Source organism: Gadus morhua, chromosome 20 (genome assembly GCF_902167405.1).
Source record: "Gadus morhua chromosome 20, gadMor3.0, whole genome shotgun sequence".
In the NCBI taxonomy this organism is placed as follows: Eukaryota; Metazoa; Chordata; class Actinopteri; order Gadiformes; family Gadidae; genus Gadus; species Gadus morhua.
This window is the reverse complement of record NC_044067.1, coordinates 15000104-15071447: the sequence shown is the minus strand read 5'-3', so window position 1 is coordinate 15071447 and position 71344 is coordinate 15000104. Positions and strand designations below refer to the sequence as shown.

The following is a 71344-nucleotide window of genomic DNA, read 5'->3' as shown; positions in this document are numbered from 1 at the left end:
CGCACGAAGTAGCCCATGGTGGTACGATCGTAATGCGGGAATGTTATCGAAATGTCAAGTTATTGCAATGTCAATCGTGAACAGCAGCACCGTTTAATGTGCACGGACAAGTTTGTCAAAATGTGTAACACGTTGACAGCCGCATTCATTCCCGTTTAAATTATTATCTCGTCGTCTGTGTGTGTGCGTGCGTGTGTGCGTGAGGGAGATCTGTCTGTTACGGACAATATGAGAATCCCGTCAGAATGGAAATGTGTTTGGTCTACCACTACTCACTAGAATCATCACATTTAAGTTGTGTATTGTTATGATCCATAATGAAGCACTGTCAGCGCCGGCTGCGTTAATTCCCCGGTTACAAACAACTGAAAAGAGGAAATGTATGTTTATTTCAAGAACACGCGTCGACGTGTTATGTCCCCGAGAACTTTTCCATTTGGTTTATTTGAAAATTGTGCGGACGACGACGCTGCTTTGTCAAATCGGTGTTTGCACTGTTTGAACAAAGGATTGGACAGCGTAGTCGGCTCGGTGGAGAGTCGGTAGAAAGCAGGCGGGCTGTTTACAATAATAACATGATTCAGTGACGTCACCTGACTGACAGCAACCTCGTCCAGTGGTAAAGCCGCTCAGCCATCAGCAACACGCTATATTTGGAAAGCGGTTACATCATCGCAGTATAACCGTAGCCTATGGTAGGTGGGACTTCCGCAGTAGTTCTCAATTTGTAGTCCTGACAGAATGAGCTTTGGCGGTATATAGGCCTATTTATTATTTTATTTTACAAGCATCTCTGGAGCCCCGAATACCCCGACGGTGTACCCCTAAAGACTATGCATTTAAGGCCCTTATGACAGCGAGTCATTCTGGGTATTATTTAATGAGGTTGCATTTGGAAAATTTAAGTTGATGTGAAAAGTGTGAAAAGTTTGCAATATAGGCAATTATACGGATATCATTTTACGGAAGCCTCTTTGTGTTACTCATTCCTTTAATTATACTCTATCTTCTAGATATTTTATATTTTGTCCTTCAGGATACAATTATATGAAATGCCAAACACATCCAAGCATATTTCTCATAGATATTTGTGTTTTGTTGTGGTATTAATAATGATCAATTATCAATGAAACAAACAATTTCTAAAAAGCGTAACAACAATAACTCATTCAATAATGGACCGAGAGGGCAAGTGCTTTTGCCGCAAGGCTCATACATAAAGGCCAGTCTTCTGAGAAATTCAAAAACCTCCGAAGCCAACTTTAATAGATTGGTGGCCTCTCAAATATGACAATTGTGTATGACATATTGTAATGCTTCAAGGCCACGGAAAGCAATGTAAGAGTTTCAATTCCACTCTTACATGTGATTATCCATAATCAAATACAACCTTGTGTTTCTTTGAAACCATTTGTTTATGAAAAAATATAGATGTGTTTGTGTGTGTATATGCAAATGTGTGCACATGCATGTTCAAAAGTACTCCAGGTCTAATGTGACCAGCACACACCCTTCCTGCTGCAAAGGGGTCAGAGGTGTTTGTTGTGTTTTCAGGGTGACCTGCTAGCCACTATTAGCCATTGATGAATGTGATGTCCCACAAGTGTGCGGGTTAGCCCACTCCAAAGTGGGAGGTGTCACAGCACGCCCCAATCTAACCCCTCACCCCCCTCATCTATACAAACACACAGGCACACATACACGCACACACACATACACACGCACATGGCCCTGCTGACAGGAGCACAAGGGGGCAGCTGCTACAGATGTCTCTTGGAGGGAGGGGGGGAGGGGCAGCGAGGAGACATCAATGGAAAGTCTCTCTAGTATAGAGTTCTCAGTAGCGCCCATTGTGTTCCCTCAGGACCAAGACGAGACGAGGGAACGGACGGCGTTCATGGAGTAGGACCACGCAGTCTCTTACGCTCCACTGTTGCTTATGCTTTTGTTCTTTGTCTGGCCGTCGCTGCCGTTATTCAGACTCTTTTGCGTGTCTGACGCTGGAGTGACTGTTGGAGTCTAAAAGCTCTTAAGATGATTCAAAAGATGTACCATGATGAGCAGTGTTTTTTTTGTTTTTGCAATTGTTCCCATTAAGTTGTTTTCTAAAAACTTTCAAAACTCCTCTCTCTCAATGCCATAGCCTACCTGGAATGAGTTAGTCAAGTCAGTGCCCCATCAGCACACTATGGAACTAGCCGAGAGAACGAGAGAGAGTGGAGGAACTGCATCGCGTCAGAGCATATTGCAAGCTGCAGTGTTGCGAACATCCTGTTATGTGATGCAGCCATGTCTGTTGCTGGTGTGAAGGGCCATCTTTTGAGTCACATGGGAGAGGAGAGGGGAAAGAGAGAGAAAGAGTGAGAGGGGGAAAAAAAATCCCATAAAACTCCTCCTTGAATGAAAAGCAGCTGAGTGTAACAGCCAGCCATGCACGCAAGTCATCTCACATGAAATCAAATTAAATTGGTCCAAATCTGCCCCAGCGTGGCAAGTTTGAAGCAGCAGCGGTAGTCCCAACCCCTTGGTCTGACAGTGAGGCCCTTGAGTACTACCCCCCCCCCCCCCCCACTTCGTCTCACTGTCCACTCCCCAGGCCTTGCTCCACAATAGCCAACCTAATGAAGTGATACATTATAAAGGGATTTTTATTTACAATCCCCCCTTCCACCAAGAAAAAATAAGTGAGTCGCAGGCGATACGCTATAGTGTGAGAGTTGCATGGTTCATTTGTGTAATGACATGTGACTTGTGTTTTTGTGAGTCATACGAATCTCCTCCTTAATGGAAGGCAGTGTGTGCTCATGTGACAGTGACACAATGCTGGTTGAACTGTGTAGTATTCAGGCTGGGCTACTGTGGGCCTTTTCCTACCAGAGATGCAAGAAGGCCGCTTTAGTTTGCATTTGTGCTGTGAGAGGATCTAAGCGAACCCTAAGTTTGTTGTCCATCAAGACCAGACTAATCACTGTGCTATGGTGGCTCCAGGAACATGTTTGTGTGTGTGCGTGTATGTGTGTGAGTGCGTGCAGACAGGCGCTGTGTTTGCGTGTGGGAGACTGCCACTTGTGCCTTTTTATACTGCATCGTAGTGTTCCCTATGGCCACGCCGGCGTTTCTGCTGGCTCATCTCTGCCGCTCCACATGCCTGTTTAACAACACTATGCTCCTCCTTACTGGCTTCCTGTCCAAACCAGTTTATCTGTAAACAAGTGTGTTTTTTTTCCTCTCCGCCCCATTGTCCACACTACACCAGCAGGCATACACAATGGACGCCCTCTCTGTCATAGTGTGCTTTTGTACTTCATGAAGTTAAGTCTCACTCGTTTTTATTGAGCCAAATTCAAAGTCCTTATTATCCTGTGAGGGCACGTTGAGTAGAATTACATGAGGTTACATTAAAACTTAGCTTTAAAATGTGGCACAGTGTAATACTTAGATTAACATACATGATCCGAATATAGCTGTAGTTTTGTCAGAATATTATTTTTCACAATGTCCTTAATGTGTTTTAAAGGTGTTATATTGTTTCAATATATATGCTGCAAAATTATGATTAAATAAATAAATATCTAGCCACGATACTTGATAAGTAGGAGTAGAGCAGAACAAAAACATTCTTCTGATTTGAATGTTCATTTTGAAAGGCAAAGGGAGGAAAGGTAATCTGTAATCAAATTCAAAAGGGTAAGAGGCCCAGCAGTGCAAACTGTACACAGTTATCCGCTCACACACCTGTTTACTTCATTAGCTCTAAACTGTGTGGACAAATCCACAACTTTTAAATACTGCTTCAATGCTTCATAGTGTAGATGACAAATGCTGTAGAAGAGCCACTGACATAACAGGTGTATGTCATGTTATGATGTGTGCAATGGGATGAAATGACTGTCTCTGTTTATCTTGCCCAATGTACACTAAACTAGATATGACAACAGAGAGGCTTTTGTGGTGGAGTTCCAAGCCCAACCCATCTTCTTTGCTCAGGCTTTTAAATCTACATAAGTGTGTTTCAACCATTCTTTAATATGGTTGAAAAGCTGTTTCACTCTACATAAAGTAGTAGCTATTCTTTAAACACAAAAAGTAGCATATTCAAAAAAATAGAGAGAAGGGGAGAATAAACAGTAAGAGACCTGATAATGACACATAACAGGAATAGGAGTGCATGTGGTGTAGTAGCAGAAAATAAAGATGACAGTGCAAGCAGTTTAGTGTATGTAGGTAGTAGCCACATAGGCTAGCATGGGGGACTGACCTAACCACATACCAATTGGGACTGAATGGCATTTTCTTCACTGCTGATTTAGGTTCACTGTAGCATCTGAACAACATAAGATATATATATATATATATATATATATATATATATATATATATATATATATATATATATATATATATATATATATATATATATATATATATATATATATATATATATATAGCATTTGGCAAGTATTAGATCGTTTATACATTGGTAGTGACTTTTATTGAGATCAAAACTATTTAGTTATCATTTCTTGGTTAAGTTCAACCCCCCTGGAAATATAGTCTTCAAAGGCACCTGCCTACGTCCATAATAACCCATTATAATCAGTTAAACTCTCAAAGAAATACGTTGGTTATTAAACACTACTATATCCGGGTGGCTTGTCAACATCATTGTTTATAAATTGCAAATTGAAAATATAGCTACCGGTATATAGCGAGGTAGTTGTTCTGTCATCATTCTTTGTCGTTTCTTTATTTTTTTTTATTTTTAGTTGCGGGAGTTAAATAGTTAATTCCCCCCCCTCCCTCCGTTAAACGTTGCGTGGGCTGCGAGATCATTCGAGAGTGCATTTTCCTCCACCAATCCGCGCAGCCGAGCGCGCTCCGGAGACACCCAATGGGGAGAATGGGTGGCTCTAACGAATTTGAATGAGGACTGTATCTTTCGGCGCCATTTTCGAGTGAACTGCTATTGCTTCAGCAGCTCCGGGGAGAGGATGCTGTGAAGAGAAGGCTTTCGGTAAGGGGGATCGAGCGCAGGAGATGTAACTATACATGTTTTTCTAACGATATTATTGGGCATGACGGCATTTCACTAACATATGACTGCTTGAAAGAGAACACAACAAAAAGTACGCGCGATTTTTTTTGGTTTTGCCCAAGAACAAGAGCGGAGCGAGTGAGCGATATATGAGGGAGAAGAGAGCGACTGCAGAGAGGAGACGTTAGCCAGTTGGCCAGCTTGTTCTACTAGCCTGACTAGCGGCTAGGTCGTTAGCTCGATCAAATCAAAGAAGGGATTTAGGAGTTCACTGCGTTGAGGCAGTATAATCATTATTTTTTTTCCACGGTAAAACTGTCAATATAACACAAAAGTGCATGGAAAATATCCGGAAACGTACTGATACTGTTAGGTTTGATTCATTTGAAGATGCATGTAGGAGATGATTACTGTATTTGGACTATTTTTTACATTTTTTCCCTTATTGAGAGCCTTTTTTTTTTGAGCGGGAGGTGTAAACGCGACAGAGGCACAGTCGGTGTGGACCTCGGCTGCTCGGCAGTGTCAACACATTCACACGGCGCCTCGATCCGATTGGGAGGGATTTTTTTTTAAATTGAGAATCCTGACTTATCGTATTTTCAACGAGACACTGAAATATTTTCGTTTACCAAATGCTTTTTTCGACTGGAAAATTACTTGGTTGGTTTTATTTATATTGTAAGCAATCTACGGATTATTATATAACTGAACGTTAGAAGACTAGGTAAGTGTATCAATACAGCGCCATTCGACTTTGAAGTAAACGCAGTCTATTGCTTAATACTCCCTAATGGTTTTGATATTTATTCGACCTTTTCTTTCACAAAAGCTGTCTTTCTGACGACCTCTGGTCAACACAATGCCTAGTTGGTGGCTATGTATAATTTAATCATTTATAAACTATTCCATTATATTCTATCTGTCGTTTTAACTAGTACCCAGTTGTCAAATGGTGATTGTGGCGCGCCTCTATCCATTCTATGTAACCCTGGTCGCAACTTACTGGTTCAACCCTGCAGATGCATCTAGTATGACATCAAAATTATGATCGACAATAATCCGTTTTAACCTATCGGTTTTCAAGGCGAACCCAATGTTAATTTAAGTTTACTGGTTGCAGTGAAACTTACGATACGACATTTATATGAGACCTTTAGTTGAGATATTTTAAGAGTTGGCTGGTTCAGCGTTGCTCGATACAGTAGGCTTTTGGTTTTGATACGATTTCTCTACGCAACGCCGTTTTGATGTTGGCAAATCCAGCACAGACTGAAAGTTTTAATGCAAGGATTGGTTGGTTTAAATCCGGAGTTCTGTGCGCAGAGGCTTGTTTAACGCTGGCAATTTCTGAACGTGTATCTTATTAAACTAAACTGAGGAAAATGGGTAACTGCGATCGTGCGCCTAAACCCGCCCCTTCTACTTCCTTATAAGTAGAGATGGTTGGACCGTTCTATTTAATGTGACGGCTTATGATCATATGAAAGTAGATTATTGACACGTGCCGGAATAATAATTTGGCTCTTTGATATTTCCTCTTAAATCAAAACTGTTTCTTATGTCAAAATAAGATTAACTGGGATGAGATCATAAGACACTGGTAGACACCTTCGGTCAGGCCTAGGCAGTTTGTTTGACGGAAAAGAAAAAAAAATATTCCACTTGTGCTAGTCATCTTGTGGTCAGTCATGTAGGAGGCAATGGAGCATGCTGATAGTATAACAGGGCTTGCTTTTGGTATTTTTGTTAGGCAACAGAACCACTGTATTGGATTTATTTATGTTTTGCCCTCGACCTTCTTTCACCAACATGTATTCCCATTCGGTATGTTGGTTTGCTACCCTTATACATAATTTCCTATCAAATGAATTGCAAAAAATAAGAAACTGCCATTTTAAAGAAGATTTACATTTGATAGGACACAAGTAATCACATTATTTACCACACAGATATGGATGTGTAGGAAGAGTACCTTAACATTGTGCAGATTATCCAAAAGTGTTATATGTGGCATCAAACACTAATAAATAGTGGTCCTGGGGCAATACCATGAAGCCTACCGTTTGCATACATTATTCACATATATTGTGAATTGTAATAGCATAATTGCACATGCACCTCAGGTACATGACCTGACGTGCATATTGAAATCACATCCTTTTCTACTTAAATATACAATGATACAAGTGCTTTTCTGTTACCTCCCATAAAATAGCACTGAATATAGATGTGTCAAGGATGATGGAGGCTTATAAAGAAGAAGGGAGTGGTATCACTTCACGCATATAGGTAACCATATTCAATATAGTTATGCTTGGTATGACACATCGAATATTTTTCTGGATTTGATCCATCGTGACACAGGGTAGTGTGTTCGACCAAAAATATGTTTTCGGCATTAATAAAAAGCCCAGTCCATTCTTTGACACCTGCTAATATATTCATCGGACAAACCAAAGCAATTATTAGTGAGTTTATATTTCCATCGAAAGTTAAAAAAATCCGTTAAAATAAATAAGAAAAACGTGTTTTCCAACGAGATTTCTTCCCCTAGTATTTGTAGCCTTGAATTGAACACATCAGCAGTGTCTGTCTAAGACCTGGACTGCAAGAGCTCATTATAGTCAGTGAAAATATTTAGTTGGACCCTTTACGTTAAGTTATTTATCATCCGAGCCCCTTTTATCCAAAAAAACCTATTCGTGAACTGAGACTGAGAACAATCAAAGCATAAGTGCTTTGATTAAAAAAGTGTTAGGGTTAACCTTTTAGAGGCTGTAGTTTGTCAGATATCCTGTAAAAGGCAGGATGTGGAATTAAACATTTCTGGAAAGTGAAACGACCATATCAGGACACTGATGTTGCATTTTATTTTATTTTTAGCTCTTTTCTCTGCACATCTCAAATCCATCCCCCATGTGATTGGTTTAGGTTGATGTGCATTGCCCATGGTCTGACCTCTCGTCCCCAGGTGTCTCTTTGACCTTGTTGCATTCAGATCAGCTTTTGTGCGGTTGCACTACGTAATTATGACATTCTGTGACTCATCATTCTGTATTCTTAGACCCCCTTCAGCAGAATAGGCTCCCAGACCCATTTCCTGGTGAAGCGGTGCCTTCCCTCCTGCTGTAGTGTGTGTGTGTGTGTGTGTGTGTGTGTGCGTGTGTCTGCGTGTGTCTGTGTGTGTGTGTCTGTGTCTGTGTCTGTGTCTGTGTGTGTGTGTGTGTGTGTGTGTGTGTGTGTGTGTGTTAGCCTGGGTGTAATGCACCCTCTCTCGTACCCTTTCTTTCTTTCTTTTTTTCCCCCCTGCACTGTTCAGCACAAACTTTGTAGTATTCAAATTCACACTGATGACATGTTTTCACAAGTTTGGTTGGTAATTTGTAAAGGGCATCTCTCAGTTTCAGTTCACTCTGAGCAGAATTGGCGTGATATTATAGGGATACATTTTTTAAACCCCACACAAATAAGTTCAGTAGTGTAATTTGTGTTATTCACTTACTAAAATCGTGTGTGTGTGTGTGTGTGTGGTTTGCAAAAGTACATCTTGCATTGTAAGTAAAAAACATAATGCATGGAAATTCTTGGATTGTTGCAGAGCATTTTATGCATTTACATGGCGGAGCATTTTTTTCCATGATAATGTGTCCCAAAAGCTTGTACTTTGCATTAAAACACATTTATTTTCCATAGGTCCTGCTCTGGTGTGTCCAGGTATCAAGTGTTTGTTTTTGTTTTTGTGGTGTGAGTCTGCAGTAGTCTTATCACCCATAGTAGGCTTATGAACGATTACATATTAACATTCAAGACCTGTGTCTCGAGTGGATATTTTTTTATATGATACTACTACATGTGTTGGATAATTGGGCTGTGAACTGAAAAGGTGGAATCCAGTGAAAAAGCGCTAGATACTTTTATAGTTTGCAATAGATATTTTATTGTGCACTAACAGCATAATGGATTCACATGAATGACAATGAGTATTCAAGGCTGAGTATTTATTGTGATTGACTGCAAATTAAGTTTTAGGTTGTAACATAAAAATACAATTTATTCAAATCTTTTTTTACCTTTGTGTTTTACCTTTTTTTTTTTTTTTCATGTAGGAGTAGCACTCCACCACTAATTGTATACTCGTATGTAGTTATATTTTCTCAAGCACATAAAATATTATATTATTGTGTTTTACTGCATACCAAAAATTAGATATTATAATGAACAAACTTTTTCAGTTAACTAAATTGAGTTTATCAACAGAGGCCAGATTTTCACTTGCTGCTTCCTTGTTCTCTGCAGTAAACTGAGATAAATGTATTCCTATTTCCTACTATATCGTCTTCACAATGCTACACTAATATCTAGCATCCTATATTGTTGTTAGTAGGTGTGTGTGTGTGTGTGTGTGTGTGTGTTTATGATGTGAAACTGTTCTGGATAATATTTAAAATATAATCCCCATTTCAATTGTGCAAGGATTTTTTTGTTGTATTGTTTAAATCACTCTAGGGAAACAGACTGCCAGACATCCTCAGGTCTTTAAGACGAATGATAAAATTAATGTTTTATGATGCAGACAAGCCAATGCCCCCAGCCGGCTGGTCTGAGATGATGGAATTTGAATTCAAAAAGGCATGTGTGAAAGCTTAGCCACTTATGCTTTTGCGTATGAATGCCAAAAATTGCTGTTATTATTATTTGGGGCTAGTCTGTATGGGTATTTACTATGGATACACTATGCACAGTATAGTATTGTGTCAGTCATCTTCCCAGCAGCTATAATTTCCTCTTTTGCTTACACACACACACACACACACACACACACACACACACACACTAGCTGGGATCCTAATCTCTTACGGCTGGTTCTATCTCTTTTATGGTGACTCTTTGTAATCAAAACTCCACCGAGTGTGGGCTTATGAGGGATGGTAAGAGAGCTGATTAACCTGTTAGTGCTTTACTTATCTCCGGATCAAGTGTATACTAATCTCGGGTCACATTGATGGGGGTGAAAAACAGCAGCTTTTTGGTCTGTCCGGTGTGTGCATTAGATTTATGCTGGCCGTTAGATTTAAGTTTCAAGATTAAATACACTATATTAGTCATTGTCACTCTACTTTTAAAAATTATATATTTATATCTGTTAATGTATTTGCATTGAAGGACCTTGTGTGGGCTAGGGTGTATTTCAGTCAGGACATGGGTGTGCTTGGTGTCTTGGGTTTTGACATTATAAAATATAGCTAAACTTACAATTTAGATAAAAAGTCTAATCACGATATTCTAGAAAATGTGTTTAAAAAATATTTTTCGTGGCTGGTGTAGTCTATAACCTGAAATCATACATAATTATTGCATTTTAAATGGTAGTTCTGGGTAAACATTTGTATGTACCATTTGGAAATATTTATATTTAATTTCACAATGTCGGCCCTAAAAAAACATTTTGGTTTTTCAGTGGCATGGATATTGTTGTGATTGTTTGGTCACTCACACCTGAGATTCAATGGAAATGGTTCCCACTATGAGAGGAAAGTGTAATGCTGTGGAGAGCAGGATGACTCAGAGGTCACTCGCACATCTATGTGAATGCAGTCCTTCAAACTCTGCATGTACTGTTTAATCAAGGGTCTATATTAAAAAAAAAAAGGATACAAATAAATTGATATATAGTGTTTTTGTATGTCTAGCTGCATTGCAAAGGGAACCTAACCCATGCCTCCCCCTGGGATCCTGGACATGTTGTGATGTGTGTGTGTGAGAGTGAGTGAGTGTGTGTGTGTGTGTGTGTGGCAGAGCCTACTATTAGAAAGATTCCTCCATGTCGCAAATTATTCCATATTTATAGATAACCGACCTAATGTCAATCACAATAACATTCAGTTACCCCCGGTTGAGCCCGTTTCCTTTCTATACAGCTGTGTGCAACTAGATTATGTTTACACAGCATTCTGTCAACCGTTTTATTTTGGGCTCTAAAGGTCATGATGGATAATTTACAGAAACTGATACCCGGTGATCATGGTTGAATTATGGTGACCTTTTTGCTATTTGTAAACATTTACATTTATTACAGTTAAACAAATATGATTACACCTGAGGTGGTAGCAATTAAATTAAGTACATTTCTCTTGTCATCATATTCGTTTTTTAACAAAATATTTTTTTTCTAATGCAGTAATGATTGAAAGTACCAGATACAAATTATGTTCATTCATATTTGTAAAGTGAGGGATTTGTTTGTTGATTATTCTTTCAGTTTTTATTTTTAAGAGATTTTACCTCCATGTAATTTAAAAGTAGCCTGGCTTGGCTGGCATGTAGGCAGCCTTCTGAATCTTGAATGAGGCATGAATAGGTGAATACCCTCCCATATTTAAATGGTACAATTAGCTTTGCTTGTGACGTAATCTAATTGCTGTTCAGATATATATTTATATTTTTTTGTGTATTTAACATATTTGTTGTAAGGGATTCAGTCGGTGCTCTGCAAACATTTACATCCCATGGACCAGCTGAGACCAGACAGCCCACTTGACGCTGGGAGGGGGCTGGTTGTCATGTCCAAGCCACTGCGCCTGTTAAGGGTGGTGGGGGTTACTTGACCTTTGCCCCAAGGGTCAGGTGACTCTTTAAGGCCATTGTTTGAGGTGCAAGTATTGCAGAAAATGGTTCAAAAGGCTGCGCAGAGTAGGGGACATGTCAGGACATGATTCCCTCAAACAGGGAACAAGAGAAAAGTGCTGGAGCAATTACTTTGAAGCGGTTCTTCAATTACTTCTATGAAGAACTTATATAAGCTAATGAGAATATCAGTCCAATAGTCAGCAATTATTGAATTATTGAAACGTGTGCTTTTAGGGAAACATTTTCTACCATACATGTATAACAAAGCTGACCATGAAGTGTGGTTTGAATGCAGGTTTTTTGAGGGTGGAATTCTGTAGGTGTATTTAAAAAAACATTTTCCTCTAAAAATGTGAGTATATCTGATCCTTTTTATGTAACTTATAACACTAATTTAGAAACTGACCAGCCGGAGTAATGTCATACAGATGTCCTGCACCTTAATCTTAAGTCACATATAATATGTTATTTTAGGTTATTACACATTTGACTCAGGGATACTGTGGGTGAGGATTCCAAAAGTTTAACCTAATTTCAATTTTCATGTTTCTAAAGTCCATTGGCCCTATGAAATATGTTGACCTTTTTTGTTTCATGCAGACCACTATAAAAAATAACAGTGGTACCCTTATTCTTAATTATAATATCCAATATGCCACATTTCAAATCTGGGTTAATTTGTCATATTGCCAAATATTAATAGTAATGCAATGTGACATTTGTGCTGTATTCAAGGTAATAACCTACGTGCTAATTACACAGAGGCTTAGCCCAGAAATTCAAATCATTATGGAAGACGAAAGAAAATACCATTCTTTCAACATGACTAAAAACAATAAAAAGCTGTGCATCAAATCTGGCAATCTGCAGGCAAAATGATATCATCTCTATATTATTTGATTATAATATTTACATACTGAAACCCCATATCGAGCATTTATGTGAATATCTTTGAGAATTGAACCCAAAATTCAACTACTGGTCTTATTCATTTGTAGTTCAGTACTCGTATAGTGAAACTGTCAAATCGCTGTAGAAATAGGAAGTTGAAAGCATCAGTACAAAATCCAAATTCCCCTTCCAATAAACTGCATTACATTGCAGAAGTGCAAAGAAACTTTCCTGCACCTCCAGTTTGCTTGTTCCTATTAGTGAGCAGGTTTGTGAGTATTTCGCCTCCTTTGCTCTTAGCAATGACTTTACCTATAGTGGAAACCAAAAGTCAGTGTACAAGATTAACTGGTCTTGTGTTGAGAAAAAAAATATTTTTGCCACACCTTGTCAAACGGTGGACTGATAACTTTGATCCATTCTGTACACATATGTGCTAATTAGAATAAAAATTAAAAAAAATACAAATTCTATATAAAGGGAACACAAAAAAATGGTGGCAATGTTTGTAAAAAGGAGTAACGATTTTGTGCATTTCAATATACTGTGGTCGGTTTCTAAAACAGATTCAATTCTGTATACATTTGGTAAAATTCTCTGACATATTTTTTATTTATTATGACCTCAATGACCTGTCCTGTTGAATGAGAATGCTTGGGTGGGCTTTGAAGATGACTGACATTGTTGACATCATTTGATTACTTTCATACTTCTGTTTTTCTTGCGTCTCATTCTCTGCTCTATGTACTGTATATGGAGTGTGAGAAGGTCCCTACAATCTGTCAGATAACTGTAATGGTTAAATACTCATGAACTCAGGTCTCTGGGCCTACCTCGGCCAGTTCGGACCAGGGTCATGTTAGCCCATTGAGACCTCTAGTGGCAACACTATTATTTCCTAAACCTGTCAAGAAATGTGTTTACAGCAACTTCTGTGCTATGTCAACTGCTAAAGATGCTGAAACCGCAAAATAATTGAATCCAAAAAGCACATTAATGTTGATTTTCTTAAATTTAAAAACGTAATATACACTATTGAAGCTACAACTACTATTGACCCTAGAACTAAATGTCAACCCTGTGTGTATGGCTATGCTTGCACATACACGCTAATGCGCGCCCGCCGCCTTGTATGATCTGTCCTGCTTAAGTCTGGCAGACTGGTCGTTACACCATTCTCTGAAGCCTTGGCAGACAACAATAAAGTTGCATTGTATTGTAACCAAATCGTGCTCAACCACTGAGAGAGATGACAATGTCTTTAACTGACAACCACCTATTCAAACCCAAGGGAATAACCGCTTTAGCCATTGACGTTGTCTAGCAATTTAAGGCAAATCTATTAACTATTTTATTATATTAATGTATAAATGCTTGATTGATTATACAAGAATTGCATCAATAGGGGGGACCAAGGTGAGAAGAGAATATTTGAAAGCTGTTTAGATACTGCTGTAGTATGGATCTATGTCAGCCAACAATTCTTATTTTCAATCTCGAAATTTGGTTCATTTTGGAAATTTGATAATCAGCATAGTACTGAATGTGACGATTACACGCATGGCTAGACAAGTAGACATCCCGTGGGCTCCGGACAAAATAAAATGCAGTTCAATTGAAACAAATGCACCAATTAAAGAAAAGTAGTAGTAGCATTATTGTTAAGTTCTGATTATTCAAGATGGAGGATGTCCAATGTGTCGGTTTACAAGTTGATGCATGTTGTTTTGGGTCATCACTTGTGTCACAGAACCTTATTTTCTTTGATCTCACCAATCAAACTAAACTTCACTGATTTCATTAACCTCAATAGAAGAACTATTGCTGAAAAAAGCTACCCAGAACAGGAGCTAACGATTCCTTTTCCATGTGTTTCAGATGGAGTGGATCAGGTGGTGTGTTCAAGAGGAGCTAGAGGATACCAACGGTGATCATCTCCTGCCCTCCCAGGACACATGAATGTTGCATCATAAGTCTGTAAATAGGGGTGCACCCATGAACAAAGTAGTAGAAAGCACCAGTGGAACGACTGGGAAGAGGAGGGTGAAAGTCGAAGGGAAGCCCATCATTTCTGGCAGTATTGTAGCAGCACAGAATGGTTTGTGGTTACACTGAGATACAGGCCGTACTGTGCTGCAGCAGTAAAGCCGGAACAAAGTGCATCACGGCAAAATCGTAGGAGAGCAGTACATGCCAGGCCTCTTTGGACACAACCCATTAATCTACCTTTTAATCTAAAGGATGAACATATATATATATATATATATATATATATATATATATACACACACACACTGTATATATATAATGCATGGACCTAATGAGCTGATCTGATATGGGTGACGCTATTGGTGGCCTTGCTGTAGCAGCACGTAAATATTGGAGTTTACACTGTCGCATATGCCTCCAGTATTGATCGTGCTGCTGAAGCAAAACTGACCACTTACCAACCTTAAAACTAACCACTGAAACTAGTTTCTTAACTCTTGCTATACACTGAAGAGAAGTTTATTTAAATATATATTCCTAGTTGCATTCATCATGGGTTGATTTATTAGTAATTTGGGATGGGGTATGTTCATATCAAAACCCATCTACACCTGAAACAACTTGCATCTGCCTTGCTTTCTTTTTTTTCTTTTTTTTTTATTGTGCTCTAGTTTTCATTTGTATAATGAAATAAAAAATATAAAAATAAAAACTGTTTTGTTTTGTCATTCAGTGTTATAGCAATTCCGATTAGCCTACTTTCACGAGTTGATAGGGTCACTTCACAGTTGGATTTAAGATTTGATAAAACACTGGGACGGGGCAGCCAGTTTGTAATTTTTCTTAACCCATGTCTTTGCCCATCATAGAATGAGCCATCATACCGAGTTAATTCGATTATGCATTCATTAAACTGAGAATAAATGGCTTCTAACCGTTTGAGACATTGCTAATGCATCTCCGCTTTAAACTGCAGATACGAGGAATAGGCTTGTATTAGAAATGTTGGGAATTCCACTACCTCGCACAGTTATAAGGGCAAATGCTTTACGCTTTTGGCCGCTCTAAAGGACATTCATTAAGTCCTCTCAGACGAAAGAGCGACCTATAGCCCAGGTTATCTGAACCTATAGGACCCATTTACATTAAAAGTACGGTTTACGACATCGAGTCCTGTCGCTCTGAAAATGGATGGTTTAGGCAAGCTGCCTACGTAAGCTATACGTTATAATTTTGCCTTTTACCTTAGCTTTTAGTCTTTGAATAATATGTTAGGTTCACTACATAATCATTTAAATCATTGGGCCTAAATTAATTTTATAATACAAAATGATGAGGTGAGTCAGCTGCATTTCTGAACGCATTGTGCCTAAATTAAATCCTCCAGCTTGGTTGATAAAGGGCCATCCATCCTCCATCGTAGACTGTTCCTACAAGTGAGAGTTACTTAGTAGGCCTACCAAAATATTTTACTTCCACACGTTGCAGAATGCACCTCTTATTTGTTCTCCATCGCCTTTAATTAGAAATGTTTAGGCCTTTTCATGAGCCAGTTTATTTTCCATGCATTTACTTTTATTTTTAAATATGGGGATATTTTTGATCTGCTTTAAAAAAAAAAAAATGCCTAGACTATACGCATAAGGCCATGCCCGTTTTTGTATTTGGCGTCTTATAAACATTGAAACAGCTTTAATTTAGGCCTTCAGTTATTGATTTAAAAAAGGCTACCCCAAATTAGGTAAATGTTATATTAAATACTAGGCTTATATCATTTGTCAGTAGACCAAGCAAAAAAATAAATAATCAGGCTTGCATGGCTTTTAAATAAATAAATAATTAGAGCCCCATTAATTTTCTCATTTATTAAGCCTCGTTGCATGTTTGTTATATAGGCCTAGTATTTTTTGGTGTTTATTTTTGTTCTATGCATTGAAATTATTTCACTTGCACAATCCGATAGGATTTGCACAATTGTGTAGGCATTTGGGCACCGGCTTTCTTGAAGAGAAATGAGAAATGAGAAGGCATTTCTTGGTCCCACGCCACGGACACCAAAGGAAAAGTTCAAGGCATAAGTAATATTCGTAATGTATTGTTAGACTTAATATGTCAATATTTTTCGGAAATACCCCCTAGTTAGATATATTTTTTAAAGGTTTCAATGCTACCCATCCTAAATAACGAAAGCAAGTGTCCGCCTTATCTCGTATAATAAAGACGAGACAGTAGACCAGGTCAATATTTGAGATTGGATTCGGGCAAATGTGAGAATTTACATTGACATGTATTGTGGCATGTATCCCTGGAAATTAAAGATTCATGTGCAATGTAAATTTTAAAGCCTATGCACCGGATTTGCCTCGCAACAGTCGGCTATATATAGGCCTGTACATGTACAGGCCCACGTGGCGTGACGTGCCTTTTGTATTCTGGTCAGTGCGGACGTTATGGGATTAGCCTACTTGGCATTATGGTTGGTGATTTTTCATTTCTTCACTATCTTGAACAAAACAATGTTCATAATACATTTCCGAATATCCCCTTAGTGTCTTTTCAATTCGTCAAGATGTACAGTTATGAACTTCTTGACTTCTGACAGGGATTACCGATACTTGCTCTATGTCAATTAGGTCGAACACAGCCCCCCTAGTAACTATTTCTTTAATTATTTTTATTTTATATTTAACTCTATACCACAACAAATGCTTTTACATAATCCCAATTTAATTGAACTTGACCAGCCTGCCATGCAAAGGAATGAGCTGATTAAAACAGCGCTAGGTCCTTCGATGTGGGCCCTTGATGTGGGCTAAACATGTCCAAATGTCCCCCCAATGTTTAACGTTTGCAGTCTGATGAAGATGGCGCTCGGGCCTTGTTATCTAACGCGTCTAACCTTGGGACGGGTTTCTGCGGCCCGGGTGACGCGCGCGCAGGGGGACGGGGGACGGGACGTGTGTCCACCTATTGAAAGGCTACGGCCATCTCAAGATTGACTATATTGAATAGATGAATGACCGAGAGTGTATACCTATTTTGGGCATTTTATTAGGCGGATACATTAGGCAAAGTTCAAACAGTCAAACGTTGTAGTGTGGCAACAAGTAAAACAAAAATAATCATTTAGTAACTGAATCAATATCAGGTAGAAAGCACGTATAAAAATACACGGAGGGTTGAGATTAGTAGGTCCTACTTGGTTTGGCAGTCCTGTGTTAGGATGGAAGCCCAGGTAAGTAACAAATTATAATAGGCAATAGGCAATACACTATATGACCATATAACAGAACTTAATGTGTGGTCGCCCTTAATTATATAAGCTTAAAGTAGGCTATAGAAAGAGATTTCGTCTGTCCTGGTACCTTACAAGGACAACTAGAAACATACAAAAATATCAAAAGGAATATAGTTAGAACAGTTTACAGCTGCCCATATAATCAACAGCGGTGTCCAAGAATTCCAGGGCGTAATGTTGACATGCGCCCAATAAACAGGTGCATGCACCTAGCCCCTTCTGCCAATACAGCTCTGCATTTTTGAGATGCGGGGAAAGTCCATATAGAAATGCTTCACTCTGTGCGGACAAATGGACCGAGGTCGCGGATAAGGTATCTGGGTGCAAGAGGAAAACGGCTGGCAGTATGATGCTCATGAATATAAAGAACCTCTTGGGGACTCGGAGTCGCGAGCTGGTTGCGCGGTGAGATCCATGTTCGTGCGGGACGGAGATTTTATCAACGTCTTTGAGTCTCAGCATGTCCCAATTTCGGACGTCGAAATTGCGTACGTGAGGGCCCACGTCAATTTCCTTCAGAGAGGGCAGAGGTGTTTCACGTACGACTCGCAGCTTCTCCCTAAACTCTTGCATCTGCTGGAGGAAACAGAGAGGGTCGGACACATTCCTGAATGACTCGGCGATGCTGAGTGCCCGGGTCTGCTCGTCCAGAGCTGCGCTCAGTTTGTTGATCTCGGGATCATGGGCTTGCATCACCACCAATTTTAAGGTCTCGAAATCTGAGAGAATTTCACGTTTCTTGTGCTCAAGGGCGCCGACTAAATTCTCGAAATAATTTGTTACCTTTTCTGCGTCTATGGAGACCAACTGGAGCGCCCTTTTCTTACTGATTTGCAGAGTCTCTAAGCAGGAAAGTATATCGGGATTCTGCCAGCTCTCCATTCCCTCGGACAGTTGTTCGAATGCCGCTTTCTCCTGTTGATATGCTTCATCCAATGAACAGAATGTATGTCCCTTATGATTTCCAGTTGTTGCACAAAATCCACAAATAAGTTTTAAGTCCGTGGCGCAAAATATATTGAGTGGCTGGCCGTCGTGTTGTTTACAAAGGGACATCCTCGGTAAAACGCGAATCCTGTTATACTTTTCCACTATTCCACGCAAAGAATAGTTTATCTGCAAACTGTTAATGCCATTTTGAGGAGTCTCTTTGCGGCAGGTGGGGCATTTGAAAGGCGGTCTCCAAACTGGGCTCCGGTTACCTTCAAGCATCCCTTCCAAGCACTTCTTACAAAAGCTGTGAGAGCACGGCAGGACCCGGGGATCGTCGAAAAGACTGCAGCATATTGGACAAGTGAGGTCCTCTTCCAAAAGCTCCATGGTGTCCTGTAAAACAAATTCAAACATGAACCCAGAGGTTTGTCATGAGAAAGGCGAGCAGGAACATCAGTGCATCTTAATATAAATACGCACGACGCAATGTTACCTTATCTGAAAACATGAACATTACGCGTTAAAGTATCATACATCAATGATGCGGTCCCTACGTGTTTGTCGTCGTTCAGCGATCCCCGTCATAAATATGACATTCGTCACTAGGTGCGCGATTTAAGAAAATAATGGGAATACAGTAGTTGTGAACTGAGCATAGGAAATACATATTCCTACTTCGCGAGAAACATTTACCGCATTCTCTGTTTGACCTATTTGATGTATAGAGCCTCTTGCTGACTATTGTTAATATATCAATGCGTCAAGCCGTTCACTATCTAACGTTACTCTCTATAACGTTAAGCTTAGAATTGCACTGGAATGCAAGAAGCTAGCTCTCTTTACTCGGCCAATATTGTAGTTGATCTGATACTAGCTAACGAATAACCGACAGATCGGGTTTGCGTAAGAGTCGGTCCTGTTGGCAAGGTATAGAGGAAGGATAGGACAGATTTTGCAAGCGCATAGTAACATGCAACTACTGGACCACAAAAATCACTCACCAGCTGCTGAGGAGCACAGAGCAACGCAATCATGGCGCTTGTTGCTGTGCAGACTTCGCCCTTTCCGGGAGAATGTTTAACTATTTCACTGCCACAGCTAAGGTTTATGCATTAATTTGACAAACGGATGTTCTTCTTTTCGGGAAGACCAAACCTGAGAGATGCCAAGCAAACATCTCAGAGTGTAGAGACTGATGATGTTAGCCTTTATAATATTTTAATTTAATGTCTACGTTTTTTATCATGGGATGGAAATGGCAGAGCGTCCCTGTGGGTATCTGGGGGAGGGGCTGTTGCTATGCAAAACATTACAGCGTGAAAGAGCGTCAACTAGGCTTAATCCCAATATGTCATGACTGATTGTATCACCCCACTTCATGCAACTCTCACTAAACAACAATCGAAATGAACATTACAATTAAATCTGTTTGCCGTTTCTCATGGGTCCAGCGGTTGAAAAAACACCTTTTTCATTATTCCTAGATCCAGTGACAGTGAGTGGCTCGTGTTTACGTAACATTACACATCGATATCCAATAGTTACTTAGTCACGTGTATACATGTTGACCTTGATTTTCTTCCCTTGTTTCCATGCCATCAGGAAAAAATGCCCATCTTACCAAGCAATGTGATTGGGTGCACTGGTTAGAAGGGTTTAGGCAAATCCAGTTCAAACCGCATGGTGTCGCTGTTTAAACGAGCGCTTTTTACGACGGCACTCTTTGGCTCAAATTGTTTAGTCAGGGTTTCCGGATGTCACCGTCGGCGTCAACACAATAATGGCTGCTATGTTTACGTGCTGTCTTAACTGCTGCGGCGATGGAGGGTCGGGGCATATTCCTCTAAAAGAAATGCCCACCGTCCAGTTAGACACACACCACATGGGTAGGTTGAAACTGACATGCAGTTATATACAAACGTGTTTAGTAGCGAGCCTCTGTTGTCCAGATGACGTGTCTGGTAGGATGTCTCTTCTGGTAGCCTAGCGTTAGCCATACAACCCCTTATGTATCTGTCAAACCCCTAGTAGATGTCAACCCTTAGTAGCTATTTGTGTTACGGTTTGATTTGGTCTGACATGCCTAGGTAGGAAAATTGAAAGACTTTTACACAAATGGAAACAAATCAACAATTCTGTTTCCTCCTTTTTGACTCGGTTTTCTTTTATCAGCAGGATAAACCTTTCTTATGCATCGATGATAAGTTGTTTATAAAGGGTGTAGCATAATTTTTAAGGGTTTTCCAGGTCATATGACACTGCGCGCATATGAAGAATAGTTCTCTTGATATGTTTTTGTCCAATCTAGGCACAGATGTTGTGATTGTCAAGAGTGGACGGAGGATATGTGGCACAGGTGGCTGCCTTGCTAACGCACCATTGCATCAGAACAAGAGCTATTTTGAGTTCAAGATACAGTCTACCGGTAAGTTGTCGTCTCAGCAGCCTCGTCTTGTCATATGTAATGGACTTTATTTCTGGTAACTCACTTAATCGGCTGTATATATGCTGCACAACGTTATTGCAGCGGCAGAGAAAAGGGGCTTGATAAATAAATGTGCAATAACTTCTATGTTCCTCCAGGTGTGTGGGGGATAGGTGTTGCCACCCAGAAAGTCAATCTTAATCAAGTACCATTGGGCAGAGACACAAACAGCCTAGTTCTCAGGCATGATGGATCTGTGTATCACAATAATGAAGAGAGGAACCGTCTACCTGCAAATAGCCTTCCTCAGGAGGGTGACATTGTTGTGAGTCAAATTAAATACCAGGCCCTCCCCATACGGTCTTTGTATAATACAATTTAAGACAAATATGCAGTCTTTGGTTATTTTATATATTTTTAATCATAATGAATGAATGGCTGAATGCTTTAATCTGAGTGCATATATTATTGGCATGGATGGTCACAGACCAGAGTGGTAATGCCATGCTCTACCGAATCCACTACACCAATTTCGAAATACTTTTACACATCCATTTAACTGTATTATTCTGAGTGTTACCAAAAAACTGTGGTTCAGTAATAGTAGCATTATGTTTTGAGATGTGTTTGATGTGAGTATTCTTTACGTAACAAGTCCTCCTAAACAACCTTTATGTATCTACCAGGGCATCACCTATGATCACGTGGAGTTGAACTTGTATCTGAATGGGAAGAACATGCATTGTCCTGCTTCCGGTATCCGAGGCACAGTGTATCCTGTTGTTTATGGTAATTCCATTTGTAATATACTCAATATATTATGTTTTTTATTTTATTGCATTAATTTGGATCAATCAGACTTATGTTGTGTAGCTAAACTCCAGCAACTTACTTTGAATTGTATTCTATTTATATTTTCTACTCGTATTTATCCACTAGAGGGCCATGTTTTAACACATTGACCTTCCACTGGCTGACATCATGGCCAAAATATGATTTCATGGTCCATTTTTGTCTTTAGGTTTGTCCATAGAAATTTGTTGTCCCCTTGTGAAGCCTTTATTATTTTTTCTTTTGTGTGATACTTTAGTCTGGCTTCTTTTTTTAAAGAGACTTTAGGGACCATTTGGAAACTTAAATAATGTGCTGGGAGATTTTAATCTTTAAAAGTGATGGGATTAAAATCTTTAGAATATATGAAAACAACATGAATTTACCCCATACAAAGTATGAAATGTTTTCAGTTGCTTTTGCTTTAACTCTCATATCTTTCTCCTTCCATCTTTCTAGTGGATGACAGTGCCATCTTGGACTGCCAGTTTAGCGACTTCTACCACACACTTCCCCATGGCTTTGAGAAAATCCTCTTTGAACAACAGATCTTCTAGGCAGCGTCCACCTCAAGCTGCACTGACCCCCTCCCTCCAACATCCACAAATGTATCCAACACAGCAGTTTATCACATTGAGTCACTCTTAGCATTGAGTAGACCACGTTTTAATTTCTGTCATAAACAAACCCTGAAGTTTTTATGTTGATTATGGGATCCGTGTTGCTGCTAATTTCAGAATTCTCAGTTGAGCTAACCTGCCCTTTCCAGAAGGGTTTTGAAATGTTGTCATTTTTTAGTTAAACGCATTGAGGGTGTATTTTTTTGTTGTTGGTTGGCCTTGCTGGACAAATAGTTTCATTTTACGGAGAATGAAAACTCATGGTGTTTTACTTATCATTGTCTTCTTAAAAATCCTCATCAACATAAACACTAATTATTGTTTAGACTATCTGCCGTCATTTTGTTTAATCCGTATTTTTGTTTTTATGATTGCCACAAAAGTGCTTTGACGTTGCTCACTGACTAACTGCCACCAATGTTGTAAATGGCAGAAAGTTATGTTTAGGGTAATTGCTACATATGTATGCTATCATGTGATGTAATATCACCAGGACAGTATGCATTTATTTGAGTGTAATATTTCTTTACTCTCCTGGACTAGGCTTTTTCAGTGAAGGCTTTACCACCCTAGTCATTGACCATTTGATTATCTACACATTTAGCTACTGTCAAATTGTGACAGATTCAAAATATGTTAAACCCTAAACAGAAATTTGTTATTCTGCATAACTGCATCCAGGAGTGTATTCACATTCCAGGGATGGTTAATATGCAATGTAACAATGTTTCAACAAGTAGAGAAATAAAGAAAATACATTTCCAAAGTGAAACATTGCTTTAACTTAGACTATGTGGAAGTCATCATCTAAATGTTACTTTGGAATACCTTATCGTTATGGTCTATTGGTACAACATTAGTATATGTGTAAGTTGCGATCATGGTGCCTATCCTGCTGTCAGTTTAATTATGTCTGCATTGCATATCCGTTTGTTGAAGTATTTATTGTTTTAAAGGCTTGTCTTTGTTGCACTAATAGCGTGATTGTACAAACTATCGATCCAAATATGGTCGATTCATTAAACGATGTCTCTGGAGGCTGTGTGTGTGTGTGTGTGTCAAGTTTCGCCTAAGTCGATTTTGTATTTTTTGAGGGAGGAAATCCAGAATCATTCCTTTTATGTCTCAAATATTTATCAATATTTTCTGTGATCCAAGGACATTAGAACAGTCCATATCCGAGAGAAGGCACGCATAATAACTCCTCCTTCCCCCTTGCGTCCTGTTACGTCTGTCCTCTACCGTTCCCCGACCCATCAGTAGAGAAGCTACGCTGCCTCGTCGTTCACGGATATCCCGAAAGCCGGAGGAATAGCTCAATCCTGTACAGCCATGGCAGAAAACGCCGGCTTGGAAAACCACCGCATCAAAAGCTTTAAAAACAAGGGACGTGATGTCGAGGTAGGCTGGCTTCTAATAAAGAGATGAAATGGACGAGTGTCGTTGGTTTGATAAAACAACTAGTCTTAATGGGCCTCGCTTAGCCCCGGCTGCAGCTGTCTAGCATCTGACGTTAGCTAGGCGTTAGTTTACGGCTTCAAGTCGCAGATTACTAACGCAATGTTTTTGCCTCTGACATTGGCAAATCGTTTGCTATATCATAATGCCAATTGTCACTCCGTGGGTTAAACGATGTCGGGGCTATTATCAATATGACACGATCGTCGTAATAGAGGCTGTCTGGTGCTGGCTGTCACATTAAGCTAACTTGTGAGGTAACGTCAGATGTTGGCAGCAGTGGGCCGGTCGACAACAGGGCCCGTGGACATGATAACTCACCATTGTCTACGTGAACGGCCATGTATCCATCTTATACCCTTTATTCGTTATTTTGTCAACGTGACCTACGTGACGTTTTGTTCCAGCTCTAACGAGGAGGAGCAGTCGGGTGTCCAGCCCTAGCCCCTCCTGGTGAGCTAGCAGAGAGCTGGGCTCGCGAATGTTAGTTTAGCTAGTCACCAGGTGACAGGCGCCGATGCTTGGACATGACTCTAGCGACCCATGCTCCTACTACTGTCTTGCCGCGTACAGTTGTCGCCATTCTACATTGCCAGAGATTAATAACAACACGAAGATATTACGTGCTGTAACAGTTGGGTCGATATTGTCGCAGCAATTTGCCAGACGTTCAAAGGGTATCTCTAATCTCCCTTGGGCCAGGCCCAGCCGCATACCAAATGTACTGGTTTGTAATTGATTATAGATCCCCAAACGGACTATACACTTCATGAGTATTATATATACGTGTTATAACAAGTATAATTGGAGATGTACATGTCCCATTTATCATGTGTATATCTGTTCTTCGTCAATGCTGCTTAATGCGTCATCCGATTGGCTCCCCGAATACTCCTGTTTTACCTAGGTAAAACATACCTCAATAGGTTTTACCTAGGTGAAACCTAACTCATTATTGTGTCGTTGTGCTTTAACATGATCAATCCTCAGAAATGGCATGCGCCTACAGATGCAATGTAATCAGTAGTAATATCAACAACAACTTGAGTAAATTGTGAGCATGTAAGCACATGGCTACTACTGTCAAGGAAAGGCAGGTGCCCAGCTTCATCATAGCAGACGCATTCTAGAGGGCAGTTCAGTCTTCTTTTGATGCCTGATTTGGGTCCTCAGAATAACAACCACAGATTGATTTCCCGCTGATTAGCTTTAAGCAATGGTCCAATCTTGCTTGTTATTTTGGCATGTTTAGAAGTTGGTTGGTGTGCTTAAGATTTTGAGGGCAAAAAAACAAGCAAATATATGTTCTGTTTAACATGCAGATCAAGTATTTTTACTCAACTGTCACATGTCCAACGCTCTTTGTAGATACTCTTGTAGTTGGGCCCTCCTGAAAATAGATCTTTCCATTTTTATGGTATGGGCTTTATGCTTTTGCCTCATTTGCCAATAATTAAATATGTATGTTGTGGCATTGGTGAGGTAAGCTCGTTCAGCTGTGCTAGTGATTTGTGTTAATCCTTGATGAGGAAGTTTGCAAGGTATATGGCTGTCCTGCCATTGGAGCGCAGAACTTCTGGTCATTCTACCAGCGGTCAGTTAGCTGGAATGAGTCATGCTCAGCTTCAGCGACCGGGAGATAACTCTGTGCTCCTCTGCTTCCAGAGTTGGTTATGACTGGGCCATATTATGTAACAGGCTATTTAGGAAGGCAATATGAACCGTTGAAACTGTCACAAGATCCAAGACCCCCTCATACAGTTCTAGACGGTTGGGGAATCCAACAGACACGTATACCCACCAACCGGGCCATAAAGCGGCATACTATCGTCATTTTATTTAGCCATTAGAAATTGTTATGTTGAAACACATTTCTTATACATGACAATGGTTTACTCGTATTGTTAAAGGCTCAGGTATTTAAGTGTGCTGTTGATGACATTTGGTGCTAATGATGGCTCTGGATGATGTAGTATTGTTTAACATACTAAACCATAAAAATCCACCAAGACTTCTTTTGAGGGACTCAGCACTGAGTTGACATTCCGGCAAATTGTACACGTTGCACAACTAAACAAAAATCTTTTCCTTTTTTCAGACTATGAGGAGGCATCGAAATGAAGTGACAGTCGAGCTGAGAAAGGTAAACACGCACATACGAAACACACAGTGTTTCCCATACATAGACCAATGTGTGGCACAGCGCACACACCGAGCGCCACAAATTGATTCTGCTTCTTTTTTACTTTTTTTTGTGTAAATATCGTTTTTTAAGTGTAAATATCGTTCCGTTCATTCATCTCCTCATAGCACTCTTTCTCCCTGACATTCTCGTTCACACACGCATACGCACACGAACACGCACACACAGAGACAAGCGCGCGTTCATGCCAGTGGTGCGCGGGTATGCTACACTTATAAACAGCTGATTCGCCCGCTCCTCCTCTCAACGCGCCTATCAAAGGGAAACCCGAAGCAGCGGGATATTTGGGACAGGGAAGACGATCGGTGACTGTTTGACCAAAGTTTAGTTTGTTATACAGTGCTCAAAAACACCTGCCCAAAATTATTGTTTACTCAGAAAAGATAATGTTAGCCCTTATGAACTCAATGTTATTGATATTGAACCTCCTGCGCCCTTAGTCATCATAGATAATGTTGGTAACGCAGCAAACGATGCGATTAATATGAAATGCGGTTATAGTTGAGATAGGCTACGGTGTTAGACTGGGTACCCCCAGCCCGTTCTGCCGGCGATTTGAATTCACTCAGCAGGGGCTGGAGAGCAATACATTCCTTTCTGTTTCCAATCCTCTTTTACTGGAGCCAATCACCAAGCTGGTTTTTCCCCCTGCCGCGCTATTGGCTGGTTTAACGCAATGACGACTCGAATGATCGTTGGTCTGATTGGTTGAAGGACTATTATTTTATTTATATTGTTACATTATACTATTGATTTTCTTTTACCAAAAAAGTTAAATACAAGAACACCGCCCCGTCAGGATTCCTCGTCTACTCCAGTATATTTTCTCTATAAGAAGAACAAAGGACAGCACTTAAAGCTTTGTTGAGTAGAAATGGTCTCCCAGACGTGTGTAACCCGTTTCATTGCTTTGATTAGTTGTTGGCCTATCCAGTTGTGTCCAGAGGCATTTTCGGTTAGTGCCCGTGCTTATGTCCCCTAGAAAGCGAAAATGTACTGAATGGTTCCAGACTAATTGCAGTTTGAAAATGTTTTTTTTTACAATACAAAAATTACAATTTTACAATATACTAATTGTATTTAAAATCCCGCTCATTGTACAGTAAGGGTCATACGAGTAAGTTGGCAGAATCAGAACAAATTTGAGTCAAATTGACATGTATACAAAAATGCAGTAAGATTGAGGCACTGTTTGGTCATTTATTGAAAAACACCTGTTATATATGGGACTGTAGTCTTAGGTGGTTATGTGCTGCTCCGGGGTTGATCTGACATTCTCTTCCATGATGCTGATGGTACCCGCTGGCTTGACTGGTAATGTAAATTCCATATCTGGGTCAGATATGAAAAAAACAAACGCTGAAGAAAAACACCATAGAGCCCCCTCTCATTTATTTCCCTCAATGACAGTAATGGGAAGCAGTTGCTTTTTTTGTTTTGAAACTCAATTGTAACATCTTCCTGCGTTGAACTTTTGTGCGCATACCTGGACACGGGTGTTTGCATACGCACAAGCATCAGAAGGTCTAGAGAAGCTAGATAGTCTTGAAGCCCAGCAAACTTTCAAGGTGGTACCTCCAACAGAATCTTGGATCCATCAGTCTTATGTTAGAGCAGAACCTCTGGGCAGGAGACCAAAACTGCAAAGGGCGGAGTCATCCCTTGTTTCCTGGTTCGTTACGGAGATATTCTACTGAAGATAAAATAATTTTCCAAAGTGTAAAGGTAGTTAATTTTTGCAATTAACTACTGTTACATTGTGTTTGCCACTTGTAAACTTACAGATTCTGACCTCCAGCAACATGTCCCGTTCACCTAGATTTGAGCTATCAGAGTTTTGATATTAAAGGACAATTCCGGTATTTTGAACATTGAGCCTCCTTTCTGGTTTGTCTAGGATGAAATAGAGTGGTTAACAACGGAATTTGAATATTGGTCTCGAGTATTTGGCTAATTTCGAAACGCCCCTGCCTGCTTCACAATGGCTGGCTATGTGCATTCAAAAACATCCCTGAACGTTCGTTTTCTGAAATGTGAAACTCACCGAGTGGTTAGTGGTGTTCGTTGATGTTCCTAATCAAGTATCGTAGCATAATACAATTTCTGTCGTGTTTTTATTTGGCATTTTGTAAATGAAACGGAAAGGGGGGCTGGTTGTAGTCTTTTCCCTCGGTTCTCCGTATCAACCGTAGGGCTAGAACCCAGCGAAAAGACAAGAGACAGAAGGGCTCCTACTATCCAAAATGGAAATCCAAACAATCATTAATATGTCAGGTATTGGGACTTCATGTCCAAATGTCCTAACATATCCATTGTTTTCAAAGGCTATCTGATAACATTCATAGTTATCACTAGATAGGCACTGTATCCAAATCCCGGTCAGAAGTTTGGTTTGTGTCAAGCGTGCATCAATGCTTTTTAGCGATCGGGGTGATCCGGGTGTCCTGGTCCAGCACATTCCATGCGGTTCAGACAGTGCACATTGAAGCTATGCAAGTTTAGCTTTAGTCTATCTTCTGAGTCATCGCTGACGCACAACTGCGCACTGCACAGGAATGTAGGCCAAGGGAATCTCCTACTCTCAGAGAGAGAGGGAGAGGGAGAGGGAGGGGGAGGGGGAGGGAGAGGGAGAGGGAGGGGGAGGGGGGGAGGCCAATACAATATTGACAAAGTGTGAGTGTTGCGGCAGTGGTGTCCGAGATATATTCAGCTCCAAATGATAATACTACTAATTTACAATTTCTCTGCATTCCCAAATTGACTGAATTATTTGTGGCCTCTGTAGAATAGCAGCAATCATAGGCTTGGCTTTCCCCCCACAGTTCATGTCTCTGCTCAAATTCTGTCTGATCTCTTTTGTCCTATTGTCTGTCCGCCCTCAGAACAAACGAGACGAGCATCTACTGAAGAAGAGGAACGTCCCACTGGAGGAGAATCTGGAAGACTCTGATGTCGACTCTGACTTCAAAGCAGTAAGTGTGTTTGTGGGTGGGTGGGTGTGTGTGTTGGCGTATTTGTGATAAAGAGGGAGGCATGGAACTGTCGTCCCGACTTGGATGACAGGTCTTGTTGGACCATGAAGATTCAGAGTCAATCGTAAAAGCAGATGGACACACAGCAATTGTTTATATTCAGTGTATAGTCTGCTCCCTTTTCAAGCTCTCCAGTTTGGTGTTGTACTGTACTGTAATAATGAAACTTTCCTTTTCTCTCTGCAGCAAAATGTCACACTTGATGTCATTTTACAGGTGAAACAAAAGTTTAATTTATTCATCCACTGATAACCTTTTTGTGTTCAAGCTTGAGCACATCAGGCAGTTGGTTATTCCACCTCTTTTTTAGCTTATGGTAACCGTAGTAACACTCTCCTCTTCTCCACAGAACGCCACAAGTGACAACGCCGTGGTTCAGCTCAGTGCTGTGCAGGCTGCTAGGTAAAGGCTGTAAATGCGCAAACTCACTCAATTCACACAGTTCACACATTCATAGTTCTGATGTCTTTCTTGTTTTCCCTGTTTGTTCAGAAAACTCCTCTCCAGCGACAGAAACCCCCCGATCGACGACTTGATAAAGTCTGGTATTCTGCCCATCCTAGTCAAATGTTTGGAGAGGGATGACAAGTGAGTTCTTCTCTGCTCAAATGGCTACTGAGGTCTGCTCCTCCCTCACTATATGTGCTTTTAGAGGACTCCATTATACGGTCTCAAATTCACAAATAGTCTGTCTATGGGGCAGGGGCTGGTGGTTGTTGTCAACAAGCAGGCTTGTTGTGTATGTGTGTGAATGCCTTTCTTGACCCCTGCGTTGACACACATATTTCGGACTCGAGAGCAGGGGGGGCTGGGGGCGGCGGGGCACATGACAGTTGGCTGGTTCTCCTTCTGGCCCGGGCCAATCCAAATAAAACGACATTCCTGTCCCTCAATTCCCAGGACCTTGTGTTCAGTGAGGGAGGAATTGTGGGCGGGGGGGATGTCATGACATCGTGACAGATGTGGTGTTGTTGAAGCTGTGGAAAAGGAGACTCGTAACGGTTAGAAGAGTAGCCTTGAGTTTGACGGTGTGCATTCAAATTATAGTTTTACTTTTATGTATGTGAGGACAATCGTTCAACAGTCAACACTGCAAAAAGAAGAAGAATTTACTTTATTGGTAACAGTTACACTCGTTCAGCACATCAAGTGTGAACTTTGACATCCTTTGCAGTGAAAAATGCTGCCAAAACGATATATCTACATGGATTCCACTGTTTTCAACAACAAGTATTTAAATAGGTTCCTCCCCGAATTAACCCTGCAAAGTTCTAATTTTCTTCCTCTTTTCCAATGAGAAGATTTAACTAGTGTTGTGTGTTTGAGATGAGGCATATAACAAAGCCTGCCCCAGTGAAGGAATGCTGTGAAGGACTTCTCTTCTCTTCTTCTTCTCTGGTTCCAATCTGCCGTGGCGCTCTCTGACTTTATGATCTTCTTTTTTTTAAAAATCCTCCTAAATGATGTTTGTTGTTCCCAGCCCCTCGCTCCAGTTCGAGGCAGCCTGGGCCCTGACCAACATTGCCTCAGGGACTTCGGCGCAGACTCAGGCTGTGGTTAAATCCAGTAAGTCCAACCCAACGTCCACAAAAGACAAATGTGTATGGCCATGGAAAAGGCTTGACTCAGGAATCACTTTTCAGCCGATGTCCCTCATGGGGTTTATTTCATAGAGGAGGAGCCCACCTGTTGTGCTGTGACATTAAAGGGGGGTGTTTCCCTGTTGTCTAGACGCCGTTCCTTTGTTCCTGCGACTGCTCCACTCCTCCCACCAGAATGTGTGCGAACAGGCAGTCTGGGCTCTGGGTAACATCATCGGTGAGTGTTTCTCTCATCGCTCTCTGTGTGTCAAGCAACATTAACACACGTTCAGCAGAAGTCATGACTGACTTCCTGGTCCTCCCCGCCGTGCCCAGGTGACGGCCCCCAGTGCAGGGACTACGTCATCTCCCTGGGCGTGGTCGTCCCCCTGCTCTCATTCATCAACCCCTCCATCCCCATCAGCTTCCTCCGCAACGTCACCTGGGTCATCGTCAACCTGTGCCGCAACAAGGACCCGCCGCCCCCTATGGAGACCGTCCAAGAGGTGGGCACGGTGTGTGTGAGAGACTGGTGGCCTCGGTTTGCAGTCGTAATCCCCCCCCCCCCCCCCCCCCCCCCCCCCATTGACTGAATACTGCAAAGGTTTGCCATCCCCTCCCAGTCCGTTTGGCGTAGCTCTGGCTCTGCCGAACTCCCATACCGACTCCCAGGGCTGGACACTAGGTCAGGTTAAAAGCAGCTCAACGCCTCAGAAAAGTACCGCCCGTCTTCATTCTTGCTTTTCCGAGTCACCCGATCACAGATTATGCAAATGGTCAAAAAAAGTCAGATGAAGTCAAAGAGTGCGTCCTGGTCATGTTGTCAGTACTAAAGACCCAGAGCACCACGGAGTCTCTCCTGCCAGGCCGCTGACAGCGCTGTTAGACGAAGAGTCAGCCACAGTGGACGGTATTAGAGGTGGTTGTACCACAGTCCGTGGGTTTAGCTGACATTACTGACCATCACCGCCAGTTTTAGGGGCAGCACCCCTGTTATATGGTTATGTTCAATATTATGATTCCTGGTATGTTATTTCATTATTATTATGAGTTCTGGTACGAGGTCCTATATACTTCCGAGCAACCATTCAGGCAAGAAAAGCTATTTATTTTTTCGTTTCAGGTAGAAATATGCAGTTATTTACTATAATTAAGTGTTCATTTCTTCTATAACCAAGATTTTAAAAAACAATTAAAAAAGTAATTTAAGAACCGCTTGTATAGTTTTTAAACATTCTTTTATTTCACATTTCCATTATTAAACTGATGCATAACTGCATACTATCTCAATCACTGAAAATATAAGGTGACAAAAAATGGAAACCATATTTTCAGTTTTGCTGATGCCTGGTTGTCAACTTGAACGACCCACTTTCGTTCCCCAGAGCCCCCTACCTCCCCCACCATCTTACTCAGTTTATCCTAACTAAACCCAACTCTCCCATGCCTCTTTTCTTACAGATTCTGCCGGCCCTCTGTTTGCTTATATACCACATCGACCTAAATGTGAGTATCAGTACAATCAAGCATTTGCTGTATATTGTGAGTGAATGGGCGTTGTTTTTAAATGTCCACGCCACCTATTGACTTGGTGGCTTGGTGAACGTATGGGATGTGATAGCGCGGTGCTAACAGCAGTGTGTGTTCAGATTCTCGTAGACACGGTGTGGGCGTTATCATACCTGACCGACGGCGGTAATGAGCAGATCCAGATGGTGATAGATTCGGGTGTGGTTCCCTTCCTCGTCCCGCTGCTCAGCCACCAGGAGGTCAAAGTTCAGGTAAGGATCACTTAGATTACCTTTGGTAAATAGTCTCGTGATCCTAACTGTTAGCATTTGCAGTCCGTTTTTGTTCTCTTACTTTGCGTCATCTATTCAACTCTGAGAAGTGCAGGCTATGCAAGCATATGAAGGCTTTCCGTCCTACATGTGAAAACAAACTACTTCACAATGTTTTGACTGCCCTTTTGCATAATTTGAACTCCTGTTCACCTTCCTTATTGGTTGATGAAAAATCGAAACGCTTGGTGTTTGCAGTCTTTCTTTGTATCATTCATTACACTATGGACAAGTGCATGTTATGCATTGCTGCACTTCCACAAAGTAAAAGGCACCACTTGTCAATGGACTGGGCCCTTTGTTATGCTGTTCCTGTGGCCCCTGCAGACAGCCGCCCTGAGGGCCGTGGGGAACATCGTGACCGGGACAGACGAACAGACGCAGGTGGTGCTCGACTGTGACGTGCTCTCGCACTTCCCCAACCTGCTCACACACCCCAAGGAGAAGATCAACAAGGTGACTCCTTTTCACAACACGCCGATCTTTATTACAGGGATTAACCATTTGCTTTTGGAGTTTTCCTGATTATCCTGAAAAGTATGCTGCAACTATGAACTATGAGACTATTTACTCAAGACGGAAATATTCAAATGAACTTTGAACCTGAACTGGGTAATCAATTGACGCATGATGACGGAACAAAATATCCGGGAGACTTCTGGAATCATTTACTATCATTGTATGGGCTCATAAGATCTTGCTGTCTGAAATCACATTTTGGTCTTAAGTCGCTCTGGTCTTGAATGGGGTTTGATGGCATGTGATTGGTTTGTTCTGCAGGAAGCCGTGTGGTTCCTGTCCAACATCACAGCAGGGAACCAGCAGCAGGTCCAGGCTGTAATCGATGCTGGACTCATCCCCATGATCATCCACCAACTGGCCAAGGTTTGCCTCCATCCTGCCTGCTGGGGGGGGGGGGGGGGGAAAGAGAGAGAGAGAGAGAGAGAGAGAGAGAGAGAGAGAGAGAGAGAGAGAGAGAGAGAGAGAGAGAGAGAGAGAGAGAGAGAGAGAGAGAGAGAGAGAGAGAGAGAGAGAGAGAGAGAGAGAGAGAGAGAGAGAGAGAGAGAGAGAGAGAGAGAGAGAGAGAGAGAGAGAGAGAGAGAGAGAGAGAGGGGGGGCTATATATAATTGTCCCCGCATGTTACTAGCATGTATTCTCTTCAAGGAACAAGGCTACTTTCATGAGACGTACTCTCATGAGACGCACTGCAGTTTTATGTGCTGAAAGAACTGATGTTCAGCAAATTAGATTTGCAGAAGAATTAAAAGCCACGTTACAGGTTCCACCCATGCTTGATAACCAGCAGCGAAAGAAAAAGTATAAAAAATGTGCCCTATTGAGTGTGTGGAAAAAAATGATGTATTGTAAAACTAAAGTCCCATTTTCCCCATTGACTAAGAACGGTGGTTCTCTTTGCATCCGACCACCCTGAGCCCCCTATGGGCCGTTAGAGGAACGACACGCTCGTCACTTGGGCCAGGGCTTGACAAACAGGCGGTCACGGCAGTCGCTTGGTTCAGCAGAGCTAAAACGGATGGGGATGAACTATGCCTTGTGGTTTGTAGGCGACCCGCTTCGCCCTTTACTGACAGCCTGTCTCTCTGCAGGGGGACTTTGGCACTCAGAAGGAGGCAGCCTGGGCCATCAGCAACCTCACCATCAGCGGGAGGAAAGACCAGGTGAGCTCGGCTCTGGAACAGACCTCGGGGCAGCAATCTGGCCCCTCTCATTCATTACTTACAGCGGGGGGATAGGCATGCGGTTAGGTCTGATACCTACAGGATACCCTCTTAGCCTAGCTATCTCTGTTGTATACTGGGTATGTATGTTGGGTTAGCCTAGCAATTGTAAGTGCTTGGCACTTGTTTCTATGAATATCTTTACTGTACCGACAGTGATGTACTTGTATAGTTTGTATTTGATAAACATGCGTCCAATTCTTTGAGTATATTGCATAGCGGTCATGTTTATTAGTATTGAAACTAATAGGAAAGCTGTACGGTGTTTCAAACACAGCGCAAACTTTTCTCAATTATGTGTTTTTTTTATATTCATATTTCCAGAATACTGAATTTGAATCGTGCCTGATCAGCGATTGCCACTGTGAGACTTGTGTGCTGTGATGTGACATTAAGCCAACCTTCTGTATTTGTAACCACGTGCGCATGTTGTAATCAAGTATGGCTGTCGTGTGTATGTGTGGGTCCGTGTAGGTGGAGTTCCTGGTGGAGGAGAACGTCATCCCTCCCTTCTGCAGCCTTCTGTCGGTCAAAGACTCCCAGGTGCTGCAGGTGGTGCTCGACGGCCTGAAAAACGTGCTCATCATGGCCGGGGACGAGGCCAGCACCATCACGGAGATCATCGAGGAGTGTGGAGGTGGGGAGGGCCCGCGCTCCTCTTGATTTATTACGGCATTTTGTCTGTTCTTCTCCTGTCTCGAGCGATCCAGTGAACCGGTCAATAATTCAGAAGCCTTAATTCATTCTGGGGATTTTCGATTTATCCCATTTCCATCCCATCAATTCAAAGGAATGTTTGTGTTGCCTAAAATGATCAGGTTGCTAAAATTATCAATCAGAAGGCTGTTCAAGTGCAGTGAATGGAATACTGCAATTTGATATTCATCTATTTAAAAAAAGGGCTTCAGTTATCCGTTATTGATGTCCTCTCAATTGATCTTTTTGAAACAATGTGTTGAATAATATTGCTCTGCCTGAAAGTCACTCATGTGTGTATAAAAAACAAACCAAAGGGGTAATGTACACCTCACTGTTACATACTCGTACATAGATGTACTGCTACGGCGCAGCCGTCCATTGCGTCCTGGCTCATATGTTCTGTTTCCCCAACTGTCATGTCGTAGGAGAGCCAAAGCATAATACGGGATCCACAGATCCTTTTTTTTTTTATTGCCTCATGGATGCCTGCCATCTGAACATGTCAGTGTGATATCAAATTGGACCAAGAAAAAAAAAAGGAGCAACTTCATTGCTAAATAAAAAAATGGTTTTATTTAAGATGGCAAGAACTTCCAAAATCAAATCGGACCCTTTTCACACCTCTGGATCGCAATACTCTGCAGACTCAATGACGTTGGGTGTGTCTTTAACTGAACATTTCTGACTCTCTGCAGGTCTGGAGAAGATAGAACATCTGCAGCAGCATGAGAATGAAGACATCTACAAACTAGCCTTTGAGATTATTGACCAGTACTTTGCCGGGGATGATGTAAGTAGCCCCTCCGATAAGGCAATTTTCTACACTGTCGTGCACTTCCAACACGATTTCATTAGGTACCTTTTTTTTTTCTTCCCACAGATCGACGAAGATCCGAGTTTGATCCCGGAGGCCACACAGGCGGGCTTCAGCTTCGACCCGGCCACCAACATGCAAACCAAGGAGTTCAACTTCTAGATACCAGACGGTGGTTGTTTCAGCCAGCTGCACGGGTACTCCCTCATCACCCCAGACATTCATCCATCTCCTCTCCCACCTGGTACAGAAGGATTCGACGTGGGGCCGTGAGGAATCCCACTTTTGAAGGATTGGCCCCTCCCCATCTCTGGCACTGAGGGGTGCACTGCTTTGTGGTGTCCTTTTTATTTAAAGAAACACATGACATCTTTCTTCTCTGAGCATTACGGCCCGGCACACAGGAGTCCTGGTTATGTGTGAGCATCGCAACATACGTCTGGTCAACGGCTTTGGGAGGATGGCTGGCTTTTCCTCTGCCTGTGCTTCTAAATAATCCATCGGAGCTCGGAAATCAGAAAGAAGAGAAGTTGATGTTTTTTGTTTTGTTTTGTTGCCAAAAACCACTGTTTTCACCAAGGCAAACGCGACCACACACACACACACACACACACACACACACACACACACACACACACACACACACACACACACACACACACACACACACACACACACACACACACACACACACACACGGCTAGAATTTGTGTGCACACTTCTGGTAGAAGCGGATACATCACTATTTTGGGGAAAGAAATATTGCTCTTTGTTCGTGTTTTGTTTTTTTGTGTTTTACCTTCCCTGGATTGTTTTTCGGGTGTTATGTCACATGCACACACACCGACACACACAATCACAGACACGCACTTAGTCACGTAGAAACCCGTTGGCCAGGTACCCCAATGACCCCCACTCTCCTCCAGATTATAGAGCGGACCCCAGAGCTAAGCCATGAACTACCACAGAGCCCCGCTGGCCCACCAGGTGCATCCTGGGACAGGTGGGCGGGGCTGCAGCGTTCCTACAGCCTCCAGGATTCCGTGGCAGGCGGACTTCTGACTCAATGACGTCACTCCTTTTCGTGTGACCTCTTGTCGAAAAAATTATCATGCTCAAAGACATTTAAGTTTTGAACAGAAAGAAAAAGATCAACAAAAATGTGAATAGAAACGCCATATTGTTCATTTTATTTTTTGTTTTTTTATTTCCAATTCAAACGCGGTCTGGAGCTCGTGTGCGAGCGGGGACAAGCGTTGGATTGGGGGGGCCGTGTTGAGGCACGCCGTGTGTGGGGAGCGTCGCTGGGTTGAGCCACAGTGACTTTAAGGAAGAGGGAGCAGGCCTTTGTGCTGGAGGAATATGTTCTGCCCGAGGGCCCTCCTGTATCCATCCCTCGCTCACCCCGGTGCCCTCTGAGAAAACAAAAAGAAACACGAAAAACACCCCTCAACCTGCTCACCTGAATCCCCGAAGATTGTTTATTTTTTATTTTACTTATTTAAAATTCAAACTTGCCCTTTCAACATTTGTATTTACATTTTTGAGACAAGTTTGGCTTCTTCTAAGGAGCTTCCAGGTTTAGTGTTTTTATTTTTTGGAACTATTAATTTTTCTTCAGTCTTATGCACATGTCAGAGGTATACAGGTGCCCGCTGGCTGCAGGGGCCAGGGGGGCCAGAGGGGCCCGTACTCGGTGGAGACTAAACCTACGCTGGGCAGCACTGTTCCGTCGAGCCCCGCGGTGCCTCACCACTCTTAAAGAGGGGGTCACCTGTCGCCACCGATCCGAGTAACTGTACAAAAAAGAGAAGAGGAAAAAAATGTGACGTGTATCTTTCTTTTGCTGTTTTAACGAGTATATAGATATATATGAATATATATATGGATATATTTACCTACAAAGCCTGTGCAAAGCTGCTGCAGCCCTATTGGATGGCCTCTGCAGGACCACAACCTTCTTACTGGCAAAGATGGCTGGAGAGGAAGGTTTCTTCTGTTGTGTCAAAGCAATATTTTCTTTTTCTTTCTTTTTTTAAACATGTGTATGTATTGTGATAACATGCTGATGAACAGGCTCTCTTTATTTGACGTCTACCCTGTGTTCTTTGGTTTGTCTAGCTGCGGCGGCGGGCTGTCTAAGCGCGCCGTCCCAGGGGATTTCCGGGGGGGTCGTTGGGGGGCTAATAGGTGTATAAACTGTGAGCTGCACCCCTAGGGCCCTGGTCTTGAAGACTTTAGAATCCTCTTGTTTGGCTGCTAACTACTGAGGGGGGTGTTGCACCCCAGGTCGGGGGGGTAGGGGTAGGTGGTTGGGTAGGGTAGTCTGGGTGTTTAAATATGGGGAGGTAATGGGGGAGGGGTGTAAAGAGCAGCCCAGGCTGGTTTTGGGGACTAGCCGTTTATCACTGAGGAATAGGGAGGAGGGTGTACAGGCAGGACGCTAGACGACTAGACCGAGCCACTTTAAAGATTTACAATTTCATTACCTTGTGTCGGAAACGGACACAAGCTTATGTTGGTTGCAAGATTTTTACTTGCTAATGAAAAGTTGTTTTAAATAAGATGATCGAAGAAGAGAAAAAAGCAACAGACAGCGTTTTGGCCTCTGCTTGTTTATATCTTTTTATAAATTTTAGATTGAATTATTCTCTTTAAGGTGGCTCATTAATGCTTTCAACTCCTGTGCATATTAAAGATGAGAATGAGTTGAAATTCATTGTGCCTTTTGTTTTTCATTTCCTCTAAAAAGTGGTTTCTCTTGAAGATGAATACATTCAGGAGCTCTGCGGTGCTTTTAAGAAATTGGCAAAACGTGCACCTCAGATGGCATATTTGGCGTTGCCATGGAATTCTGCAGTGCTGCTCTCTGCTGTGGAGGGTCTTCGTTCTACTGCCGTCTCACTTTAGCATTGTTGTTCATTGTGAACCCACATTTCCTTCCACCCATTCACTTCACAAGCCATTATTGCCATACTATTTCAATCAGCGGGATTTTGATATCATTTCCTCTCATCTCGCCCTCAGGACATGATCTGTGTTACTGATCCTAACTGAAATAAACGTGCTGTTTAGCTGTTGGATACCTCCCGCTGCAAGTGTTGTGATTCCCATAATTAGTCAAAGTGTGGAAAAGGCGTTATTGAGTTTGTTTTTACACTTCAGTCAATTCACCGACATGCCAAACATGAGTGGTAGAGGACTGGAGTACTGTGATGTACCTAGAGCCAATTATTTATTTATTAGGACTTCCCTAAAAACATGTATTTCCAGTGCTTTGTTCCGAAAATGTAACTTTTCTGCTATTGACTACGATACCTAAAATCATGTGGTATTCTGACTTAATTATTGTTCTCTGGACTCTATTTTCTAATAACATTACATATCATTTATTTAGCTGACGCTTTTGTCCAAGGGGACTTTACAAGAAGTCAATGAAGACACTCCCCAAAAAGTGCAAGAATCATGCAAATACACACAATTAAAAGAAATAAGCAAACTGATTTAAGTGGGCCAAGATGCAGTTTGAACATATATTATTTTTAACTAGGGAAACATCCAAAAACAGTACGTTTTGGCTAAGTTTAAGGACATTCACAATGTTTTATTTGAGCAAAAAAAAAATTCTCGCAATCTCATTACCCAAAATCGAGTTTAACCATACATTATCTCAAGTGTGTTGATGTGCACAAACATGCCCATGCATGTGAACATAAATATATATTCTTTATTTAATATACTTCAGACAACAACGTCCAGGCTTCAAGGCCCACTGCACCTGATTTCCCAGCCATACCCCCCCTCACAGACCTGGGTGGGTCTGGGGTCCCGACTACCAACGCCTTCGCCAAGTGAAGACTAAAGGGGTTGAATTGTTGCCTACAGCCTCTCTTTGGTCTAACGAGCCCACGGTTGCTCTCCGACGCAAGGAAATCCTGTGCCTGGAACAAGGTTCTCACAAAAAGCAGATAGAGGAGGTGAGATGTTAAGGTTAAGGTCAAGTAAAGGATCTTCCAGAGGACTTCATCTATTTAATCTAAACTGAGGCTATAGGAAGCACACAGCGCACACAGAAATGCCTGCACCCATAGGATGGTTTGTTTCCCTGCAATGAGGGCATTTCCCTAGTTGGGTCAGATAGGTTTCATTGTGATCCTTATTGTCCCCCCCAGCCCCCACGTACCTGGTTCCCTACGGCTAGGTGTAGGGTGTGAAATTATGTAATTGGTCGGGACCAGGGCTTCAGTACCATCATAACGTGTTTTAGGTTGTTGGGGGAGGTAGGTTAGGTAGATGTGGCTGTGTGGGTGGTTTACCCAACAGCTGCAATAAAAACATGTCCCCCCCTCCCCCTCTTTTGTTATACTTTCAGTGCATTTAGAAACGCTCCCTTACTGAAGCAGGTGATCCAGCTTTGATTTAAGCCCTATGGATCTGTTCTGTGGCACGGGCGCAGCACTGCCACGCAGGCCACTGAAGGGGGCCTTACCCTGAGCCCCCCCCCCCCCCCCCCCGCTTTATCCCCACATACTGGAACCCCAGAAAAAAATGCCACAAAGCCGTGGCTACAATGGCTGCCATTGTTAATCTGCATGCAGGCAGCCTTGTAATGTTTTGCAGGACACAATAGGTAAAAATCCCCAGCCGGCGTAGTTCAGAGGTCATGAATAGCAACAGCCTCAGTAGCCTTGCTAAGCTCCCATCAAATATAGAGGCTTTGGCATTACAACTTGCTCCCTCTTTCCCCTCCCCCGTCTCCTCTGCATGTCACCTTTCTCTAACATTGTTATAATCAGGTGTTTACATGAATCAGGGGTTTACAGGATTGGGCTTCAGCAGCTGTGGTCGGGTGGGCTCCGGCATGGTCTGTAACCAGGGGCTGGCCACTGCTGCAGAGGAGGAGGGAGACCCCCAAGTGTATGTGCTGAACCCTACTTCTCTCTGCAGGGGTAGCCTACTGCTGGGGCTGCAATAGAAGCAGGCAGCTTGGTGTGGGGAAAAAAAACAGGAACTGTTCTCTGTGGTAAGTGGCATCAAAATAATGGCTGAAAGAAATTATATTTTCGAGGTCGAAGGCTCCAATTATCATACGTAGTTACCAGTGATGTTGATAGGTTTTCAATGTAGTGAGTCCCCGGGACCTACAGGTGGCGAGTTGGGTGGGTCCCTGAGAAATTCAATGGGTCCCAACTCCCCAGTTTAAAAAATGTGTTTCTTTTTTATTATTATTCTATTTCTTAAATTAAATTAATAGTGTTAAACTCCTTGATGGTGGTATGATATGGTTAGAGCTGGAGTACTCAACCGTTCATGTTTAACACTAGAAACGCCGGGCCATTTTTACTTACTCCTAGCGCCGCAAGAGGGGTCAAATGACCCCTAAGTCATTTTAATGAGAGGCTGTGCATTTGCACATAATGATCACTAGGTGGCGCCAATGAGCTATTACCGCGCGAGCGCCACATTTGTGTGTGTGTGTGTGTGTGTGTGTGTGTGTGTGTGTGTGTGTGTGTGTGTGTGACACAAGCCTAGTCCTCACGATTTTGTCATAAATGTACATATATTCAATCAGAAGGATTGCAAAAAAATCCTGTTTGATTTGCTCATTCGACACGAATGAGCACAGCATCGAGCAGTGGAAACGTGGGTTTATTTACTATGAAGTTCGTATTTTTAATTGTTGAAATGAAATCAGCGGTGACGAGCTAGTTGTTTTGGTAGCGGCTAAATTAGCATGTCGCGATACTTTGTACAGGGGATCACGTCTGCGCCGAGTAGATGCGCAGAGGGTTGAAACAGCGCTTGTCCGATCTGCTCACAAGAAGGTTTCTTTGGCCAGTTACTGTGATTAAACACGAGTTGTTTAATGTTCACAATGTATCGTTTTTCATGGGGAAAATTAGATGCGTCCCCGGGACGCATGGATAGTGAGTTTAGTGCGTCCTTTCAGATTTTAATGCGTCAGGGACGCAGGACGCGTACCTAGCAACATCACTGGTTACAAAGTAGGCAACCTAATGTATCTATATTGTAGGCTACTCTTCAGATATACTCTTGTCTTATGTATATTATTGCATACCAACATTGTATCATTAGCAGTCAGAAAAGTAATTAAAATTGAAGACAAGCTTATGGCCAACAACCATACGTGTAGTCTACCAAGTAATAAGTAGGCCTACCCTCCGATCTCGCAAACAGCAAACAGATCGTTTTGGGTTGGGAGACTACCGTTTACTTTAATTGCAGTCTAAACCCGGAGAAGCTACAAACCTACACGGAGTGGGTTTCGACTCCCCATATGGGTGGTTTCCCTGCCCGTGTTGTCTCTGGATGGTGCTGACTGAATCCTTGGCACTTACAGATGAACGCCTGCTCTACGCATGGGGTGCCAACACATATGGAGAGCCCGGCGCTGGCAACCAGAGCTACCGGCTCTGCCCCTTCCGCGCAGGTCATGCACGGACCGGGATGTGATTAAAGACGTTCAAGGATTGCAAACAATGTGTGGTGAAATTGTGTTTATGTGTTTATTCACCAAGGTCCAAGCTATAGCTTTCTTATGAAAGTTAATTTGATGGGTATTTGAGATTTGAGAAACATTACATGTTAATCCAGAGTTCATTGTGTCAAATCTAAACATGCCTATCTATATGCTATCCTGATATTGCAATTATGTAATCAACATTAATTTAATTATTATGTTGAATGTTTTGTCAAGGACATCGAACTCTGCATCACCCTGTCGGGAAGTTTGTAATTAGGACCGGCTTGCTGAAAATTATCCCTTACTTAGTTAATGGGCGCTGCTAATTAAGTCACTTAGGTCACTTATGTCAGCATCAGTACCGTGGTGAAGTTAGTTTGATGTTGGTGATTCGACAGATATTCGGATATTCAAAATTGCCTTTTGCTCAATAGCTTCCGAGTTATGGGACCCAGACAGCCCAGACCAATGCAGACCTTTCATGCTATGAGGTACTTACAAGACACACCTCACTAAAAATTCATAATTTGCACCTCCTATTTTATTTAATTTTTTTAAGAATCCCATTAATTTCCTATGAATAAACGGCTTTTGATCAATAGCTTCCGAGTTATGGGACCCACTCACCCCAGACCAATGTAAATCTGTTCTGCTAATTAGTACTTATAAGACACACCTCACTAGAAATTAAAATTTTGCACCTCCTATTTTATTTGAATTTCTTAAGAATCACATTTATTTCCTATGGAAAATTGCTTTTTCCTCAATAGCTTCCGAGTTATGGGACCAAGACACCCCAGACCAATGTAAATATGTTCTGCTAAGTAGTACTTATAGACACACCTCACTAGAAATTCAAATTTTGCACCTCGTATTTTATTTGAATTTTTTAAGAATCCCCTTCATTTCCTATGGAAAATGGCTTTTTGCTCAATAGCTTCCGAGTTATGGGACCCAGACACCCCAGACCAATGTAAATCTGTTCTGCTAAGTACTAATAAGACACACTACACTATATTTCTTGCAGGCCACCTTCCCAAAATTGCAAATGCGCCTACTGTCCTTATCAGTTGCACATAACTCCTGTCTTGGCCCAGCTTCACTGGTTACCTATCAAATTTAGAATGGATTTTCAAGTTTTGCTTTTTGTTTTTGAAGTCCTTAATGGGTTGGCACCTCTTATATCTTCCTCTCAGCAACTACTAGGCTATCAGTCCCAAACTCTTGCCTAAAAACCAAAGCTGATAGGGCTTTCTTTGCTGCCCCCCGCCTCTGGAATAACCAAAACCCTCCTCCACCATCAGTAGATTTAAATCTATAAAGACCTATCTTTTCCCCCTGGCCTTTAACATTCATAAATTTCCATTTTGTTGTTTATTTTATTTTATTTCCTTCATCAGCATTATTCATTCACCCCCTACCTACCCCACCCCCACCCCACATTGTCTTTGTTCGATCTTTATTTTATCAACTGTATCACCAGTGTCATCAGCCTAGTATTAGTATTAATATTTTCACCCAGTCAATAATCATATTCAGACCATCATTATTATTTTTGACATCAATTCTTATCTTGTTATTCTTTGATGGTTTTTTTTTAATCTTTTTCTATGACACTATTCTATTCATTCACTTATTATCACTTTAATTAAATTGTTTGTATTTTATGAGTACTTTGGGTCAATTTAAAATTGTGTTGAATGTGCTATATAAATAAACCTGACTTGACTTGACACCTCTATTGTATTGCACTGTACTCACATACTGATAATCAAGTGCATGGGCTCTTTGGAAAGCTGAGACTCTGTAGATCAGCAAACAGACACAATAACTGTGTCTAGTACAGTAACAGAGTGACAGAGGCATGAATGTTGTTCTTCTCTTCCTGGCATTTACAAACATTTTGGTAATATGGGATATATATATAGGATAGTTGTGATCTTAGAAGCACAACTGAGCCCTAGCCCCATATGTATATGTCAAAGTAGATCAATAAGCATGATAAATTAAATTTGGACACGTTAGTGTAAAAGTATGTCCATTTGTGTCCTCTGTGTATTTTTGAAGATAGAGAAACAATACCCGTTCACCTACCATCCAAACTGTAATCAAATAATAACCCATTTGAGTACAAGCACAATTTAGGGCTTAAATGAATGGTAGTCATCTGTAGATTCCTGACAACTACTTTGATTGCATGTCAGAGGTTCCGCTATAGAAAATATATAACCATACAAATATGTATTTCTGTATTTTTTTATGATTTTCATAACCCAACCATCTCAAACAAAGTGTTATATGTTATAATACTATTTGCAAATTGTTGCCCTCTTCATTCATATTTCATTAACGTTTTATATGCACTCTTACTGACATTTTAATACCCAACATTCTGTATCAGCATGTTCCTAAAGGTATGTAGTATGTACAAGGACTGGTAGGTGGAGGAGCACAATGTGTGTGTGTGTGTGTGTGTGTGTGTGTGTGTGTGTGTGTGTGTGTGTGTGTGTGTGTGTGTGTGTGTGTGTGTGTGTGTGTGTGTGTGTGTGCGTGTGCGTATTTAAATAAAATAGGAGGTGCAAAATATGAATTTATAGTGAGGTGTGTCTTGTTAGTACCACATAGCAGGAGAGGTCTCCATTGCTTTGAGGTGATTCTTAAAAAATTCAAATAAAATAGGAGGTGCAAAATATGATTTTTTTGTGAGGTGTGTCTTGTTACCACATAGCATGACAGGTCTCTATTGGTCTGAGGTGTCTGGGTTCCATAACTCTGAAGCTACCGACTTGATACCAGCTAGATACTACCTTTACTCAGGGTATTACAACTAACGCTTTAACTGGGACACAAGCTACTATAAAAACATAAAATAAACTTAAATCAAACAGAACATGAGGAATGTACAAAGTTTGGTATATAGTATTAAATCATTTTTAATATCTCTACCATACATAATTTGTGTACATTGAGAACACAAGAAATAATACATTTTTGAAAAAAAAATGTGAAACGTTTATTACCGTTCCTCTAGCGCACAACATTATTGTTGAACCTAAAATAAGCTACCTAAACGAACAGAACAGTGCCACCTTTTGGCCATTAACAAAATATATTTTTTTCATTTATTTTTTAAAATTTTTGTAAAAGCCTTAAATTGTGAACGTGCGCGTAACACTCCTCCTTGAAAGTGTCGAAATCAGGGGAGTGGATTTTAAGATAACAGTATCGTTTGGCTACTCCCTTTAGGAAGAGATCCAAGTTACAACACGGGAAAAAGAACTTGCATAACAATTACTTACTTATGTCACATCACATAACCCATTTTTTACTTTGCATAAAATAAGTGCAGCAAGTGTGTAAAATCCATGGTAAGAGAATGAAAAGGGTCAGAGTAAAAGTTCAAAGGAAAAGGTTCTATTTCCTCAGAGCTGAGCTGGCTCTCCCCATGGCGTTGGCTTTTCTTTGCAGTTGAAATATTTTCGCCTGTAATTCTAAGTAAAAAAGAAATACAAGGGCTGGTTGTAGCAATTCATCACAATGGTCAATAAAACCATAGCCACCACCTTAACCCTTTTTTAACTTCAAACATCGGAAACATTTTGTCTCTCATTTCATCTCAGAATGAATTTCATCATGTTCTCCCGACTTTTTGCAGCAAAATTCTGAAGCGGAGAACATCTTATATCATCATTAATTAAGTAATGTATCAAAGTTAGCACACTAGCGGCCTCTCATGGCCAGAGCTGGCTCTAGAGAGCTTTGGCTGACTGACAAGTAACTAAATGAAGCAAGTAGCAACGATCTCTTCAGGCCAAGTAAAAGGCCCAATTCTTTCTGTGAAAACAGAAAGAATGACTTGGGCCCAATCCCATTTCTACCCCTTCCCCCTTCCCCTTCCCCTTCCCCTTCAAAACAAGGGGGAGGGGTAAGGGGTAGAAATGGGATTGGGCCTATAGCACCTTAATGCAGCTTATTGAATAGTGGGGTAGTAATCCGCTATGCAGATAGTGGAAAGCATTTTTTTGTGATTACCTGCTTCCTTGGCCTCCAGTAAATGTGGGAGCTGTCCAGAGACCCTCATCACTTGCAGTGCAACCTCACACTCTACCAAAAGAGGAAGTGTGCAAATAAAGATTAAATACAATATTGTACAGAACCGAATTTCAGAACTGCAACTTGACCATGACCGAAAGAGTTCCTGTCCTATGAGTTGAGTAAACTTAGCCAAAACAAAATATATATATATATCTAATGAGATATGATAACGATAACGGTCAACACTCACCCTCCGCACTGGCCTGCTCGGACTGGATCCTGGAGGCCATGCTCTCCATTTGGGCATTCAGGTGTGAGAAGATGGTATGCGTGTACTCAGCCTCGTTGCAGTTCCTCCAGAAAAGCACAGCGTCAAGGCTAGGCCCTTGGGTGGAGGAGGGCCCTGGGGGGATGGGGGGCCCTGGGGGGATGGGGGGCCCTGGGGGGGAGGAGGTCCCAGGGGGGGAGGAGGGCCCTGGGGGGATGGGGGGCCCTGGGGCGGAGGAGGGCCCTGGGGGGATGGGGGGCCCTGGGACAGAGGAGGGCCCTGGGACGGAGGAGGGCCCTGGGGCGGAGGTGAGCCCTGGGACGGAGGAGGGCCCTGGGACGGAGGAGGGCCCTGGGACGGAGGTGAGCCCTGGGACGGAGGAGGGCCCTGGGACGGAGGAGGGCCCTGGGGCGGAGGTGAGCCGTATTCTAAGAGGAGGAATCTGGCCCCTGGGAGATGGTCTGGAGGGGAGGGTAGCGGGGTGGGGAGACGACAATGCTTCTGTTGCATGGCCGCTTCGAGGAAAGCCTGCTGCATCTCTTGAACTTATGGAACATAGTATATGGGGGGAACCCGGTACGACGGGGGAACCCGGTACGACGGGGGAACCCGGTACGACGGGGGAACCCGATACGACGGGGGAACCCGTTACGACGGGGGAACCCGTTACGACGGGGGAACCCGGTACGACGGGGGAACCCGATACGACGGGGGAACCCGGTACGACGGGGGAACCCGGTACGACGGGGGAACCCGGTACGACGGGGGAACCCGGTACGACGGGGGAATCTGCTACAATAAGGGAGCTTGGTCCAAAACAGGGATCAAGTAAAGAAGGGGATCCTGGTGACATAGGGGAGGGTGGGGCAGGGCCAGGGGCAGCAGGGGCAGCAGGGCCAGAAGGCTCAGCAGGGCCAGAAGGCTCAGCTGGGTGGTGGTCGAAGGAGAGGTATGTATGAGTATCAGGATCCTCCTCTGCAATATGGAAAAGAAAGATGGGGGGAAAAAAGAGACTTATTTCATGAATACGTATATTTTGTTGCAAGTTGCCAGGGTCAAAGTGGATTCTCTATATCCGTAACTGAACAACTGTGTAATAGTACCTGTGGTCTCAGAACAGTTACAGAGCATCACAGGCACCACAAAGCGCATCGGCTCTGCTACCTAAAGGGAGAACATAAACGAATGACCATTATGTTGTGTCAGAGAAACCCAAATGTTGGGCCAACTGCAGTTTGAACCCACCGAGCCTATCCTTTTTGAATCAACCAATGTTCCATCGTCTTCCTCCTCAGAACCGGCTCCATTTGTCGCCGGATCTAAGACACAAGAGAAAAGCACTTATATATATAGTTACCAAGTTAAATGCTTCTTATGTCCAATTGATTAGCATGCCTGATACGGAAGCTACCTGATACGGAAGCAGTAGCTGTTTCCATGTCATTTCTGTCAAAGATAAACAAATAAATGCATTCAATAAATATTTGTGAGAGAGTCAATTTTACTTTGACAAGAATGAAACCAGATTATGATGATACCTGTTCAACTGCTGACTCAAATCCTAAAATAAAGGACAGAAGAGAGGGGAGAAAGAGAATAAGGTGATGCTAATCTCAACTGTTCCAGCTACTTCACACTAAGACCATCCCAGGTGGCACTCACTCCTGGTCTTTGGTTTGTTTGGCTGCTATCCTCATCGTCCTCCGAGTCCAAGTCCGATATAGGGGCAAACATTTTGGGGGGTCTCTCAGATCTGTTTTGGAGTGCAAGAGCAGGAACAACAGTCGTCCCTATGTGTTCAAGCATTGTTACTCATTCATTGCAGTATGTGTAGGTGTCAGGGTGTGGGTGTCTCCCTGTGTTTTTCTCCTGTGTTGATTGCTGTTCCCTCCCCTAATGTGTCTCAGCTGTTCCTCGTTGTGTTTGTTATTTAAGCCCTCGTCTTTCCTTTGTTCGTTGTGCTGTCATTGTGGTTTGTGTGTGGTTTGCTGTGGTTAGTGTTGGTTGTAGTCCTGCGTGTTCCGTGTTCCTTGTTCCCTTTCGAGTTCCCTGTTGTCTCCCGAGTTCCGAGTTGTCTCCCGAGTTCCCCGATTCCTGTGCCTTAGCCTTTAGGTCTGAATAAAGTGCCGTTTACCCTCAATACCGTCTGCGTTTGGGTCCTACCTGCCTGCCTGCACCTCCAGCTTCCTTAACAGTAGGAACTAATGACTACATACAAGCAGAAATGATCTCAATGATAATTGGCCCAATCGCCGCTTAGAATGGATAGATTCAAATCAATTGAATAAAAAATATTATCAACCCTCTCCCGTGCCCCCTATCCGCGATGTGCCTCTGCCCGAGTCAGATAGATTTCCACCCGTTATCGTGGTGTAAACAACAACTCCCACGTTTCTATACAGCTTCACGAGTCATCCATCAACGTCTTACGTTATTGTTTTGTGATTGAGGGACCCCTAGCGGCAGAAACTACACATTACAGCTGCAATCTACATTCAGTCGGAGTGCATTTGTTAATCAATCCAATTTTGCTTTGTCGCACTAACACCACGCTACATTACAAACCAGGGGCAGGAACATGGGGAACATGAGAAAAAAGCATCCAACACACATGCTTGCATGAAACCCACAGCTTTGCTTCTTAATGTCTATTATGCCGCGTTTCCACTGCAGGGTGCGGAACGGTTCGGTTCACAAAGGTGCGGTACGGGTTGTGTTTCCACCGCCATAAGTGTGAGTGACCCGGACTTAGCCGTACCCGTTTTGGCCTAGTTTTCAGTACTCCTCCTTTGGAGCACTGAAAACGAGATGAGACGCCTGAGAGGGTCCAGGGAAATTCTAGCTACACACCCCCTCCGTTGATTGGTCGACAGAATCATCACTTCCGGGCGAAGTGGGGATAAAAACAAACAAACAGTAGCCTCGAGGTATTATTCTTTACAATTAACATGTCGCGTAAAACGCTTGCTTAGGCGAACCATGAGGTGGAGACGTTCCTCTGCATTCTTGGGGAGGAAGACGTTGTTTACGATGTTTACGTAGCTACCGCGGCGATCGACATCCTGCCTACCTTAAAGGGTACTGTCGGCGGTGGAAACGCGACCTCGGAACTGAGCTGGGCCCCGTTTCCCGAAAGCATCTTTAGCCTAAGTGGATCGCAGAGTGGGTCGTAAGAGCATCGTACAGTTTTCACACCGTTTCCCGAAAGCATCTTTGAGCCTCGTTAGCCTACTATAGCCTCAGTGGCGTAGCCAGCGGACATTCCTAGTATTGGATGCGTTTTATTATAACACATTGGTAATGGTGTATCACGTGCGTCTGAGCCTAATGTGGGCCATTATGTTCTTAGTTTGAGAGAGACAGTCCAGGAAATGTTTGAGCAGGCAGGGCACTTAAAATGTGTGAGAGAAAGCGGGGGGGATTTGTGCAGACTGACATAGGCTACTCATAAAAAGTAGCATAAAATAATGTAAAAAGATATATATATATAAAAAATAAAATCATATTTTTTTTATAAAAAACAAGCAAAGGAGCAGGCAAAAGGCTGGGATATGGTGGGGATTGGTCACGTTGACGGGAATGTTGAGTGACATGTGGGAGGGTGGAGGGGGTTAAAAAAAAGTCAATCACTCTTCGACGTGCATGAAAACCAGCCGCGTAGTTATGAGGGAGGCCGTCCTCACACCGATCTTCCTCGTCGTCATCGTCCTCAATGTCCTCCGGTTCAACCAAAGCTACCCCAGCCTTAGCTGCAATGTTGTGCAAAATAGCTGTCACACATATCACAGCGCATGACTTGGCCGGCGAAAACTGGAGCCCTCCGCTGGACTTGTGAAGGCATCTAAAGCGCAACTTCCACCTCCCGATCGTGCGCTCAGGATTAGGACTGCTATATATGTCGGCCTATGCTTAATCAATTGTGTTTTAATATCTTTAGCATTCATATTATTGCAATATATTCTTTTCGTAGGCTACTCTGCGGTTGGCCTTGATGGGGAGATATTTTAACCCTTTTTAACCCCATTTTCCTCCGACATTCCTGCGTCTCCCCCTGCGTCATAGCCCGTTTCAGCACCATGTCAGTGGACAGGTACAATCCTAAAATCGTCTTGAGTGCAGCGAATGCGCGTTCACGTTAAGAGGAGTTTCGGGAAACGCTCCAAAGAAATTATCGATGGTTCGAAAGCTCCCTCTTTCGAACCATCTTACGAGCGAAGATCCATCGATATCGGGAAACGGGGCCCTGGGCTATACCGCCCCCTCCCTACCGCACCTTTGCGAACCGAGCGGTTCCGCAGCCTGCAGTGGAAACGCGACATTATTGGCGCGTTTCCACTGCAGGGTGCGGAACGGATCGGATCGCAAAGGTGCGGATCGGGTCGCGTTTCCACCGCCAAAAGTGGGCGTGACCCGGACTTAGCCGTACCCGTTTTGGCCAGTTTCGGACCTTTGCGATCCGATCCGTTCCGCACTCTGCAGTGGAAACGCGGCATTTGGTGTTCAAAACATTTAGCAGAGCTCAGAAAGCAGGACAGAACACACACGCTCACACACACACACACACACACACACACACACACACACACACACACACACACACACACACACACACACACACACACACACACACACACACACACTAAAGAGCTTAGCTTACCTTTCATTGTAATTGTAACTCAATCCTCTCTGTTTGGGAAGCAAATACAAATCAATTAAAAATATATATCAAATGAACCAAGAAGGAACAGTACAGAAGTTGTGAAATGACAGACATCTTTTACCTTCAAAGGTCTGCGACTGTCTGAACTGGTAGACGGTCCTGGAATTGAATCACCTGTCAAATATAAACTTTTTTTAATACCACAACCTTTTCCATCAATGTCCCCTAGTCAACAAGGCAATAATGAACCGAATACGACACCAATAGAATCCATCTATTGAAAAGTGTATTTAGATTTAAACCTTTAATCACCATATAAAATCCTTTATAAATGTCTTACCATTGAAGGGTTTGTGGCGGGGGGTTTCATGGTTTTCACTATACCAAATACAAGGAAATAAAACAAGTAAGTAACAAAAATGTAAATAAAGGCAAGTACAGTATAGTGAACCTACAATCGTTTTTTTTGTGTGCGTGTGTCGGTTACCGTATTTTTCCAAAATAAAACTGCATAAAAAATGCACAGTGGACAATAATGAAGAACCACAATAAGAATCTTACAAAGTTTGACTAAAGAGTTGACGAATACTACTTTATGTATAGGTAAGGTATTTCTGAAGACGACATTTTGAAAGGAAAGGGCAATACATAGGCATGTGTGACTAACAACACGATTATTGAGAAGAACCCTACTTCAATAGAACAACCTAGATTGAGAGATAGTTTCGGCCCATAAATCGGTTCCAACATGACGGGCAGGAGCAAAAAGCCCTAACCCTCGATCCAAACTTTCTTTCCGAAAACGTATGGTGACACTAGTGACTGCAAGATAAGCATCAAGGTGTGCCATTACCCATGAAAGTTGGCGAGGCCAACTTTCAACTACGCCATGGTCTCTGCCGGCTTATATTCCAGGCGGTATCCAATAAAGACAGTTTGAAGGCATTTGCATACGACCGTCTCTGACTTTCCGCTTCAGCACTTGGCGGGAACATTCTTTGACCAAAGTAGAAGAAATATAGAAATTGAGTATAAATGTTATAGTTGATTCGATTATCCACGCGTTGAGGTCATGTCTGAAAGTGCGGATGGTTAAAGGGAGACTGAGAATACTCAGAGTACGATCCCCTAAATTCCCTTCAGGAATTTGTTTCTCCTTTAGATTCTTTGATTTGATTTACCCCAGTGACATTCAAGTGTTACTACTGACACCTAGTGGTCAGATGCAAATCACTATAATGTTCTTTTTATTATCCGTGTTGCATTCTTGTAAATAATTTTGATTGTTAACAGCAGGTATTCGTATACATGTACAACAAAACGCTCTCGATAGAACCTCAAGTAGTAGGCCTGCTAGTTTTCCGTGAATAACTCTTTGACAGCCGTCACAAACTCTAACTCTTTAAGAGTGTTGGCGTTACGACCCATGAGACTATGACTAATCTTGAAGTTGTTACACACAAATAAGGTTGTAATAAGCACCACAGGTTAAAATGATACTGGAATAATGTGGGATGGTCACGCAGAGTGCCTTCAGTACCCTCTAGGAGCCCAGGAGAAGCACGTGGCTTCACTGCTCAGTATCCCCTGTGGCTTATGATCTTGAAAAAAGGTTGTTTTTTTGTTTGCAATAGTAGTCAGGTAATATTAAATTAACGACCAGACGTGGATAATCTTAAGCAATGTCGAAAAATTTAGAACTGCAACTTGACCTGCTTAAATGTGTTTCTTTTTCTCAATATTCATTTTTCTTATTATGTTTTAAAAGCCGGGAATAAGCCGCACCCAGCTGTAAATGTTGCAAAATCTTTATTAAAGCTGCAGCATATTTGCGAAAAATATGGTATATGCATGTATTCATATGTGTATGAATGTACTGTATGGGTATATGTTTGTTTATGTATTTGTATTAATGTGTATCAGTTTGCTTCATATGCGTTTAGGTATTACTTAGTCATTACCTTATCTGTACATATTTATGCAAACCTGTGTGGCTGTCATCTAAGTTTGTTTATGACAAAAAATCCTTGTAAAAACAAATGGCCTGTCCTAACAGTGACTGTAGCCAGTGACTGGGAAAGTGGTGGATAGGGAATAATAACAAGTATGCCAGAGAAGAGTTGTAGCTTTCTTCCAGCAGCTCTAGTAATTAGCGCCCAAGGTAATGCTACACATTGAATGAAGATAAGCCACTAAGCAGAGAGGGAGAGATAAATATAGAGTACGCAAAATTTAACACTACTCACGTTGCAATATCATTTCTGGAATTATCCAAATGACTAGTTCCTCTGTTCCTTTCATGGTGACGACGAGAAACCTGATGATTAAAAAAAAGAATAAACAGGTATGAGTTCATAATTGGAGAACCACCGTCATATAAGTGGGACTTGATGTATCACTAGTAAAATAAACGACTCGCTGGTGCTTAACGTTTTTCTGAATCAGCATGCAAGTAAGATAATCTCAGATAGATCGTTAGAGATAATATGTCCTAAGACACTTTATCGATCTCAAAGTATGGATTTTCCAGTAGCATATCAATTCATATGACAGAAGATAGAGAATAAATGACAAAAATAGAGTTCTTCAACAAGTTGTCAATACAGATGGCCATAGTCCTACCATAAGAATGATTGACCAGTTAAACAAACCAGATAAATAGCTAATCACTCAAACACCTCCATGATTGGAGAGAAGTCAAAACAACACATCTATAACTTCCTTTCAATTTAAACTTCATTAATAGCAGGGTTAATACCCAAGGCTGTGTGATTTCATTCTGTGTATGTAGTTTAAATAGTAAAGGGTTGTTGGTAAGATTCAAGAGTTGTAAGTAAGGAAAGAGTGTAAAACCGCAGAAGAGAGCAAGATTTGGAAACCTAACAACACAACACATACCCTCCCCCGCTTTTCTGTGGTTTTGCCACCACAGAAAAGCGTTGCAATTCACACATCCAGCTCTTACATCTTACCTACAGCACCTTTACCCTTCTCGTTGTATTAAATTAATACATTTGTGAGCAATAGGGCTGGCCCGAACACATAATTGCAACAAAAGAAAAAATCCATTCATACTGTGAATCTCCTAGCCTGTAATCGTAGCAGGCGGAGACCAATAATGCAGAATAAAGTTAATATCAACTGATTGCCTTCTTAAGTATGTTAACACTTTAGAAATGTATGTTAATAACAAAGTAGCAAAACAACAATATCACATCAGTGGCTTTCGAATCCACTAAGTCTGAGTTAGACTTGGTTACAGCAGAGCTTTAATACAGCCCAAAGGTTTCCCAAGTATGAGAGTACGCCTACTTCCAATTATCACAAAGCAAATAGGTGGTCTGAACATTGTGCAAAGTTTAGAATAGATTTCACAGCAGGACTAGTGCTATTTACCTGGTAATAAATCACACAGGCGCAATTGTGAGGTACGGGTCACCATAAAAGGAAAAACATTGCTACCTGCTCTATTCAGGTTATTAAATACATAAGATGTTACTATTAGTTGGTCGATTTTATTGTGTTTTTTGGACTTGTTTGAAGTTGAAAAAGCTGCTGAATAACAATAACGTTGTTAAAACCCTTCTAAAACGTAAGAAGCCCAGATGGCCGGGGGGTTATTGGCTTGTGTTTCCTCACACTGGACAGCAGTGTCCAAAGTGCTACCAGAATATTTTAATAATGTTTGAATAACCAAAACTAACAAGTGATAATTCAGGCATCCCATATTTGGCCATTCTGATGATAGCTGCCATTACCTCAACTGAAGCGTTGATCACAGAGATATTCAGACAAAATGTAACCAAGCAGACCCCAAATATGCATAGAACTTTATACATTCTGTAAGGTTTTATCATAAAAACAAACTAAACGAATTTCCGAATATGAATTAAACATATGAATTGAGATTTGAATCGAATACCTTCCTAACAAACAAATATCAAACATTTGGGCTCAGCCCTAGTGAGCTAACCTTTGACGAGTGCCGTGTGGAGGAGTCAGAGGAATCTGCTGAGGAGACTCCATTGGCCCCTCCTAAAAACAAAACAAAGGTTTACAATTTGTGTGCAAAAAAGGACATGTCGGTAGATGGATACTTTACATTGTCTGAGATATTCACTCACCTTCATTTTGTGACCTGTGTTTTTTGCAATACACCCTGATGATAAAATAAAAATTCAACATGAATTGCTATTCACAGTTACGCTATACTAGTGTTGTACCAAATTTCCAAAAACTACAAAAACTTTCGTTTTTGTTCCAACATAGCTCACTTGGCATCAATAGGTAAATTTATATCGATAAAAGTGCGTAACCTCAAACTCACATTCATCAAAGCAACAAAATTCATACAAAAAAAGGACATTTGATGTCCTGACCTAAAGAATCGCTATTTTCTAATGACAAATGATACCACCTTGGGGCACGTTCGTACATGTAATACACAAGTAGTGTTTGGAGCTCCAATGTAATGCCAGGTTGTACACACACGCAGAGCAAGCATGCAAACTTCCTTTATTGAACTGCACTAGAGTTTAATGTACCAAACAGTGATCACTACATAATTGAGTAAGAAATAATCTTTAACAACTCTAATCTACCATCCAGCACACATGTAAATACAATACAGATTAAATAGTATAGTTTATGATCAGCAAAAGTGTAAATTGAATGCAAGACCCTGTACATTTCAACCAAACACTATAATTGTGATTATGTATGATAGATTTGCATTCTTTTTTGTTTCATATTTAGCATATATCGACATATACCGATTGATGAATAACAGTGAAGGTTAGTTCTAGTATACAGATAAGAATTCTCCACAACATCACAGCATCCAGTCAACCCTGGCTTATAGTTAAACGCTATGTTCTGCACTGAACAGGGTGATGGCGTGAACCACATCGATCGGTAGCATAGACCTTGTACTTACGCGTATCTCCCCTCTTCGTCTTCCACAGTTTCTGCTCCGGCACCGATAGCACACGGGAAGTGGAAAGACTTGGTGCATCGCTTTACCTCACAGCCAACGGTGGCTCCAGACTTCTTACAGTCGTCACATTTCTAATGCGAGACAGGAAGAACACCCATGTGACCAGCCATGTAGCAATATTCCTATATTTGAATCCATTTCTTCATAAATGTTACGAATGACGCGTTGGCAGAGTACTTTAATCTATGAACAGTTTATTAAGGAGCAGTGTAGGGCAGGCTGTAAGCAGTGGGATGGTAGTGAGTAGCGAAGAGAACAAACCATCAGCAAACTAAACTAGTTTCTCACCCTAAATACAAGTTGACCTGCCCCATTCCTTATCATTAAGGAATATAACTCCTCCTTAGCTGAACATATCGATTGGTACCATCATTAAAACGTGGGCGCATTATGTTTAAATCATACATTTGCAATCAATAATTGACCAACAAACATTGAGGAGCATCTTAATTAAACAGGATCCCTGCCTGCTCCCCTCTCAGCTCCACTTGGTACTTGATCAAAGTGGTCAGGGCTCAAACCCGGTACCTTTCTACCGGGGGTCGAACAAGCAAGCCTCTACACTGTATCAACCCCCACTCTTTCATCAGCTGAAGGTTACAAAGTTATATGTTATAATGTGACTACCAACCAGTTTGTACCCGCGCCTTGCCTCATCCTGCACGTGCTTCACAGAAAACCCAAACAGATCATCATGCTCTGGGGTGTTCTCACAGTAAATCCCAGAGGAGTACAGCTGCACATCCAGCATGGTGGACAAAAGAGAAAGGACAAAAGAGAAATATTATTATTACCGAAAGCCTTACATTTATTCTGTTCTTCAAATCTAGCTCAAGAATAATCCCACCAGGCAGTATTTTTTTAAAGTTCCCACAAAATAAAGAAAATAGCTCTTCCAAATAGTAGTTTGTCGTCGTCATAGACCAATATTTAGTGTGTTTGCTATTCCTTTTGCTATTCCTTGTTAAAAACTTGTTATTAAGTTTTGATTAGTTTGCTCAAGTGTATTTGTGAGTCAGATGTTAACTGTCATTTTGACCTAATGTATTGTTCTTCTTTTGTTGTTTCACTTGTAAACAAACAATTTGCATGCCTAATTAGCATAATTAACTCAGAATTCTGAGATAATTTCGTTTTTATCTAAATAATAATTCTACCCTTTTTTCCTGATATTAATGAGATGCCCTCAAAATCATGCGATTCAGATGCAGCATGTCCATAAAGCACATGCCAGATCTTTGAAACAACCCCCAAGTATTGCGGTGCAAAGTGGAGAAGATAGTAAGTAACCAACATACCATCAATACTACTCAAGGACACGAGTATCTCCTAAAGACTCAAACATAATACAAAAAAAACTGGATTTAACTCAACAGGCTGAACTTTCGCTTCTTTGAAATTGAGCTCTCAAATGAATGAATGTGATGGAACTCATGATATAAGGTATCTCATTATTTCAGAAAAACAATTGAATCTGAGTAATAACCTCGTTCATTCAGAAAAACAGGAGGCGAATATTTTCTGAAGTGAACTTATCACGTACTTTTACAATCTTTCGTAGGCCTAACGCAAAGTAAACAATATTACATAGCATGGTCAAAGCGCCAGAGTTCAAATAAACAGTTGTCCTTTTTACGAAGCCAACGGATCATATCATATCGTTCATTTCAGTAGTATATCTATAATCAGACCAGAAACCTAGTAGCTAACATAAGTGAATCGAAGTCGATATCATATTCTCATACCAGGCAGTTTTGATGTGCAGTCACGGGGCCCTTGGTCGAGAGAGGTCCTGTTTCAAGCGACTCTTCGGGTCTTTTACAAAGTATGCACTGTACTTCCTTTTTATGGACCTCAGGACTCTCCATACTAAGCGATTATTGCTGGACGGATCCTATCATATTAAGGTTATACCAGGGCGCAGTCCATCGGCGACTATTTGGAAAACGAAAGTTAAAACGACATGACCCGCCCCCCGCCCCCCCCCCCCCCCCGTCAAAATAAGGTATTCTTGGGAAATAAAAAATATCTTTAATATTACACATATCTTTAAATTGAATGCATTCAATTCCAGTCTATTAATAAAAATAAAAAGCAGGACTACCTCTCGTTCGGATTTGAAAGGCGCGTTCAGGGTTCTGATGATACCGAGACGGCTCAGTGATTACGCTGAAGATAGTGGCGAAGTCACGCCTCTTCCGGTAGAGCTCATGGGACCTATGAGATCAAAAATATGAATGGGTTTCAATGGAGAGAAAGTAATTATTCTCTGGTCCCAGTCTTTATATGCCCTGGATTAGACATATGATTTAAATGATAATTTTTCATGCAAAGAACTAAACATTTTTGTGAAGAAGTTTGATAATGTTATGTGTGAGGCTATGGGGTCAGAACAGTCTCATTAATAATGAATGCACAGAGAAGGATTCCCAAATGTATTTTGTGATTTACATATAAATTACTCACTTCTCACAAATACATTTCAATGCACACACAAATGGATATCGGTATGTATAAATGTGAAACTTATCCATGAACAAAAATAAGTTTCACAAACACATTTCTGATCCACACACAAATGTACCTTGTTTTAAATAAATGTAATATAAATCCATAAATATATTAATTAAAAAAATATTTGCAATTTTCATCAAAATGTAGTTTGATGTTGTTACATTTATATACAAACTGTTAAACTTGAATATACAAGACGCTTTTCATTTGTGAACTTGTTTGCATTTGCGTGCGAACTGAGCCCTGTTTCAGGTAGCTGGTTTTGAGGCAACGCCGAGTTTGTTCGCTCTGAGTTGGTGGAAACCCTGGGTTTTCCGTTTCCGGTAGCAGGTTCAGCGCAACCGAGAGTTAGTAGCTGGTTTAACATACTTTATACGGAGAAGCCTGCCCAGACAGGCTTCTCCCTCCTCCCGGCATTTGATTTCTGCTGTTTGTTTGTAACACATGGACTGATGTTCACTTAATAACAATATAGTAATAACATACTAACTAACTAATATAAATATATGATTAATATATTCCTCACCATGACCTGACGTGTAGACACTGTGAAAAAGAAATAGGAAAAAGGTGACCAAAACGTTTCACTAAATTAAAGGCCATGAGTGAGTTTGTAGGTGAGTTACAAATGTATCAAGAGTAGAGGTCAGTTTAATGTGAAAAGGGATGGTTAAATGGTAAATGTTGTGAATATTTTGGGGGCAATTTTGGCTGCAATATTTTCTGCATTTATATAGGCTATACACCAACTATTTATGTAATGTGACAGGAGCAGGATGGAAGTCTTCCTAAAGGGCTTGGTCTGTTGGGTACCAATACCTACCAGTTGGTTACCAATAGTATCAGTTGTAGTAGTATCCATCTCCTCACCTCCCTATATTATATATATATATATATATATATATATATATATATATATATATATATATATATATATATATATATATATATATATATATATCGTTTTTTCTATCTGTCTCATTCCAACTGATGAAGTGAATTATACTTCGTCTTATAGGCTACTACCACGTACAGGCTAAAACCTGCAACTGCATGTTAATACTTCAGACGGACTTATTTACTTCTAATGGAATTTTAACTCTAACTTCTGAACTCTTTTATTGTTTTTATTGTACTCAGAAGACGAATAAGCTGACTCATGTAATGCTGTAATAAATAAATGTAATAAACGATACGCTATAAATAAAAGTATTTTTTAATTATGTTATCATAGTTGCCACGGCACTTACCATACACAATGTTCGGTCAAGTAGCTTAGATAGTGTATAGTCAAAGTGTATGTACTTGTAGTGTTCATCACCTCCACATTAAAGGCCCACTATGTAACTTTTTTAGCCAAAATTACATTAAGTATGCAGGTTGAGAGTTATGCTGATGGTTCTGCATCCATTTCTGGGTTGATTGGTGGGTGTGTCATTTACCCATGTCGCCTCTCCAGTGAAAAAGCGCATATGCAACTTGATCTGTTCGGACCGACACAATCCGGATGTGACGCAGCGGAAGTATCCTCGAAATGTAGTCAGATTGTAGTTTCGAAAATGCTTTACGGCACAGACACACACCCAAACATGGCACCGGCTAGATATAAACAGCCAGTTGCGAGGCAATTGTTGTCCGAGGTAGGAAACCCAAACGCCGCCGTGTTTGGGTGCATGATAGAGTTTAGATCGGGTTAGATTAAATAATCTCGGATATAAATAACGATCTCATCTCATCGTCATCCGTTTATCCGGGGTCGGGTCGCGGGGGGAGCAGCTCAAGCAGGGGGCTCCAGACTTCCCTTTCCCGGGCCACATTGACCAGCTCTGACGGGGGGATCCCGAGGCGTTCCCAGGCCAGTGTTGAGATATAATCTCTCCACCTAGTCCTGGGTCTTCCCCGAGGTCTCCTCCCCAATGGACGTGCCTGAAACACCTCCAAAGGGAGGCGCCCAGTAGGCATCCTTGCCAGATGCCCGAACCACCTCAGCTGACTCCTTTCTAAGTAAAGGAGCAGCGGCTCTAATCCGAGTTCCTCACGGATTACTGAGCTTCTCACCCTATCCCGAGACGCCAGCCACCCTTCTGAGAAAACTCATCTCGGCCGCTTTTACCCGCGATCTCGTCCTTTCGGTCATCACCCAACCCTCATGACCATAGGTGAGGATAGGAACGAAGATCGACCGGTAGATCGAGAGCTTTGCCTTGCGGCTCAGCTCTCTTTTCGTAACAACGGTGCGGTAAAGCGAACGCAATACCGCCCCCGCTGCTCTGATTCTCCGGCCAATCTCACGCTCCATAGTACCCTCACCCGCGAACAAGACCCCGAGGTACTTGAACTCCTTCACTTGGGCTAAGGACTCATAAATAACGATAATCGGGTTAAATAACTTCACATGGTGTGTCTGGTGTGTTTCCAGCATTCGTAGTGTTGATCAGCAGATATATAGTCCGCCAAGACGTTGAGGTTGCTTAGCAGCCAGAGACTCTGTCCATGCAAGTGAACGGAGCGTTCACTCTTCGTCATAACTATCAAACCAAACATCCTTCACATTCACCGAGCGAACATTCTGAAAGTAAAATGCACATTTCTCGCTAAAAATGTTTCCATAAACGCATTTAATGGCGTAACTATGTTACTATTTCCACCCAGAAAAAAGAAAGATGTCGGCCGTATGCTTCTGTGCAAGGGTCACTACTATGGTCACTACAGTAACGAATTGCTTTACGGCACAGACCCACAAACACGGAACCGGCTCGATATAAACACAAGTAACTAATGGATTGTTATATTCATCATAGATCAGCCGACTAAAAAGAGACAGAGAAACCCAATGTCGGAGGAACAGAAGAAGAGAAAAGGGAGACAGACCGGCAGAGAGGCCAGACACGAGTAAACGTTGGGCAAGCTTTTCAGGAATTGCGTGAACTGAAAGAAAAAGACTGCAAATCAGACGCCGACTCGGCCGTGTTGCTTTTGAAATTGAAAGTACCCTTGGGTGAACTTTGTCTGCGTAATATTCTTGATTCTGATAGTCTCTGTACACATGTGTTTGCTCAACCATTTTTTTGAGCCCTGTAAAAATTGTTTTCTCGACCGTTTTGTTGTGAGCCCTGTTTGTTTCTAGCTTGCTTGGTTGCAACCATATAAACACCTTTGTTTCCATGGGTGTTTTGCTGTTCGTCTGTCTCGTCCCCCAGATACAGACTGAATCCCCGAATCCAGGTTCTTGTTTATTTAGATTATTATGTTGGCCAAACCTCTTACACTGATTGTTCTGTTCAACCTAAGATAAAATAATTATAACCTAGGGTATAAATTCTCCCCGTCAACTATAAAAAATGATGGATTTATGTTTATTGCAATGCAAAGACACCATTTAAAAAATGTATAACCTTGCCTACACTTTATGAACATCTATTTCGGACATGGCTCCGCGCATTCGCCGGCTTCTTTGAAAACAAATGCACATGGCTCGCGTAGAAGAGCATGGGGAAGGGACGTCAACGAGTTGTTACGACAGTGTTGTGAAATATCTACTACGAAGCTTTAGGGGGCGCTGTGTAGAGAACTGTGCGTGCCAAAACCAAGAAAACAGCGAAGACATGCCCGAAGTTGCATAGTGGGCCTTTAACCACCTAATTTGAAACATCTTAACATCTTTCGACTTTAAGAACGACACAACAGAAAAGATTCGCGAAAGAAGAGCTCTGGTCTCGACTGATGTTGTCTGTGTGTTTGCCCTAGCATATGATTGGGTGAAAACGGCTCAAATCTATTGGCTGAGAAAATTGAGGGGAGGAGCGCATTAGCATATTAACAGCACGCGTGCTGTTAATATGCTAATATGCGTTCTGAGCGCGCGCGCAGAAATGCCGGAACGCGTTCTTGGCGCGCGCGCTGAAATGCCAGAACGCGTTCTGGGCGCGCGCGCTGAAACGCTGGGCGCGCGCGCTGAAACGCCGGAACGCGTTCTGGGCGCGCGCGCTGAAACGCTGGGCGCGCGCGCTGAAACGCCGGAACGCGTTCTGGAAAACCAAAACGCGTTCTGGGCACGCGTGCTGGCGTTTCAGAACGCGTTTAATTGAAGTCGAATTGTGGCACACTCGGCTTGCCATACAAAACAGCCTCTCGCGCGTAACAGCCTCTCGCGAAAGATGTTTTTACGCTCGCTCGAATTTAATTTTGGCACTATGGGGGAGGGAATCAAGGCAGGGCAGGCTTTCCTATGATTGGCCGTTTCTGAAGCGCGATATTTGATTGACAGCCCTCCTCAGCCCTCCTCTCATTCAATTCTGAATTGTTCAGTAAATGGCTGAAACGATAGTTACGTATTGTAACTCAGATTCTATGAGTATAGGCGCAGCCTTTTAAGCGTCGGCCTCATTGTCCTTTAAATAGCTGAAGAAAAGCTGTTTATTGGGAGCAGAACGTCCGCCGGCGCCGGACTATATCTATATCTGTAATTGAGGCCCCAATGTTGATGGTCGGGGATTACACATTTTTCAGTGCTACGGCTCACGCCTAGGGATAACCCAATAGCAATAGCCTTAAAAGGCTGTGCCTATATACTCATAGAATCTAGAGTTACAATACTATCGTTTCAGCCATTTACTGTACAATTCAGAATTGAATGAGAGGAAGGCTGAGGAGGGCTGTCAATCAAATATCAGGCTTCAGAAACGGCCAATCATAGGAAAGCCCGCCCTGCCTTGGTTCCCTCCCCCATAGTGCCAAAATTAAATTCGAGCGAGCGTAAAAACATCTTTCGCGAGAGGCTGTAACGCGCGAGAGGCTGTTTTGCGCACACAGAGGTCATTTGCGCACGCGCAGAGATCATTTGCGCGCTCGCAGTTAATATCTACGCGTGTGGAATAATATAATACGCCCGAATGCATCTTTTATCACATTAGTGAATTATGGCACTAATGTGTCGCCATATTCAACTACTAATGACTCGACATCATTATGTCACCGGCGAGGTCGTTACAGTACTCGTTAAAAAATAACGCTTAGTTTTGTACTCGCTTAGGGGGTGGGGCATTGGAGGAAGGCGGGATGATTTGAATGTGCTGTAATTCTCAAATGCAACAAAGGTGAGAGTCCCTTTAACCAACCCCGAGTTGATTGAACTAATGCATAACCACTGCTGTGGAACCGAAAACTCTGGGTTGGTCGGCACAGGGTCAATCAACCTAGAGTTCAGCGTTAACTCAGTGTTTGTTAAAACGTGAAGAAGTTTGATAATTTTAGGTTTTATGTGAGGTTGCTTTGTGAACTACAGCTCTTCGCTGCTCTCGACGCATATGATATACGTCACTAGAGATGCACCGATTGCAAAATTCTTGGCCGATACCGATTTCCGGTTTTTAAGGAGGTCTGACCTGCCAAAACCGGTTTTTCCGATACCGATTTTCTAAGAAAGAATTATAATCATATAATATGTTGATAGGTTTTCAATGTAGTGAGTCCCCGGGACCCACAGGTGGCGAGTTGGGTGGGTCCCTGAGAAATTCAATGGGTCCCGACTCCCCAGTTTAAAAAATGTGTTTCTTTTTTATTAGGGGTCCAAGCCAACAGGTTGGATCCCTATTGTTTTTGTAAGGATTTTTCCTATTATTATACTTACCTCCCTGAAACTGTGCCCACAGCCCAAACCGTAAATGGTGCCGACACGCCAATTGCATGACTAGATCCAGGTCTCTTCGGACTATGCAGACGACAAAATCCAGACACGCCGGTCACTAGGTGGCGCTATAGCAAGGAATACGCGTTTGGGGCTATAACTCCCACACCGAACCTCCCACAGTCAAAAACTTGTACCCACATATTCACTGGAGTCTGCTGCATCTTTTGGCATAGGCCACGCCCATTTGCGTCCAGAATTTTTTTTCGCAAAATCGCGAAAACCGCAAAACTGTTTTTTCCCTACTCCTCCCACATTTCTTGACCAATCGACACCAAACTTTGCACACGACATCTTCAGACGCACACGCAAAGGAATCGTGAGACAGTTTTTTGATCCGACCTTCGACGACGAAACGGTAGCGTTTTGAATATTGGTTTATGAGCTAAATTAGACGTGGAAAATCAAAAATCCAAAGAAATCCAAAATTACACATCGGAACGAGTCCAAATTTTACACACATTCTGGTGCTAAGCTAACTGTCGTTCGATAAAAATTCCGGAATTTTTCGCCATTAGGGGGCGCAATAAACCAGGAAATTGTATATCTTCTAATTGGCCCAAGGAATGTTCTTCAAACTATAAGGAAACCATCAAGGGGCAAACCCGAGTCTATATAAAAAATATGGCCAAGAATTATTAATGTGGGCGGGAGTTATTTGGCAAAGGAAAATTGTCTTTGGAAAATCTCGCCACAAGGGGGCGCAAATAAACGACGAAATAATATATCTCCTGACTGGCCAATGGAATGTTCTGAAAACGCGTTTTGGGCTGTAACTCCCACACCGAAGCTCCCACAGTCAAAAACGTTATATGCACAGATTCACTGGAGTCAGTGGCATATTTTGGCATAGGCCACGCCAATTGGTTTTGAACACATGCTTCGCGTTGTGCCGGCGAAATGCACATTTCTTGGACCCCTGCATAACTGCTTGCAGTTCTAGTTAGGGGTCCAAGCCAACAGGTTGGATCCCTATTGTTTTTGTAAGGATTTTTAGGGGTCCAAGCCAACAGGTTGGATCCCTATTGTTTTTGTAAGGATTTTTATTATTATTAGGGGTCCAAGCCAACAGGTTGGATCCCTATTGTTTTTGTAAGGATTATTATTGTTATACTTACCTCACTAGAAGTGGTACCACAGCCCAAACCGTAAATGGTGCCGACACGCCAATTGCATGACTAGATCCAGATCTCTTCGGACAATGCAGACGACCAAATCCAGACCCGCCGGCCCCTAGGTGGCGCTATACCAAGGAATACGCGTTTGGGGCTATAACTCCCACACCGAACCTCCCACATTCAAAACCTTGTACACACAGATTCACTGGAGTCTGCTGCATCTTTTGGCATAGGCCACGCCCATTTGCGTCTGGAATTTTTTTTCGCAAAATCGCGAAAACCGCAAAACTGTTTTTTCGCTACTCCTCCCACATTTCTCGACCAATCAACACCAAACTTTGCACACGGCATCTTCAGACGCACACGCAAAGAAACCCTCCGACAGTTTTTTGATCCGACTTTCGACGTCGAAACGGTAGCGTTTTGAACATTGGTTTATTAGCTACGTTTTACGTCGAAACGCAAAAATTCAAAAAATACCAAAATTAGACATCGGATCAAGCCCACATTTTAGACACATGTCGGTGTTACCCTTAATGGCGTTCAATAAAAATAACGGAATTTTTCGCCATTAGGGGGCGCTATAAACGAGGAAATTGTATATCTTCTAATTGGCCCAAGGAATGTTCTTCAGACTATAAGGGAACCATCAAGGGGCAAACCCGAGTCTATATAGAAAATATGGCCAAGAATTATTAATGTGGGCGGGAGTTATTTGGCAAAGGAAAATTGTCTTTGGAAAATGTCGCCACAGGGCGGCGCCAAAAAACGACGACATTGTCGATCTCCTATTTGGCCAATGTTCTGAAAACGCGTTTTAGGCTATAACTCCCACACCGAAGCTCCCACAGTCAAAACCTTTATATCCACATGTTGTTCACGGTAGCGTTATGAATACTTGCTTTGCGTTGTGCCGGCGAAATGCACATTTATTGTCGCGTTGTGCCGGCGAAATGCACACTTCTTGGACCCCTGCATAACTGCTTGCAGTTCTAGTTAGGGGTCCAAGCCAACAGGTTGGATCCCTATTGTTTTTGTAAGGATTTTTATTATTATTATACTTCCCGCGCTAAAAGTGGGCCCACAGCCCAAACCGTAAATGGTGCCGACACGCCAATTGCATGACTAGATCCAGGTCCGGCACCGCTACTCAGATAACAAAATCCAGACACGCCGGCCACTAGGTGGCGCTATACCAAGGAATGACGCGTTTGGGGCTATAACTCCCACACTGAACCTCCCACATTCAAAACCTTGTACACACATATTCACTGGAGTCTGCTGCATCTTTTGGCATAGGCCACGCCCATTTGCGTCTAGAATTTTTTTTCGCAAAATCGCGAAAACTGCAAAACTGTTTTTTCCCTACTCCTCCCACATTTCTTGACCAATCGACACCAAACTTTGCACACGACATCTTCAGACGCACACGCAAAGAATGCAGGAAACACTTTTTTGATGCGACCTTTGACGACGAAACTGTAGCGTTTTGAATATTGGTTTATGAGCTAAATTAGACGTGGAAAATCAAAAATCCAAAGAAATCCAAAATTAGGCATCGGAACGAGTCCAAATTGTGCACACATGTTGGTGCTAATCTTAATGTCGTACGATAAAAAAATCGGAAAATTTCGCCATTAGGGGGCGCCATAAACGAGGAAATTGTATATCTTCTACAAAATTTCGCCGCGAAAACGCTACACTGACTTCTCGCTACTCCTACCACAGTCAAATCCTTTGTATCCAGAGGTTCAGGGTAGCGTTTTGAACACATGCTTCGCGTTGTGCCGGCGAAACGCACATTTCTTGTCGCGTTGTGCCGGCGAAATGCACACTTCTTGGACCCCTGCATAACTGCTTGCAGTTCTAGTTATTATTATTAGGGGTCCAAGCCAACAGGTTGGATCCCTATTGTTTTTGTAAGGATTTTTATTATTATTATTATTATACTTCCTACCAAGAAAGTGCTACTACAGCCCAAACCGTAAATGGTGCACACACGCCAATTACATGACTAGATCTAGGTACGTGAAGACTATGCAGACGACAAAATCCAGACACGCCGGCCACTAGGTGGCGCTATACCAAGGAAAGACGCGTTTGGGGCTATAACTCCCACACCGAACCTCCCACAGTCAAAAACTTGTACGCACATATTCACTGGAGTCTGCTGCATCTTTTGGCATAGGCCACGCCCATTTGCGTCTATAATTTTTTTTCGCAAAATCGCGAAAACCGCAAAACTGTTTTTTCGCTACTCCTCCCACATTTCTCGACCAATCAACACCAAACTTTGCACACGACATCTTCAGACGCACACGCAAAGAATGCACGAAACACTCTTTTGATGCGACCTTTGACGACGAAACGGTAGCGTTTTGAATATTGGTATATTAGCTAAATTAGACGTGGAATATCAAAAATCCAAAGAAATCCAAAATTAGACATCGGATCGAGTCCAAATTTTACACACATGTTGGTGCTAACCTTAATGTCGTTCGATAAAAATTTCGGAAAATTTCGCCATTAGGGGGCGCAATAAACGAGGAAATTGTATATCTTCTAATTGGCTGAAGGAATGTTCTTCAAACTCAAGGGAAACCATCAAGGGGCAAACCCGAGTCTATATAGAAAATATGGCCAAGAATTATTAATGTGGGCGGGAGTTATTTGGCAAAGGAAAATTGTCTTTGGAAGATTTCGCCACAGGGCGGCGCCAGAAAACTACGACATTGTCTATCTCCTATTTGGCCAATGTTCTGAAAACGCGTTTTAGGCTATAACTCCCACACCGAAGCTCCCACAGTCAAAACCTTTATATCCACATGTTGTTCACGGTAGCGTTTTGAATACTTGCTTCGCGTTGTGCCGGCGAAACGCACATTTCTTGTCGCGTTGTGCCGGCGAAATGCACACTTCTTGGACCCCTGCATAACTGCTTGCAGTTCTAGTTATTATACTATACGCCTTAGAAGTGGTACCACAGCCCAAACCGTAAATGGTGCCGACACGCCAATTGCATGACTAGATCCAGGTCCGGCACCGCTACTCAGATAACCAAATCCAGACACGCCGGCCACTAGGTGGCGCTATACCAAGGACAGACGCGTTTGGGGCTATAACTCCCACACCGAACCTCCCAGAGTCCAAAAACTTGTACACACAGATGCACTGGAGTCTGCTGCATCTTTTGGCCTAGGCCACGCCCATTTGCGTCTAGGAATATTTTTCGCTATATCGCGAAAACCGCAAAAATGTTTTTTCGCTACTCCTCCCACATTTCTCGACCAATTGACACAAAACTTTGCAAACGACATCTTCAGACCTACACGAAAAGAATTCCTGCATTACTTTTTTGATCCGTCCTTCGATAACGAAATGGTAGCGTTTTGAATATTGGTTTATTAGCTAAATTAGACGTGGAATATCAAAAATCCAAAGAAATCCAAAATTAGACATCGGATCGAGTCCACATTTTACACACATGTTGGTGCTAACCTTAATGTCGTTCGATAAAAATTTCGGAAAATTTCGCCATTAGGGGGCGCAATAAACGAGGAAATTGTATATCTTCTACAAAATTTCGCCGCGAAAACGCTACACTGACTTCTCGCTACTCCTACCACAGTCAAATCCTTTGTATCCACAGGTTCAGGGTAGCGTTTTGAACACATGCTTCGCTTTGTGCCGGCGAAACGCACATTTCTTGTCGCGTTGTGCCGGCGAAATGCACACTTCTTGGACCCCTGCATAACTGCTTGCAGTTCTAGTTATTATACTTCCTACCAAGAAAGTGCTACTACAGCCCAAACCGTAAATGGTGCACACACGCCAATTACATGACTAGATCTAGGTACGTGAAGACTATGCAGACGACAAAATCCAGACACGCCGGCCACTAGGTGGCGCTATACCAAGGAAAGACGCGTTTGGGGCTATAACTCCCACACCGAACCTCCCACAGTCAAAAACTTGTACGCACATATTCACTGGAGTCTGCTGCATCTTTTGGCATAGGCCACGCCCATTTGCGTCCATAATTTTTTTTCGCAAAATCGCGAAAACCGCAAAACTGTTTTTTCCCTACTCCTCCCACATTTCTTGACCAATCGACACCAAACTTTGCACACGACATCTTCAGACACACACGCAAAGAATGCACGAAAGACTTTTTTGATCCGACCTTCGACGACGAAACGGTAGTGTTTTGAATATTGGTTTATTAGCTAAATTAGACGTGGAATAGCAAAAATCCAAAGAAATCCAAAATGAGACATCGGATCGAGTCCAAATTTTACACACATGTTGGTGCTAACCTTAATGTCGTTCGATAAAAATTTCGGAAAATTTCGCCATTAGGGGGCGCAATAAACGAGGAAATTGTATATCTTCTAATTGGCCAAAGGAATGTTCTTCAAACTCAAGGGAAACCATCAAGGGGCAAACCCGAGTCTATATAGAAAATATGGCCAAGAATTATTAATGTGGGCGGGAGTTATTTGGCAAAGGAAAATTGTCCTTGGAAAATTTCGCCACAGGGCGGCGCCAAAAAACGACGACATTGTCTATCTCCTATTTGGCCAATGTTCTGAAAACGCGTTTTAGGCTATAACTCCCACACCAAAGCTCCCACAGTCAAAACCTTTATATCCACAGGTTCAGGGTAGCGTTTTGAACACATGCTTCGCGTTCTGCCGGCGAAACGCACATTTCTTGTCGCGTTGTGCCGGCGAAATGCACACTTCTTGGACCCCTGCATAACTGCTTGCAGTTCTAGTTAGGGGTCCAAGCCAACAGGTTGGATCCCTATTGTTTTTGTAAGGATTTTTATACTTCCCGCGGTGAAAGTGATACTACAGCCCAAACCGTAAATGGTGCACACGCGCCAATTGCATGACTTGATCCAGAATTGGCACCGCTACTCAGATAACAAAATCCAGACACGCCGGCCCCTAGGTGGCGCTATACCAAAGAATACGCGTTTGGGGCTATAACTCCCACACCGAACCTCCCACAGTCAAAAACTTGTACCCACATATTCACTGGAGTCTGCTGCATCTTTTGGCATAGGCCACGCCCATTTGCGTCAATAATTTTTTTTCGCAAAATCGCGAAAACCGAAAAAATGTTTTTTCCCTACTCCTCCCACATTTCTTGACCAATCGACACCAAACTTTGCACACGACATCTTCAGACGCACACGCAAAGAATGCACGAAACACTTTTTTGATGCGACCTTTGACGTCGAAACGGTAGCGTTTTGAATATTGGTTTATTAGCTAAATTAGACGTGGAAAATTAAAAATCCAAAAAAATCCAAAATTAGACATCGGATCGAGTCCAAATTCTACACACATGTTGGAGCTAACCTTATTGACGTTCGATAAAAATTTCGGAATATTTCGCCATTAGGGGGCGCAATAAACGAGGAAATTGTATATCTTCTACAAAATTTCGCCGCGAAAACGCTACACTGACTTCTCGCTACTCCAACCACAGTCAAATCCTTTGTATCCACAGGTTCAGGGTAGCGTTTTGAACACATGCTTCGCGTCGTGCCGGCG

At 42.1% G+C, this 71344-nt stretch overlaps 4 protein-coding genes across 13 annotated transcripts; 2 read left to right on the top strand and 2 right to left on the bottom strand.

Moving 5' to 3' along the window:
- Positions 1–17578: 17578 nt before the first annotated feature.
- On the bottom strand, positions 17579–19995 carry trim13 (tripartite motif containing 13). Of its 4 annotated transcripts, none has more exons than XM_030342620.1 (2): positions 19778–19995; positions 17579–19169 (listed from the first exon to the last, which is right to left on the bottom strand). In XM_030342620.1, the coding sequence occupies exons 1-2, from the start codon at positions 19808–19810 to the stop codon at positions 17958–17960; spliced, it is 1245 nt and encodes a 414-aa protein (XP_030198480.1). In that variant the 5' UTR covers positions 19811–19995; the 3' UTR covers positions 17579–17957. The 4 variants fall into 4 exon arrangements, with proteins under 4 accessions (XP_030198480.1, XP_030198481.1, XP_030198479.1 ...); XM_030342621.1 differs by lacking the exon at positions 19778–19995 and adding an exon at positions 19270–19769; XM_030342619.1 differs by lacking the exon at positions 19778–19995 and adding an exon at positions 19311–19769.
- A 512-nt stretch (positions 19996–20507) lies between these two features.
- On the top strand, positions 20508–23690 carry spryd7b (SPRY domain containing 7b). The gene is made up of 5 exons (XM_030342623.1): positions 20508–20662; positions 21085–21201; positions 21360–21526; positions 21888–21990; positions 22492–23690. Exons 1-5 carry the CDS (start codon positions 20557–20559, stop codon positions 22587–22589), a joined length of 591 nt encoding a protein of 196 aa, XP_030198483.1. The 5' UTR covers positions 20508–20556; the 3' UTR covers positions 22590–23690.
- Positions 23691–23885: 195 nt separating this feature from the next.
- Positions 23886–39104, top strand: kpna3 (karyopherin alpha 3 (importin alpha 4)). Of its 3 annotated transcripts, none has more exons than XR_003974113.1 (17): positions 23886–24053; positions 26209–26253; positions 29196–29285; positions 29532–29561; positions 29695–29747; positions 29838–29933; positions 30826–30911; positions 31077–31163; positions 31262–31440; positions 32387–32431; positions 32575–32706; positions 33094–33222; positions 33547–33651; positions 34375–34446; positions 34947–35143; positions 35901–35995; positions 36086–39104. XR_003974113.1 is itself a non-coding variant. In XM_030342617.1 (17 exons), exons 1-17 carry the CDS (start codon positions 23985–23987, stop codon positions 36179–36181), a joined length of 1572 nt encoding a protein of 523 aa, XP_030198477.1. In that variant the 5' UTR covers positions 23888–23984; the 3' UTR covers positions 36182–39104. The 3 variants fall into 3 exon arrangements, 2 of the variants coding, with proteins under 2 accessions (XP_030198477.1, XP_030198478.1); XM_030342617.1 differs by having other exon boundaries at positions 23888–24053; positions 34981–35143; XM_030342618.1 differs by having other exon boundaries at positions 23889–24053; positions 31262–31431; positions 34981–35143.
- A 6312-nt stretch (positions 39105–45416) lies between these two features.
- On the bottom strand, positions 45417–58430 carry phf11 (PHD finger protein 11). 5 transcript variants are annotated; one of them, XM_030343817.1, is made up of 18 exons: positions 58208–58337; positions 57761–57791; positions 57094–57198; positions 56403–56533; positions 55591–55625; positions 55440–55501; positions 53713–53783; positions 51807–51844; positions 51588–51640; positions 51464–51492; positions 48469–48559; positions 48345–48367; positions 48218–48252; positions 48052–48125; positions 47910–47970; positions 46789–47781; positions 46536–46607; positions 45417–45994 (listed from the first exon to the last, which is right to left on the bottom strand). In XM_030343817.1, exons 2-18 carry the CDS (start codon positions 57761–57763, stop codon positions 45918–45920), a joined length of 1953 nt encoding a protein of 650 aa, XP_030199677.1. In that variant the 5' UTR covers positions 57764–57791; positions 58208–58337; the 3' UTR covers positions 45417–45917. The 5 variants fall into 5 exon arrangements, with proteins under 5 accessions (XP_030199677.1, XP_030199673.1, XP_030199674.1 ...); XM_030343813.1 differs by lacking the exon at positions 57761–57791 and having other exon boundaries at positions 57094–57207; positions 58208–58430; XM_030343814.1 differs by lacking the exon at positions 57761–57791 and having other exon boundaries at positions 55440–55498; positions 57094–57207; positions 58208–58430.
- Positions 58431–71344: the final 12914 nt, after the last annotated feature.

Coding starts and splice junctions, on each gene's coding strand:
- trim13 (XM_030342619.1), bottom strand. CDS start 19,361: ATGACGGGGATCGCTGAACGACGACAAACACGTAGGGACCGCATCATT. Junction 19,170..19,310: donor GTAGGGACCGCATCATTGAT/GTATGATACTTT, acceptor TTTGTTTTACAG/GACACCATGGAGCTTTTGGA.
- spryd7b (XM_030342623.1), top strand. CDS start 20,557: ATGGCTGCTATGTTTACGTGCTGTCTTAACTGCTGCGGCGATGGAGGG. Junction 21,527..21,887: donor CTCAGGAGGGTGACATTGTT/GTGAGTCAAATT, acceptor TGTATCTACCAG/GGCATCACCTATGATCACGT. Junction 21,991..22,491: donor AGTGTATCCTGTTGTTTATG/GTAATTCCATTT, acceptor CCATCTTTCTAG/TGGATGACAGTGCCATCTTG.
- kpna3 (XM_030342617.1), top strand. CDS start 23,985: ATGGCAGAAAACGCCGGCTTGGAAAACCACCGCATCAAAAGCTTTAAA. Junction 32,432..32,574: donor TATACCACATCGACCTAAAT/GTGAGTATCAGT, acceptor GTGTGTGTTCAG/ATTCTCGTAGACACGGTGTG. Junction 32,707..33,093: donor ACCAGGAGGTCAAAGTTCAG/GTAAGGATCACT, acceptor TGGCCCCTGCAG/ACAGCCGCCCTGAGGGCCGT.
- phf11 (XM_030343813.1), bottom strand. CDS start 58,330: ATGGAGAGTCCTGAGGTCCATAAAAAGGAAGTACAGTGCATACTTTGT. Junction 48,253..48,344: donor TTGAGTCAGCAGTTGAACAG/GTATCATCATAA, acceptor TATCTTTGACAG/AAATGACATGGAAACAGCTA. Junction 48,126..48,217: donor AGCTACTGCTTCCGTATCAG/GTAGCTTCCGTA, acceptor CTTGTGTCTTAG/ATCCGGCGACAAATGGAGCC.